Below are 72,089 nucleotides of genomic sequence, written 5' to 3'. Positions count from 1 at the left end.
ATATAACGTGATGTATTAGAATTGCACTAATTCGACATAATCGTAAACGTGTGCTACGACTTGCTTGTTTAAAATGTTTTAGCTTAGCATAACTTTAGTGCAGGCTTCGGCCTAGTAGCCTGGTCTCACGGTTTAGATGTTCGTATTTTTCCAATGTGCTAATAAACGTGTATTTTTGCTTGAAGCTGTACTTTTCCACTAAGATCGTTCACATGCTTATCTTAAGGTTTCGTGCCAGCCCGGCATTTTTCTCTTTGCTCCAAGGTCAATCTGCAGGTGCGGACAATGGAAGCTCTGAAAATGAGTTAATTGGTATAAAATGTTGCAACTTGCGTACCCGTCTCCAAGGATAATGTATGCTTAAGTAAAAGCTTGAGAACTGTTGTTTTTGATTGGACAATTTGAAGCCAACCTATGAACCCTCCAATGGAAGACCCTACTGGATTTGAACTGTTGTCTATTTAAACCAGGTGCACGAGAGGAAAGTAGCCATTACAGCCATTATTGGACATCCCGCCATTTTGCAGGACATTGCAGCTATTATGGCCCACCTTGCTGCGACGCCATTTTGAAAGAGACTTTGATGCTTTCTCTAATCGAGAGAAAGAGACTTTAAATGATTCTTGCCCTAGAGACTTTAACTTTGATTTGTCCCTTTGCATGAAGTAGTAGTTTATCTTGCCGCCGTGAGGCAATTGCCCCGTCCAACCCTGCCCCTTTGCCCCGTCCCATGCTGATCGAGAAACGGTACCTGTGAGACGAAGACTTCCTTGAATGCTGATCGTAATTGGTAAATATGAAAGGAAATTGTAAAATTGCATTGTGTTTCTTTTAGGTAACCAACTGCTGATTCTGATAAGATCCCTAGCTAGAAGTTTTCCAAATTTATGTTGCTAAATTGTTTTTGCATGAAGTCCCACATGCCGATGCTAATTTGAGGTTAGATGAGGATTCCTTTTGTTGCACGATGCAATTTGAGACCTTGTTATGCTGACTAAATGTATGCAATTAGTTCATTACAGATTATAGTTCTAGTGATTTGCATTGCTATTATCGAATGCCTTGTTATTCAAATGCTGCATAGATTGCACCTGTTTCGTCGTTATGGACAGCTATTAATGTTCATATATGTTTATCATTTGGTGTTGAGACACATCTATATTGTGCTAGCTTTGTTAATATAGGGAAATAAATTCACTAACTTTGAATAAACTGGTGTTGTTATTCCTGACTGAAAGGTCAGGGTTCGCCGAAATGTATTCTGGATTAATTGTCAAGTGTTATGTTGATCAGGGCATTGCTTATGTTCGTTATTGATTATTGATTAGATTAAATTGACTGATTAAGGGTAGAGAGGGTCCCACTTAGCCAAAAGATTCATCGGCCTAAAGAGCGTCCCAATACAGGTAAATTACTAGTACGGAACGCTCTATCACGAGCGCAGGCACAGTAACAACTATTATTAAGGAACTGGAGAGAGCGCGTATTTTGGAACTTAAGAAATGGTGGGAGATGACTTAACTAACTAAATATATGGAATGTGGTAGGGTGCCACGGGGTCTGCGGATCCTGATCTTACATAAATTTGGTGATATGGATCTAGACCTACTGGAGGAATGGAGAACACATACGACTGATAGTGCTCATTGAAGCTCATGGGCACTTTCATTTCACACGCAAAATGTTGTGTAGAACAGCAAATCAAGATTATTGACGAGTTTAAGTTGAAAGAACTTAAACTGGTGCCTAATCAGGAAGAAGGGAAAGCAATGCTTAAAAAAATGGAAGAACAAATATACAAACATGAGGAGGAAATAGGAACACACAAGGCACATAAATTTAACATAGATAAACTGGATTATCAATATGGCAGGATATATACATTCGCCAAAAGGTATGACAAATTAAGGGCTAAAGAAAAATTGAACGCCATGGGGCAATCCTTTGTAATGTTTATGGATACCGATGCGAGCTCAAATCCGGCATTCTCAGCTAATGAAGCTCCTAGCCATAGATTGGATTTTGAAGGAGAAATTAGATTATTGTGGATGGCCATGTCCTAAACAACTAGAGGAAGAGGCCAAGGTTGGGATGGCACAAAACGAGGAGGGGGAAGAGGAAAGAAAAAAGGTGACAAGGATTACATGGATCCATAAATGATGTTCAATCCAATACAAGGGTTGTAAATATTTCTGGAATAACATTAACCAGGGATCAAGAGTGACTCCTAAATTTTGGTATGAGTGTCTGTCCCACTGTAAATTGTGAGTTTGTTAAAACATGCATTGAGATATATAAGTTTGTAAGAAAACTCAGGCTTTGTAAATATTATGCCATGAAATCCCCACATCACAAAGGGACTCAGGGAGCAAGTGCAACATTAAATACTCTGGTTCTCTATAGGAGATATTACTGAGTTGTTGGATATCCATGACTTAGAGATGGCACTAAACAAAGCATGACATCTCTGAGGGAAGAGGTGACTGTTACCGTCGAGCAACTGAATTCAATGGGCCTTGTTACAGACATGTCCACTGACAGTGATTTCAAACCTTCCAGCAAATTTAATCCTTAATTACCTAGTGGTAATTTAGTGGATATCTTCTATGAATTAGTGGTGGGGATATTAACAAATTGTACACAGGAGCCAGAACCAAAAATAGAGGAAAGTTTACCACCAAGGACCGGCTTGAAGTCAATGCTTTGAAGAATAATGATTCTATCATTATAAAACGCTCAGATAAGGGTGGGAACATTGTCATTACTGACACTGTACAATACAGCAGCAAAAAGCAATCACAGAATTAAGAACATTATGAGAAACCTAGAGAGAATCCAAGTAATGTTTATTTAGAAGAATATCATGGCATGCTCAAGGAATGGTTAAGTCAGAGATTATCAGAATTTGAGGAATATATGTATCTAAAAATTGGCCATCCATAGGTTCCTTTTATTTTATTTTTACCCAAGATACATAAGGACATGTGTCATCCCCCTGGCAGACCGATAGTGAGCATGATTGGCTCTCTTCTTGAATATACCTCAAGATTTCTGGATCTTTTCTTGTGTCCATATGTTACTGAACTCCCCGCCTATCTACGAGACACTACTGACTTTCTATCTAAGCTCAACGATATGCCTTGGTTGGAGAGCAATATTTTGGTCACCCTGGATATGATATCTCTCTGTACATCCATAAAACATGAATTTGGCATACAGGTCTGCAAATGTTTTTACAATTGCATTCAATTGAATTGACATAACATAAAGAAATGCTTGTATCCATGCTATCTTTCTGTCTGATGCATCACCTCTTTGTGTTTAATGCCCAGTATTACCTCCAAAAGTAAGCACTGACATACGCCAACCTTTATATGGGATGGTGGGAAAAGGAGAAGGTGTGGTCAGACAAACATAATCAGTACATGGAAAAAGTGGTACTGTGGGTTTGTTACATTGACCACCTATTCTTCATAGTGGATGGAGAGGAGAGCTTATTAAAAGAGTATGTACAATAATAAATGCAAATCATCTGAATATCCAAGTTACAGTGAACTGGAGCAAAAATAAGATTTAATTTCTGGATGTTTTACTAGAAATAAGAGAGGAGACATTAGCAACCTGTTTATTCTAGGCTGTACTTCTATTCTGCACGGTAACTGTGGGCATCCAAAGCCTTTAAGTGGAGCATCCCCTACAGTCAGTTTTTAAGAGCATTTGAGCAAGAGATCTCCATTTTAATGAGAAGGTTTAGAGGATACCCACACAAAGTGTTGGGTGATATTGTTGAAAGAATTAAAAGCAACCAAAGAGAGGATTTGGTACAAAGCAAAATAATTTTACTGAAGGACCAGCAGGTAGAGGGAAGAGCACCCATTAGATTTTTTTCCGAATTTAATCAGGAACATCAGGAAATTAGAACTACCCTCACTCATAATTGGCATGATGAACATATCAAGAAAAAAAGAGATCCACATCCCCAAATCACCTTTTGAAAAGCGAAATCGTTATGGGACATTCTAACTAGAAGTTTTTTTGTTGCAAAGGCGAAATTAGCATGGTCGACTAAAAGAGTTAGGGTTTTTGGAGTTGTGGACATTGCAAGGCATGCAAATATGGTGTGAACAAACAGTCTTATGAGACATTTGAGGGGAGAGTGTGCAATATCACAGAAAGAATTACTTGTGACACTGATTTTGTGGTGCATGTTCTCCATTGTGGTTGTCACAAGGAGTACTATTCACAAACATAAGGTTCATTTTTTGCAGCATCTGAAAGCCATTAAGAGTCATGACAGATCGTATCCAGTGACTAAATACTTTGGAATGCCCATAATGGTCACTGTAGTAGTTTGGAGTTTTATGGCATTAAGCATGTCTAGATTGACCCTAGGAGTGGGGATCGAAGATTGGAATTGAGGAAAACAGATTCAAGATGATACTCTTATTGGGAAGTGAAAGACCATGGGACACAACCTCAAGGCTGAGATGCACATCCATATACAGGTGTATTGGCCTGAGCGCTGTGTTGGGGTAATGAGGATTGAGAATTCATTTTGGTATCCTCCTAAAGTATATACCTCAGAATATATTATGTAGGGCAGGGCCTCAAAATATCAGTAATGGGACAAGTTATATATGATTTATTTTAGCTCCAGATATGCAGACAACATGGCTATGCATGTATATAAAAAATATGGATCTCCACTTTTGGAAGGGTCTTGCATTTTAGTTTAGAATATGCTGCTGGAAGACTTGAATTTAGTTGATATGATCGTAAATTTAAGCACATTGATCCAGTCCTGATCCATGGTTACATAAAAAAAAACTCTTTTGAGTGAGTCATATGCTGTTTAAGGTTAAGCACCTTAGATATAATAAATGGTCACTTATATAAAGTGGTGTTAGATATTTTAGGTTGTTCCCTTCCTCCGTCCCAATGATGTATGTGACTGTTGGATATGAATATAAGGATTATAAAGCTTGGGAGCAAAAGATACATAAGAGGTTGAATACAAACTTTTACTAGTATGTGGTCATCCGAAGTATCTACGAAACATTGTAGAGGTATGTAGGGGAAATGATTATTGTTGAGATATGGTATATGAAATACTACTACATCTGGGACAGGAAATGTTAGCTGTTATGGATTATGAAATAGAGCAACCTCATTTACTTTTATCTGTTCTATCGCTCAGATTAATTGATATGATGGAGGAAGTCACATTCCAGTCAAATGAGATGGGGAGCAATAGAGATAAGATCATTAGGAGTATTATGAGATTGGAATACAATAGTTTGTACAGTGCTTGTTACTTTATGTGTTTTATCATAACTGTTCTGATATATTAAGTAACTCTATCGAACTTAGGGGTAGCATTTAATCAATGATTATGAAGAATCCAGATTTTTCACATTACTGGACTGGTGTTTTTGTTCATTTTATCTGATTTGAGATAGGAGGCAGAATCGGTTTGCACTGCACTAGTCACTTTACAGAATCATTTAGGCCTTCATTACAACCCTGGCGGTTGGTGTAAAAGTGGCAGTAATACGGCAACAGGGCGGGGTAATTACCGCCATATTATGACCATGACGGTGTCATCTCCGATAGACAGCCAATGTACCACACCGACTGCCAGGGCAGAAACAACAGCCACCATGGAGGTAGCCGCCTACAGCCAGGCAGAAGGCAATGTTTCACCCACCATATTAGGACACACGATTCCGCCACCTTTTCTGGGTTGGTACCAACCACATAAAAAGCCTGGTGGAAACACTGCACAGAAGTGAAAGGACTCACCATTGGAGACACAGGGAACAACCACGCCGCCAGGAAGTCAGAGCTGCATGTCTTCCCCATGAATTTCTATGTGCTGCTCCACCACAAACACCAACAGCAGCGAAGACAACGACGGTGTAAAGCCACCTAGCACACAAGGGAGGGAGGGAGGAAAAAGAGAGTGACACACACACATCACACCCACCCCCCCAACACCATACACACATTCAGCTGCATTACCAAAACATTTGTCCCCGTACCTCGGATGACTAATGCAAGGACAAAAACGATTTTGAGAAAGTGAATGTAATGAGAGAAACACATCTAGATAAATAAGTGAAGCAAGACAAGAGATAGATGCAAAAAGGGACACAGCCCAGTCCACAATGTACGTAGTCCATATGGCCCCAGGCTAAAGTCCAAGGCCAAACATGGCACCTGCCTCAACATGGAGAGAACCCTGAAGAGGCATCTGTTGGTAAATAGGCAGGCACTTCAGAGGGATGGGGGTGCACCTCAGCCTGGAGATGGAACAACATCACTGGTTCTGGAGGGGGCAACATGCCCTGTGCTTTGTCCTGGGGAGTGCAAGGCCACAGTCTCTCAAGTGGGTGACTTTCCCACTGGTTCTGGAGGGGGCATCGTGCCCTTTGCTCTTCATCCTGGCGAGTCTGGGGTAGGTGGGTGTCTTACCCACTGGGTTTCAAGGGAGCATCGTGCCCTGTGCTCCTGATCCTAATAAGTTTAGGGTAGGTGGGTGTCACAATCTCTCAGGTGAGTGTCATACCCACTGGATTTGCAGGGAGCAGTCCGCACAGCAGGCCGTGGAGGTAGGATTACATACCGTCCGCCGGCGGTGACGGTAGCTCACTGGAGGTGGTGGTGGTACTGCTGGTGGGGGGAGGTTCCTGCCTATCCCCTGCAAGCTCGGACGGCTGCTCACTGGAGGTAGTGGTGGTGGTGCTGCTGGTGTGAGGAGGTTCCTGCCCATCCCCTGCAACCTCTGACGCTACACAACCATGGTATGGTGGTGGGGGCTGGATCACAGTTCCTTCCCCAGGCCCCTTGCTCTTCCTGCCTGCTGGTGCAGACTCCTTTCCTTTCTTGGCAGCAGCTTGGGCAGGCTCCTTTCCTCCTTGGCAGCAGTTTGGGCAGGCTCCTTCACCCTCAGGACATGTGCCATGGATCCTTTTCCACCATGAGTGGGTGTGGTGACGACTGGGCCCGTGAGCTGGGTGGCTGAGGTTCTTCCCACCCTGGCCAGATGTGCAGGACGGGGGGAAGGGTAGGGAAGAGGTCAATGGTGGATAGGAACCATTTTTTAGGGGCAGTGGGGCGGGAAGAGGGAGAAGGTTTGGGAGTGGAGGAAGAGGGAGTGGTTGTTGGAGGTGTCTGTGTGCTGATTTTGGGTGCAGGTGGATGGGTTGGATGCTGTTGTGAAGTGGATGGCTGTTGGGTGTCTGAGTGCTTGCGTTTGTGTACCTTGGGGGGGACAGACACAGTGGGAGAGGACACAGGGGATGTGTGCATGGCTGTTGTGAAGGTGTCTGCCAGTGAGGTGTGTGTTCTGCTTTGTGTGGTGGTGATACTGGTAGTGTATGATGATGTAGTGCATGCAGGTTTGAGTGTGGACGGATCTGGGAGGGAGGTGGAGGAGGACGCAGACAGGAAGACAGTGGAAATAGTGGATGTTGGTATGTCTGCATCTGGATGATGTTTGTGTGAATGCCTGTGGAATAAAATGTGGTGCTTGGGTTTGCCTATACCACTCATGTGTGTTGTCTTGTGTGCATGCTCGTCTGTTTGTGCTTGGGATGGGTTGGGGTTGAGGAGAAATGGACTGGGAAGTGGAAGTTGGAGGGGGGAGGGTAGAAACAGGGACAATGGCTGCCATCAGAGAGGAGGCCAGAGCCTGGATCGATCTCTGTTGGGCCCCCAATCCATTGTGAATGCCCTCCAGGAATGCATTAGTCTGTTGCACCTGGGCTGCCAGCCCCTGGATGGCATTCATAAAGGTTGACTGCCCTATAGAGATGGATCGCAGAAGGTCAATAGCCTTCTCACTCAGGGCAACAGGGCTCACTGGGGCAAGGCTTGATGTGCCTGGGACGAAGGAGATAGCCACCCTCCTGGGTGAGTGGGCACGGGCAAATCGATGAGGGACTTCTGGGGAGGGTGGTGCTAGTACGGGGTGTTGGCTGTACCTGTAGCTGGGGTGGTCACAGAGGTGTCCGCCACCACCAGAGAGCTTCCATCGGAGGAGGTATCTGTGTCTGACCTGTCACCTCCAGTCTCTACCGTAGTGCTCCCCTCGCCCTTCGTCCCACTGGTGCCCTCAGCGTCAGCGGACTTTGGGCCAGATGTAGCAAAAAGCCAATTTGCGACTTGCAAATTGCAAGTCCCAGCGACTCGCAATTTGCAACTCGCCAATTGGTATGCAGAGCGGTGTCTCAGACACCGTCTGCGAGTCGCTATGGGGTCGCAATGACCCACCTCATTAATATTAATGAGGTAGGTCGCAAATTGCGGCCCCATAGCGAGTCTAGGCACTCGCAAAAATGGAGGCCTGCTGTAGTCAGCAGACCTCCATGTTCGTGACTGCTTTTAAATAAAGCAGTTTTTTTTTTTTAAGTGTAGCCCGTTTTCCTTAAAGGAAAACGAGCTGCACTTAAAAAAAAAAATGAAACCTTTAGTTTCGGTACTTTTTCAGGGCAGGTAGTGGTCCCTTGGACCACTACCTGCCCTGAAAAAATTGTTTTGGGTCCATTCACAAAGTGGAAGGGGTCCCATGGGGACCCCTTCCAATTTGCGAGTGGGTTACCATCCACTTGAAGTGAATGGTAACTGCGACACCATTTGCGACCGCATATGCGGTCGCAAATGGTATTGCATACCACTCCGAATCGCAAATAGGAAGGGAACACCCCTTCCTATTTGCGATTCTGAAATGCATATTGCGAGTCGGTCCCGACTCGCAATATGCATTTCTGCATAGGAAAATGCGATTTGCGAGTCGCAAACGGCAATTTTTGCCGTTTGCGACTCGCAATTTGTTTCCTGCATCTGGCCCTTTGTCTCCTGGGTCCTGTGGGATGAAGCTCTCTCTGTCGCAGTGCCTCTGCTCCTCCGCCAAATGATGCTAATGCACATAAGGATAAGATGACAAAACAATAATGGGGGGAAGAGACAAAGGATGCACTTGGTCAATGGCTGCACCAACACCACCGTTGGAGTACACAGCACCCTCACACAACACAGGGAACAGGCCTACGCAATATGCCATAGCACTACCAGAGAAAAAGTTAGCATCCAGGGCATGGGGAGGGGCACACACCGCCAAATGCACACCTGGGACCCACGCAGCCCTGACCAGTAATGGATTCTTATAAGCTAGGTAGCAGGATTATCCCATCAGAAGCCTAGCCACCAGGGGACCCACACTGCAATATCAAGCCTGGCCTAGGGACATCCACCGACACACATCCCCCACCCAGATACCACCCTACCATGCGTAAGTTGTAATGGTGAGCACTGTACTCACCCCTTTGTGGCTGCTGTGATGCCCTCAAGCGCCCATCCAGTTCAGGATAGGCCACTACCAGTATGCTGGCCAGCAGGGGGGTCAGGGATCGACAGGCACCCCTTCCTCGTTGGGAGGCCATCCGCAGCTGGGCCTCTGCCGTCTTCCGTGCCCAGCGTCTCAGGTCCTCCCACTATTTCCAACAGTGGGTGCTCCCCAGGGTCCGCACGTCCTTGGCAATGGCACGCCATATACCCTTCTTTTGATGGGCACTGTCCTGCAGAGGAAATACACACAGGAAAATAGTATTAGTCATACAGTCCTGCCTGTTACACTTATGGCCCACCATACCCCTTCACATCACTATTTACACACACATGGCCCAGCACACAACCAATACGCCACACAGAGGACATCCACCCACCCCCTTACCTTAGGCTTTCACACACAGCTCCATGCATCGTGCCCAATGTGTACTCACTTGTTGGTCTGGAGGCCCATACAGCAGTCCGTACTGGGGTAGGACCCAATTCACTAGTGAAGGCAGGGGCCCTTTCCCCAGTCACACGGGCCATGGTAGGTTCCAGACACAGGTCACAGCAGCACATGCAGTGTAGGTCCTCTCCTGTGGATGACCAGGTAGCAAGTGAGGAATATGATAGAAAATGGTGGTCACGTCCGCAGCGGTGCATACCGTCACCGCCGGTTTAGATCAACATTGGCCACTGTACCCCACAGGGCCCAATGAGGAGTTGCACGGCGGATCCTGACCACCTCCTGCAACGGCGCACAACGTCAGCGGAATTACCTCACTTTGACCTGTCCCTCCACACAGGACGGGGGGTGCCATTTCAGTGCGGTTGGGGGGCAGGCCCTGGATATTTGCTGCATCACTGTTGAAAATTGGACATACTATACAAATCACACTTACCCATTACAAGTTAACAGCATGCAAAGTTCTGTGTAGCCCCATTGTTCAGTTTGTGACCGGCTCCTCACTCTTTTGCCCCATAGATTGCTACAGCTGAGGATGAATAGAACATGGAGACATACCCCTGTGTATAGACCCCTAGTAGACTTGGCAACAATGGAGGACAGGCACACAATCACAGAGCTGTGTGCCCGATTGGAGCCTGACCTGATACCTGAAATCCATCACCCCACTGGGATCCCCCTCTCGTGAAAGTTCAGTCAGTGCTCCATTTCCCGGCAACTGGTTCTTTCCAAGTGATATTGGGCTTGGCAGCAGGAATGTCACAGCCAATGTTCTCAAACGTGCTGACCAGAGTGTTGTTTGCCCTGATTAAGCACATGTGCAGCTACATTGTTTTCCCCCAGGTTGAAGATTTGGCCACAGTGAAGGCCAAGTTCTATGCAATGGGACATATCCCCAACATAATTGGGGCAATTGATGGAACAAATATTGCATTTTCCGCCCCCGTCAAATTGAACAGGTGTTCAGAAATCCACTCTATGAATGTACAGATGGTGTGCTTGGCGGACCAGTACATCTCCCACGTCAATGCTAAGTATCCTGGGTCAGTGCATGACGCCTTTGTCCTGAGGAATAGCAGCATCCCAAATGTGATGGCCCAACTACAGAGGCACAGGGTGTGGCTAATAGGTGAGCCCTGGTCCCCACTCAGTATATGTTGGTGCATGGGTATGGAGTGGGTCATATAGGATGGTGTGTGGCTAGATGTTGTCCCTCAATATTGCAGGGGACTCTGGTTACCCAAACCTCTCATGGTTGCTGACCCCTGTGAGGAATGCCAGGACAAGGGCAGAAGAACATTATAATGAGGCACATGAGTGAATGAGAAGGATAATAGAAAGGACCTTTGGCCTCCTGAGCTACTCACCAAAGAAGGTCTGCCAGATAATAGTGGCATGCTGCATGTTGCAAAACCTTGCCCTGAGATGCCATGTGCCTTTTCAGTAGGAGGAGGAGGCTGGAGAATCCCGTGTGGCAGCAGTGGACCCTGTGGACAGTGAGGATATGGAGGCAGAGGATGAGGATGAGGACAACAAAACATCAGTCATCATACAGTACTTCCAATGACACACACTTAAGACAGTGTTACTTCACATTTCAATGAAATGTTTTGGAATTTCTGTGGTACTGTCATGCTGTTGTTTCCCACTTCTATACACACTTACTGTACCCTGTGGCAATTCATTTTACAGATATTGGTGACCTCACATATGATCCTGGTGTGATCACTGTAGCCAGCTACACCCATGTAGCATACACCTATGCTCATTTTCTGTACAGTTGAATTGCAATGTCTGTACCTGTTGAAATGAATACATACTTTACAAATTTGACATACTCCAAAATTCTTTTTTTCCAAGGGTGTTTATTGAAGTGCTAAAATATGGAGGGGCAAGTGCAATGGGATGGGGTGATGATGGAGGAAAGTCCAGGGTATAGTTCCAGTCTATTTGTAGCACAAGTGTATTGTCCAAGGGTGCAGAGGAAGGGGAGCAATGGCAGTTCAAGGTGGACAGGGTGAGTGAGTGGGACACAAGAGTAACAATCAGGAGAGTCTCATTTCCTGGCGGGGTTTTGGCAAGTGTCTCTTGCTTCTGTCTGGATCGCAGGGAATATTTGCGGGGTGGTTTGCCTTCTGTAGGGGGATGGGTGCTGGTGGCCTGTTGGTTGTGTGGCGGGGCCTCCTGTCCACTAGCGGCAGCAGAGGTGGAAGGCTGTTCAGATATCTGGCTAGTGGCAGGGGCCCGCTGGTGTGAGACTGCTTCCCTCATAATATTGGCCATGTTTGGCAGCACCCCTGCTATGGAGATCAGGGTGTTTTTGATGGCCTGCAAGTCCTCCCTGATCCCCTGGTACTGTCCCTCCTGCAAGCACCTGTTTTCCTGCACATTGTCCAAGATCTGGCCCATCGAGTCCTGGGAATGTTGATATGCTCGCAGGATCTCCACAAGGGCCTCCTGGAGAGTCGGTTCCCTGGGCCTGTCCTTCCCCTGGCGCACAGTACTCCTCCCAGTTTCCCTGGTGGCCTGTGCTTAAGTCCCCTGAACCGGGTGCCCACTGCCACTGACCCCAGGTCCATGATTGTCTTGGGTATGAGGTTTGGCCTAGGGTCCCTGTAGCGGTGGACACAGTGGTGATTGACGTGTCCTGGGGACAGAGGTGTGGGTACGCTGGGTGGGTGCTGTGGTGGTGTTTCCTGATGGGGGAGGCTTTGTGGTGGTGTGTGACTGGGCCTAGTTAACCGGCTGTCCAGAGGTCCCTGATTGGCCTAGTCGGTCATCCAGATCCTGAAGGCCAGAGTTGCTGTCATCAGCCTCTTCTGTTGGGGGACTGGATATTTCTGGCACCTCCTCTCTGCTTACATTGGCTGGGATACCTATGGGGATGCAAATGCTGTGTTATTGTTTCTGTGTCTGACATATTGTGCATCTATGGGTTGCCCTCTTTGGTTGTATTTGCCCTAGCAGCTTTCACTTGTGTAAGTTGGTATATGGTGGGTTAGCTGTTTCCCTCTAGTGTGCATGCTTTAGTGATAGGTGTCCATGCAGGTCTGTGAGTGGTGTCCTTGCATTGGTATGGCATGCAGGGCTTGACATTGGGATACGTGAGATGTGATGATGAGGTGTGTGGGAAGTGGTGGAGTGATGGGAGTGAAGGTGGAGGTATGTTTATTTTGCATGCATGTAGGGGGTAGTAGTAGTAGAGAGTTGACTTACCATAGTCCAGTCCAACTCCTACTCTGGCCAGGCCCTCAGGACGCAGTATTGCCAAGACTTTCTCCTCCCATGTTGTTAGTTTTGGGGGAGGTGGTGGGGGTCAACTGCCAGTCCTCTGTACAGCGAGCTGGTGTCTTGCTGCAGTGGAATGTACCTTCCCCCATAGGTCGTTCCACCTCTTCCTGGTTTCATCCCTAGTTCTGGGGTGCTGTCCCATGGCGTTGACCCTGCCCACGATTCTCTGCCATAGCTCCATCTTCCTAGCTATCGATATCTGCTGCACCTGTGCTCCAAATAGCTGTGGCTCTACGCTGATGATTTCCTCCACCATGACCCTTAGCTCCTCCTCTGTGAATCGGGGGTGTCTTTGTGGTGCCATGGGTGTTGTGTGAGGTGTGTAGGTGAGGGTGTGTAGGGTGATGTGTTGGGGTGTGTGATGTGGGGTGCATGAGTGGTGTATAGGTGTAAGTAGTGTGCGGCTTTGGTTTTGTCAGTGGTCTTGGTGTCTGTCTCGTGCCACGGTTTTGTAGTCGTGAAGGGTTGTGGGTAATGTGGGTGTGTGTTTCATAGTGGTGTGGGTGTGGTGTGTGTATGAGTGTCAGATGTGTGTTGGTTGAATTGTCCAATGTGGTGGTGTTTTGTATGTGTGTGTGTGTATTTTGATTGCGGCGGTATGTATCGCCAATGGTTTACCACCATTGAATGTCCGCCGTAGTGATTCGTGGGTCATAATGTGGTGGGTGTTGTTCTGGTGGCATAACGTTGTGGGTTTTGATACCGGCAGTTTATCACTGACCTTTGGTGTAATGGATTTGTATCTGTGGGTGAATAGTGATGGATTGGTGTATGTGTGTCATGATGTGGTGAACGGATATCCGCTGCGGTAAGTTGGGGCAGTCATTGTGACAGTAAGTGGGATTTCCCACCAATGTCATAATGAGGGCCTTAGTCTCCTTGGGGTGATTTATGTATGTTGTAACCTGTACCAGAATGTGATCATGACGGTATATTAGTGTGCATTATATATACCTAGGTATGAATTTCGCAATTTGACAGCATGAAACTATGTAATTGATTAATAATATTAGTGCTTAAGGATTAGACATTTATTTATCGGACACTAATTGTGTTTAAGCAACATTGTTGAGCACTAATGAATATACAATCATTTTTTTTTTTTTAAACACATTTTTTATTGTTGTTCAGGCAGTACTTACATTGTAGTTTTTTTAACATTTTTCTATGACATTTTTTATGCAGTACAGAGTCGTGTTTTAACGTCATTTATGAATATACAATCATAGTAGAACAATTTGCACTAAGCACTTTACTGGGGGTTATAAGATATACCATGGAGACAATATGGGAAACAGACGTGAAGAAATGGGAACGTGCAATACAATAGGAATCTCATGGGATGCATACAGGTAATTATTTTGGTAGTTAAATATGTGAGAATGTTTTATGAATATATTTTTATTATGTATTATTATAATAGAACACACAGTTCAGTGCCACTCCAAGGTCATTTTGGAGATATTTGGAACAAGATATGTTAAATAATGAACTTATATGTAAGATAAGATTATATGTGAAACTACGATTGTGACTAACAACTGTTTGACATTCTAAGATGGTGCTCCGCATAGACAGAGAAGCTAGGCAGTCTTGAGGGATGGGGGGAAGTAAGCAGAGAAGAGGGACAAACAGAGATTTGTCTCGAGGAAGGTGTGTAGCCAAAACGTGTCAACCTCCTGTGATGGAGAGACACTGTTTCTTTTTGCTCAATATATTCAGAGGATTTATCCTATGGCGTCCTGCTGTATGGAATAATTGAAGCTCAGAAACTCAAAAAAGACTGCAGGTGCGCCGTTCTAGCATTCCTTTAGGAACACAAGAAAAACACACAAAAACATGACACTATTGCTTGTAAATTTTCGAATTGATACAAAAAAAACAGTTCAAAGAAGAACGTAAAGCAAGCAACCAACCCCATTTTCCCCAGAACCGTTAACACCAATATGTAATGAATTTGCCATTTTTTTAATTCATTAAATATTAAATCAAATTAATTAAAGTTTATTTTGACTCCACTTTCTTACCCAAATCTCTGCAATTGAAGGCTCCTAATAACGTATCCTCATAACATAGTTTCACACCTAACGCCGAAAAGGCTCTGATCTCTGCTGTTTTAGTCGCCAAACCCTAAGCCTATTCTGCAAACCCACTGCCACCAACCTTGACTAAGGGTCTGCGCCAAGGCAGGGGCCTAGCTCCCAGTGGTGCAGCCAGTGAAATGCACTGGGGGCCCGAGGTGGGAGAGGACCCAAATACAACAGCCCCTTGAGCTATGGAAGGGCACCTAAATAACCATGCTGGAGTTCCAAAGGTGAACAAGCATTAAAGATGACTTTAAGTTTTGTTTTATCCTGTCACTGTTGCTGTGTGTTCAAAGACAGAGGTCAAATGTCAGTCTAGCCTACTGACTAATGGCTATTTGTTCTTTTGAGGAGGAGACTGGCTTTTACTTATGTTTCGCTTACAGTAAAGTGTGAGAATTTAATAAAGAAAACTGTGTGACAATCTTGCCAGTGTGAAAGGAAAGGCAGTATGACATTGTTTTCTTCTAACACAACATTTAAAAACCCGTAAACGAACAGTATAAATATTTCAAAATAAATAAATATTTAGGAAACCACAAATGAAGCACCTTTTAAATCTGATGGAAGCAAAAATTCTAAGGTCTCCAATGGAAAGAAGGTTTTCATGAGATCAAAACAAATCAAGACACTTTACTTGGTGATGCACAAATGACAAATATTCACTGAAACCTGATTTCCATACATAATTGTTTGTGTGTTATCTTGTTTTATCAGTAAGACTGTATGTATGTGTAAATTTAGTAGTATTTTCAATGGGAAATGTGTTGTCTGTAATGACAGTGATTACCGTACCATGCTATACTAATATATTTGTTATAGTGTCCTCCTAGATGCAACAACAGCTATGCACTACACTGTTACCACTGTCCTGCTGAATGGGCATGGCTCATTTGTGAGACTTGTTCTTTGTGTTATGCTTGTTTTTTTTTTAGAATCCCTATTAGTTCAGTGATGTCACATTAATGGCAGCACCACCAGTCTGAAAAACTTCCCAGCATCACTACTTACTAGGGCCACAGGATCTCTTACAGAATTGGGAGCTTGCTGTTAGTTCCATCTGATTCTCTCAGCTGCACTAAATGGCTGAGGAGGGTGCATGCTCACTTTTGGAAATGAAGGGCCATTTAGTCCTGGCTAAGTGATGCCCATGCTTCTGAGTGGCTTCTAAATGCAAGACAGTCACATTAATTGCTACATTCAGCATAATGAGGGGATGGCAAACTATGGCAGTTAGTAAAAGAACATTGACTTACATAGTACAGAGTGCTGGAATTTGGAAAATTATTAATTTGAGAGTTGTCTGTTTAATTTTATGCTAAAATCTTGTACAGGTAACTTTAAAATGACTTCTTGGTGTCGCTAATGCACATTCCTAAATAGATGTCGGAATAGTTATCCTCTGAGACCTGTGCTCCCCAGAGTGACATACTGAGACAGAGGAACTTGAGTAACTGTTATACATAGTACAGTAGTAAAGAGGGGCAAGCATACAAATTGATAGGAAGAGCCGAGCCAGGGGTCTGTGTTGGCCTAAAGAGCCCAGGTATGAGCTGAGCCAAGGGAACATTTAGCACAGATATTATGCGACAGATATCATGTCAAGATTTGATAAAGTGTCTTCAAAGTTCAAAAAAGTATATTTCTTTGACAAGAGGTTCTCCTTAGCACATCGTAGTATATCACTGCCTTGAGAGGCGTTCACTAAAGGTGATAGTTTTAAAACATGAATTTAGAAACATTCATACCCCCAAACCCCACTCCGACGACGATACTATTAGTGACCTAAGAGGCAAATTAGTTTTCATGTGCATCCTTTGTGTGAGCTATATTCTGTTTTTTAATAAGGTAAATTTGGTAAAATAAGTTTTAAAATAAAGTTGGCTAGCATGCAGAAGCCACAAGAAAGCTCAGCTCATTTTGGTCTTAAAGGTTATAGAGTGCCTTAAGCTGAACTAGAGTTGAGCATCTGGCTCAAACCTTCAGTGGCTCACCCACCTCTACACTTTACACTTCATATTCTGTGCCTGAAGTAAGCTTAGATGCTGCTGCCAGTATGATACTTGTTTTGTAGTAAGAATCACCTCAGCTTGCATTTCTGATGACCATCTTGTACCTGTGCTATGAGTGAGGGGAACATATATAAAGCAACCAAATGCTGCACATTGTGTGTGTTTGTTTACACATAGGCTCGGGCTGCTTCTGCAGATGCTGTTCACGTTCTGTGCACGCGAGGGAAGCCTACATTGTTTCCTGACCAGATCCATTTGTGTTCTATTGATTGCAGGAAGTGTGTACTCCTGCCCGGCGCTGTACCTGTTTTGTTTATGGAAATTTGCTTTGTGTGTGATTCAAGCTTGCTCTCAACACCCTAGTGCTGGTCCTTAAACTTCTATCAAATCTAAGATGCTGCCTATTCATTGTATCTATGTGAGGTATTAAATGGTGCTTCCCAGTACCACACTTGTTCCATGTCTTCGAAGGCAGCATGCCCCAGCCTTTGGTCCATGTCTTTGAAGGAAGCTTTGAAGGAAGCATGCACTTGGCTGGCCCTGGTGTACAACACTTATTCCATGCCTTTGAAGCAAGCTTGCACTGGCTCTGAGTACCAAACTTTTTCTAAGTCTTTGAATGAAGCTTACACCAACCCTGCAGTACCACATATGTTCCCTGTCTTTGAAGGACGCTTGCACTTGGCTGGCCCTGCTGTACCACACTTGTTCCATGTTTATGAAGCAAGCTTGCACTGACCTGGAGTACCATACTTGTTCCATGTCTTTGAATGAAGCTTACACTGAACCTGCAGTACCACATTGGTTCCATGTCTTTGATGGAAGCTTGCACTGACTGGCCCTGCAGTACCATAATTGTTCCATGTCTTTGAAGGAAGGTTGCTCTGGCTGACACTGAAGTGCCCAACTTGTTCCATGTCTTTAAGGAAAAATAGAGTTGTTCTTGACCAGTGCTGTGTGCCTTATGCATGTGAACCAAGGTCCCCGATGCTCCTGTTCCTTTTTCTCTATTTCTTTGTGTTTTGGTATGAGCAAAGCCTATTTTAGCTCTCTCAACGGCCTCATGTTATCTTAAAGATAATACATAATCTTGCATACAGAAAATGTGTTTGGGGTAAATCCAGTTCAGTTATTCATCATTGTCATTCAAATATTAGTTCAGCTTTGTTGCCAATGTTTGGCTCTGCCTAGTAGAAAACCTCTGGTCTTTATGATGTCAGGCAGTCTTAGGGATAGTGTTTTGACTACTTACTCGGTGTTACTCATTTCCAAGAAACTTACCTGTAAATACAGACTTGTACTAATTAAGTAATGGGATTACCAGCAGCCATGCTGCCATTGGTACTGGGGTATAACATTCTTATGCAGAGCAATTGGCATCAATGCAGCAAGCTTCAAAGCCACACCACCATCTTAAAAATGATAATCTGCACATATTTTTTTCTGTTTCAAGATAGCAGACCAGTGAGAAGCTTTCCTTTTTATTTTTTTGGTGAAGCAAGAGCCCTCCACATTTAGCTGGCATATTTTTTCCCTTGTTTTTATTTATATATTTTAGCATATGATTGTACTAGGAAGACTTGTTTTTTTTAAAGCAAATTAGACTTTTTTGATGCTAAGACTCTTCCCCGCAAAAGTCCACAAAGATCACACTCACAGTATCGGCTGTGCTGGTCCAAGTGTGGCCAATGGGAGATTAGATAACTTCAGTGGACATTCGGGCTTCAGTTTAACTTACCTCAAAAGCTTTGAACTACACTAGTGGACCGATGCACCAAATACTGCCTCATATGCCACCATCTGTGCAAACTCTTCTCCTTCCTAGTGAGTGGTGTATCAGTATAAATGTGGGGTCCCTGCATGTTATGTCTTTGTGTGCATGAACTTTACAAAGACAAATCTATTGGCTTTGTTAGTGCTACATGGATTCGACTTGCAAGAATGCAGTGCAGGGACTGGGAATACAATAGGGTGTGTATGAGAATAGTAGTGAGTTTTGATAAGGCAGATGCAAAGTTCGTTGAAGGAGGTTGAGGAGTGTTGGGGGAATCTGACAGACTAAGAGGTCACCTTAGTGAGGCACTTGCACTAGGGCCCACAACGGATACCTAGCTACGTCACTGCACCATTGATTGAAGATGACAAACTCATCACTAAAGCATTGCAGTGTCTGAACATCTAAGATGGTCATTAAAGCTCCAACATCACCTACATGTTAAAAGAAATACACTTGCTTCCAGTCTGGAATCAGCTTCAATATGAGTTTCATCACTTATAAAGCCTTCAACAGCAAGACTCCAGCCTACCTAGAAAACAAACTATTTATAATGGGGAAAACACCGGTCAGTAGTCTGGTATCGCCAGACTGGTGGCAAAATATTGAAATATCATGCTCTCAGGATCCGGAACATTCGTATCAATACAAGATCAGCACCAACTCCTGTACAAGTCAGAAAAAGCTAAAGACACACTTCCTAAAGGAGCACTATGCCTGACACAATAGTCTACCCTTGAGCATCCCCCAATAATTCCATCTTCTTGGGGGGGTTGCCCCCTGTTCAGGTATCTATTGCCCTTGAGTTAGGTTTGCACTCTACCAACACCAACTCATACACACATACATTCATATATAGACTGAAGCACTAGTGAAACGTACTGTACAATCACTAGCCTCATTTTTGGGTATGGCTATAGAGTTGAAAGGTTAGATACTGAACAATGAAGGTCACCTTGGCTAACAGATTGTGCTAACCTATTAGTAATTCCCAACCTTCGAGGCTTGACTGCAGCTATTAGCACTGTGGTTTACGAAATCCTGCTTCACACCCACAACACCAGGATGGGTACAGATGATACAGCTTTGATTTGGTTCAGATCGTCCCACTCTGTACACAGATAACAAGATAAAATTGTCGAACGACATTTAAACCCTCATGCAAATATGTTTTGTGTACCTCAAAGTTCCTTTCTGGCCCATTTTTTTTTTTTTTTTTAATGTGGAACAAATTGGGGATTTACTCAAAGACTATGGGGTATTGTGCTACAAATATGTGAACGATACCCAAGTGTATTTTAAAAGATATCCCAATGAATCTGGTAATGCTCTATAAATATGCACAGAAAGCATCCAAGAGTTCACGGCTCACAGATGCCTAAAATGAACATAATTAAGGAAGCAAGTATTGTTATCAGGCCGCCTAAGGGGTTGGGTCTTAGTTCATTCTTCAGCGGTATTCCACGGGGCCATTAATAGAACGTCCACCTCATGGGATTCGAAGTGTGGGAAAACCACAGCTCAGATTTTCACCCGATGCTCTCGTCTGCTGAAAGCTGCTTGAAGAAAATGGTGTGAGGGCATGCAAGAACTGGCACTGGCACACCGATTCATACAATGCATTCTTTAAAAAAAAAAAAAAAAAAAAAAAAAAAGGAGTATTATCAGTCATACCGCTGAAATTACCAATTCACGTGCTATCAGAAACTTGTGCGGGTGAATACAAAACTAAGATTTGCCATTTTTATTGCCTCGCCAAAACTGCTCTCTGTCTAATAGAACAGCACTGGTAATCCTCATTACGGCTGCAAACTAAAACATGTCAAAACGGATACTGGCTTAGACCCGCACGAGTAGGGGATTTCGACAAACACGACGCAGGACCGCGCACGGTAGCTTGGCGCTCCCGGCCGCTCCCTTTGCTTTCAACGTCTTTTCAGGTTTGAGAGGCGGCGCAACAAAGAAACAGGTTTTCCGGAATGGCGCTGAGCCACAATTACTGTCACGGTCCCTTGACGAGGACTACCCAGAGGCTCTACCGATCAGTGCCCCGGGGTGGGGAGGGGGGCACAACTTTTCTTACGTCCATTAACTTTCGCTCTCTGTCGTTAATGTGTGTTTTTACGGTCTCTCCCTCATTTTGGTCGAGACAATTTGTCTCTAAAGGTTTTTTGACATATTTCCCTATACTAATCCACCACTAATTCTTGTTGGGTTCCTGAGCAGCGTGCTACTCGCCGAAAAGCGCTTCGAATCCTCGTCAGGGGTAGTAAGCGCTATATAAATACTATTACAATAAAATACATGCAGCTGGTGGTTTTTCATTCCGTGCTTCAGACATTTGCTTTAAAGGGACATATAGAAGTGCACGTACTCACTGTTTAGACTACTTTTTCGCTCCTGAGAGGTGCCAGTACTCTCTCATTAACTGTTTCACAGCAGTGCAGGCAGGGGTAGCGTCGCCCCTGCCCGCCAGCAACAGCAGCTGCCAAACTTCTGCAAAACAAGGATAATAAACTATCGCCCACTTTTATACTTTTTTTGCACTGAATTTGCGCCATTTTTGACACAAAAGCGGCACAAACGTACAAAATATAATTGTATTTTGTAAGCTTGCTCCACTTTTGCGCAAGAATAAAGAAGGGGCGGGGCTGACGAGCACAGAGGGGGAGTGCTCACATGCGCAGTAAGCTCTGTCCAACCTAGCACCACAGTGCCGGATTGGAGAGAGTAGGCAGACTCTCCCAGTCTGCCTGGGAGCGCCCTGGCTGGGCGCTCCGACCAATCGCAACGCTGCTGTCATGCTGCTGCCAGCAGCATGACAGCAGCGTTCAGATTGGTCGCAGGGCAGACTGGGAGCCTGTGCCTGCGCCAAAGGAAAGAGGAGTTGCTCGGTGGTGGTGGTAGCGGCGGCGGCTTCAGGTAAGTTGATTTTGTTTCATTATTAATCCCCCCTGCGCACTGCCCCACACCGCCACATGCTGGGAGCTGCTCTTGAGTGCAGGTACTCTCCCTGTCAAATTGAAGGAGTGCACATATGCAGTACCGGACAGTACCTGTCCATTTAAAGCACTGCCCCAGACATATAATCAGAGAGAGAATTTAATCTACCTTGCTCCAATCACTAAGCAGGTGTGGACTTGATTGTCCCGCCGCAGGACAGCATCTACAGTTCAACATTTGTTAAATAAGTCAGGGTCCTAAAATATGTGGAATGATCGAGATACTGTATACCTTGATTCCAAATCAATACAAACACCAGGCGACCCTTTTAATCCATAAACCATGTACATATGGCACTGGAAGAACCTGGAAAAATAATGTATTTTATTCACTCCATTTTATATAAAAATTGTACTTTAGTAAAATCCTCTTTTGCTTACATTAACTATGTGAATTTAAAACATCCTCTATCCAGGTACCATTCATTCAATTCCCATACACCCCTAAACCATTCATATAACACAAAGACATACATACAAAAACCATCATATTCATCCATTGTTATGATATCCTCTAAGTAACTTTATCAATCCAATATTTGATCAATCTCAGCTGAACTTTGCATATTTTTCAACAGGCCAATAATTGACATTGCTTAAACTTCCTTTGAGATTAAAAAAACTGGTGAGGTCACTGATAAATACTAAGGCCCGTATTTATACTTTTTTAGCGCCGCATTTGCGTCGTTTTTTGACGCTAAAACGGCGCAAACTTGCAAAATACCATTGTATTTTGTAGGTTTGCGCCGTTTTGCGTCAAAAAGCGGCGCAAATGCGGCGCTAAAAAAAGTATAAATACGGGCCTAAATTACCCCTTCCGCTTGAAATCAATTCTCTTTCACTTGTATGTCTCCAGGCCAACAATCCTGTCCCATTTATTGTGTGGCTTTTTTTTCAAACCTTGGATCCACCTCACGCCTCTTTTTTCCCTCCACCCTGAAATTGATGTCCCTTTGTCTAACTCTCTGGATCTTTTTTCATCCCTGTTTTCTCCTTTTGTCGCTAACTTCCTATCTCTATTTTCCTCCTTTCTTCAATTTCTGCCTTTTTCTTTCTTTCTTTTGTTTAAAGTAGCATGATGAAAAATAAGTCCTTGAGCAGTATTATAGAATGCAGCACATTCTTATTGGTTCAAAAGGTGCACCTGGTGTAAACAAGGATAAATCACTGTATCATATTGAATGCGCTGCCCCCCAAGGGCAGCCGCAAACATGTGATACCCTCGGGCAGTGCATTAAAAAATGAAGTGGCTCTTTTAAAGCAGGTGCGTGTTTCACTTTGCAAGTGGCAATCTGTCTGCACATTTAAGGGGGATTAGAGATCACCTTGGAGGTGGGTGCAGTGAATGACTGCACCCCCCTGCAAGAGGATGTCTTGGGGTCCATAGGTCCCCCCTTTCCTCCATCCAGAGGGCTGCCACCAAGGGGTGGAATGAAATGAGGGTACACTCTCTGGTGATAGCGCTGGCACTATATGTGCAGTAGCGCTATCTGTATTACAGAAAGGGCCACACAAGCATCTGCGGCCCTTTTTGTAATACAGCCCCAGGTCTCCAAACGTAAGTGTGGGGACTAAGAGGCTGCAACCACCAGCAAAAATTAAGCTCTGAGCATTTGGTCTGAGGATTGGAAGGACCCACAGCAAAAGAAGAAATTTGGGTACTGTCTAAAAAGTATATAAGTATATAAAATAATCTCCTCACCAGCAAAAAAGTTCTTAAAATACAAAGTTAAAAATTAAAACAAAAAAATAACTATGCAGCCTCATCACTTTCATACGTTTATTTTTACCTTAGAAAGTGATAGGGCTATAAAGTATTTTTTTATAGCTATTGTTGATATTTTATTTTACTCTGTACACACAAGACCTACCTATATGTCTCAGTGGCCAATCTTTCATGTGTGATTTTTACACTGTACTCTAGTTATCAACTCCAATGGACTCGGCTGAATGTTGTTTTGGTTTGATAGTTGTCTATATGCCGAAAAGCAAGAATGCACAATGCCTTTGGGTGGAGGTGAGAAGTGGCAGGCTTGAGGCAGGTTGACAGAGATGCGTACTGCTGGTGAGAGTGGTAGTTTCTTTCACAGATCTCTTTTTGGTGTGTGGTATTTGATGTCAGAGCAGGAAGATCTCAGATGAGAGTTGAGAACCAGGGCCCTCATTTATGGGGATTTGGGGTAGGACAGCGCAGCAAGTCACCTTGCTGCATTATGTTATGTTATAGGTTCTTGTAGAGCACATGGATACCAAAAGACCTCCCAGCGCTAAATGCAGACATCAAAGAGTCTGAGGGTTCTGTTCTGAATAGCCAGGTTTTTAGGGATCGTCAGAAAGTAAGTTTGTGACTGGTACAGCGGAGATCAAGAGGGAGAGAATTCCACAGCTGAGCTCCAAGATAGACCATTGACTTTCCACCCAATTCGATTTTTTTACTCTAGGGATGGAGGCTAAGGCTGCTGACGAAGACCCAAGCTGTTTAACGGGCTTATAGAAGGAGGCCAGAGTCCTTAAGAGAGGAGGACTCCCATTATATAGTGACCTCTGGACACAGCACAAAGTTTTAAACTTTATGCGCTGTTCCACCGGCAGCCAATGTAGGGAGGCGATGGCCTATTTGGCTGATTCATGTCTCGGTATATCTAGAAGGAGACAGGCAGAAGCATTCTACACCACTTGAAGCTTTTTTATCACATATTTAGGGGAACCCAAATACAAGGTGTTGCCATAATCCAGCCGAGAAATAATAAGGGCCTGGATGATCAGTAAATATACCAAAACAGGTAGATGGAATCTTCTTGGCCTTGATGTTTCAGGGTGAGTCATGGGTCAAGCCAAACCCCCAGGCTCTTGATATGTTCCTTAGGAGGGGGCAGAATTACCAGGAAATCTAGAATGGAGGAGTTAGGACCTTGGAGTGGGCTATGTCCTTATATCATTTCCTCCATCTTGTCTTCATTAAGCTTAAGCTTACATTCAGACATCCATCCTGATACTGCATGTAAACAGGGACTAAGTGACTCACACTTGGTGCTGAGGTTGGTCGATAATGAAAAGACCAGTTAAGTGCTGTTGCCCTATGTGAAAGTGAAAAGGCCTGTCCTTTCCCCCTGCACTGGTGACGTTTTGTCAGCCTAGTGCCAACTCAGGCACCTTTGCAACATAGCACAAGGGTGCCTGTGTTGCATGCAGGATTGTTTAAGTGCAAGCATCTTCCTAGATGGAATCAATCCACATATGTGTTTTCCTCTTTCTATGTGTCCTCATAGAAAGAGGAAAAATGGGACAAAATAAAGATATTTCTGCTTGTAATGCCTGTCTTGGACAGGTGTAAGATTTGACACATTTCCAGGTTTGCAAGTCCTTGTAAACCACTGGGAGTTGTGTGGGAACACCTGGCAGAACGCCCATGGAATGCCTTTCTTGCACATAGCAAGGTGATGTAACGATTTTTGTTACGTTGCCTTACTCAAGATTTATGAGGCCACTCAAAGCCACGCACTGTGGCGTTGTGTGGCTTCATAAATCTGACTGAGCTGTGCATCACACATGTATCACTTTGCATGGTGCAAACGTGATGCAAGGCTCTCATATGATATGCCACCAATTGTTTAGCAGTTTGGTGGCTTTGTTTTAGGAGCTGCAACAGTTTTTTATCATGGCTGCTATTGGCTCTAAAGCAGGCATTTAAAATGAGCCCATGCCACCTAATTAGATAGTAAAAAACAGTCATGGCTATAGTTCCGTGGGCCCCTCCAGGTCGCCTACTGTAAATAGGGGCCCATTTAGGTCAATGCATGGGTTCCCTGAAGATATCTGAGCCACTTTAAAGTGTCAGACGTGCACTATGGAATTACTGTTAAAAATGATAAAAAACAATCAAATAGTACGGTGTGAGCACCTGGACTGGGAAACAAAGAATAAGGTTAACACTTCTAGCCAGATTTTAGATGAAGCTGCAGACCTCAAGTTCTCTCCATCAGTCAGAAGAGGCCCCTTTGAACTGAAAGGGATGAAAGCCATGATATCACTCCTGTATCACTGCAGTTACTATACTAAGTAATGCTAGCTCTTTCCCTACTTGCTGTATGGAATGTAACAGGTTGACTAGTGTCCAAAAACAAATGCTGTGCAAAATAATATGGCCTATAATGGGTTTTGTTAGTGCCATATCTTAATGCAGAATTACTTTGGCAGCACTGACTTAAGACACTTTGTAGGTCTCTCCTGAAACAGCTCACATGCTGTCACTTGTGGGACATTTGGTATATTTACAAGGAGCTTGGAGCCCGCCCACTGCTTACTGTTGTTGCCTTCATTGTCAGTCTTATTTGCTGTCTTCTGTTCGTTCAGCACGTGCTGGCTTCACTTTCTATTTATGTGTTTTCTCTGTCCCTGAAGCATGGACCAAATACTGCTTCTTGTTTTTGGGGGCTTCTTACTTATTTATCAGCCTATTTTATTCTCTACTTACAGCCCTTCATAAGAGTGTATGGCTTTGCACTATTGCTATTAAGTAAAAACTCATTTAGTTTGCAACATACATTCATGGTACATGTTTCATGATTTATAGGATAGGCTTGACTATAATATTTTAGGTAAATAACGTGGTGTGTTATGTTTGCCCAATTATGGATTAGAAAGAGCATTCTAGCGAAAAAATAACATTAAATTGTAAAGCACTTTTTTACTTATTTGGCAGCTCCTATTGTGCTTCTTCCGGTATCTTAATGGGTACTCTGTAACAAAGATTTAAAACTTTGTTGCCTCTGCATAATTTGAAAAAATGGGTACAATTTACCAACATGTCACTTTACTATGGACGAGAAATCTAGAGCATTTTAATAACAAGATTTTTCACAATGTGTTTTTAGAAAGTCTTCCTCCTGCTTTTGTTCACTGTTGCTTTTACCCACCTATAAGACATATTTGTGCTTGCTGCCTTAGACATTTCATCATCTCCCCTTATATCCTTTGGTGAAGCATAATAAAACCACCAGCCCACAGGTTGTTAATGTCGCTTTTAGTAATGATTAAAACATCCATTGGTGGCTTTGTGCTATAGCTATTAAGTAATCACCAGTTTAGTTTGTAACAAACTGCTTTTGAGATACATGTTTCATGATTTAAAGGATGTCTTGGGCATGTTTAAAATCTTTTATGCAAAACAAATTGAAAAGTGAAAATAACATTATATTGTAAAATGCTTTTTTTTGCTTGTTTGGCTGCTACTATTTTGCTTCATACTGTAGCTTTATGTGTATACTGTAAAACACATTACCATGCGATACCATTCTATACAATGACAGGCAATGCCATACCATACTATACATTGACACACTATACTATACAAGGACAGGCCATACCATACTATACAATGACAGGCCATACAATACTATACAATGCCAGGCCACATGGTACTAACCATGTTATACCATACAATGAGAGCCCATGCTATACCATACCATACTATACTATACAATGACATTCCATATCATAGTAAACAATGACAGGTCATACCATACAATACAATGACAGACCATGCTAAACATATCGTACCATACAATACCATACTATACAATGACAGGCCATATCATAGAACAGAATGACATCCCATGCTATACCATAGTATGCCATACCATTCTATACAATGACAGGCCATACCACAACATACTATACAATGACTGGATAATACTTACATCTTGCCACACCATACTATACAATTGCAGGCCATACCATACCATACATACATACCATATCATACCACACCATACAATGAGAGCCCATTCCATACCTTACTATGCAATGACAGACCATATCATATACAAAGACATGCCACACCATACCATACCATACCATACCATACCATACCATATCACAACATACAGGCCATACCATACCATACCAGGTCACACCACACCTTAACATACCATGTCACACAACACCATGCCATACCATGCCATACCACACCATACAGGGACAGACCATACCACATCATACCATACTATATAGCAAGCCACACCACATACTATATCATGCCATACCATGCTATACCATATTTTACCAAACCATGACATACATATAACACCATACACTACCATACCATACAAGGATAAGTCATACCATACCATACCATAGAATGACAGGGCATACCCTACCATACTATACTATAGAATCACTTATGTTTTTTTACTCTCAGACATGCTACACACCAGCCGCACATTTGTAAGTGACTAAAAAAAGGCAAAGCCAATAGATCTTGCATGGGCAAGACCTACTGGCTTTGCTAATCCCTGTTTAATGTTTACTGCTACATTTAATGGCAGAAATGACTGTCAGTGGGTCTAGTGAGCAAAGCATACAACTAGTTACTTGTTTATAATGCGTATGTACATTGTGCTTCTTTTCTGTAGTGAGGCTTGTTTACGGCGCAAGAGGTGCTTTTAGAGGCAGGTGAATACGACCCTGAGGTAAACTCAAAATTAAAAACACATTTTAGAAAATATCTAGAAAGCATAGAATGAAAGAGGCACATTTAACACCCATAGTGTGCAAATAAAAGCTAATTTTAGTTGAGAATAAAATTGTATGTTTGGCTAGAAAACATTGTTAACAGTTGGGGAGCAACATCTTTATTGTATTGTGCTGAATGTGTATAGTTTTCGGTTTTTTTAAGTACTGTTAAATTAAATTGTTAAATTGCTGTTAAATTAAAGTGTGATACCGTGCCACCTAACTGGCCTTAATCGCAAAGTATGCCACATAATTTGACCTTTCTTGTACTTCAATTTATATTCTTTTTTCTCATATTGTAAGCAATCTAGCATCATAATTTGGTTCTCCATTGCCTCGTAAATACTTTAGACCTCATTATTTATAGCAAGGAACATAAGTGTCTACGTTTGATGGCAGCCATTATGCCTATTATCAAAGTCAATATTGCTCGTTAATTGGGGCATCTCTCACAGAAGGACCATTTTAGGTAGCAATAAACAGTGGCGCCGCTAAGCATGAATGTCAATTCACCAAAATGCCATGGGTAGTGGAGGTGACAGCAATTAACCTTTGACATGTATTACATCACAGGAAGTGACATCATATCATCGCTGACCCTGCTTTTTTTCAGAAAATCATGTTACATAACCTTACCCTTGATGACACCACTATAATTGACATTTCTGAATTGTCATAATTATTTCATGATTAGTGTAACAACATAATACAAACAAATGCACATTTACTTGATCTTCAAAAATTCTTGAGCATAATACTTGCCCTGAATTGCAGCAAGCGGGCAAACCAAGTAAGCCATTCTACTTCTATGAGGTTTCGTTCCCCTAAACAATTCTGCAAATGAAGGGATTAACAGCACATTTGAAGCACAATTGTTCATGAATTTGCTAAAATGTTATAGCCATTAAAAGAGCATTCATTAAATATCCATCTCCTTTCATGGTGTGCCAAGCCATTGAAACCTGATGCTCCCCAGGAATTTATCCGTTTTTTTTAAAACAAATGTGCTATGGGTGCCCTCATATGTCAATAATTACTTCCAGTGTGCCTGCACCAGCATTTTGTCTTGATTGCTCCATATGCCATGGGTGCCCCCAATATGCCAGTAACAGAATTTTTCAAATGATTTTGTCCATCTGCCATAGGTGACCATTATTTAAAAACAATACCTCTATGCCAGGGCCAGGATTTTGTCATGATTGCCACTATATGTGAGGTTGCTCTCCTTTATGCAAGTAGTTAATTCACTGTGCCATTATCAGCATTATGCCATGGGTGCTCCCATGCCAAGAATTTTCTCAGGTATGGCAGCTTTTTTCTACAGGTGATCTATATGCAATAATCACCTCTAGTATGGAGGTACAAGTATTTTATCGGGGGTCCTCATTATGCCAATAATTACTTTCATTGCCAGTATTTTGTGACAGGTGTCTGTCATGTTAAAAATTGCCGCAAGAATGCGAGTGCCAGCATTTTGCCATGGGTGTTTCTTTAAGATACTAATTACCCTCAGTATGCCAGGGACAATGACATACTAACAAACCCGGCACCATATAGTTGCTCATCCACATTAGCTCAAACTAACACTCTTACACTAATTCTTTCTTACTTGTAAGAGTGTATCTTACTTGTAAGTGTACCTTAATCTTACTCACTCATTGTCACTCACTCTAACTCATTGATTCTGACACTCAATCTCACACATTCTTACTGTCAGTGTCATTGATTCTCATTCACTTTCACTCATACACACATGCATACACATAGACACATTCTCACAGATACACATGCTCTCTCCCACATAAACAAACTCATACCTGTAAGCACATACACAACTATTATTTAAAACCAGCTTTTAATGTACCTAAACTGGCGCCAAAGTCCCATTCAAGCTAATTGTGTTCCATTTTTAACTGTACTAATAGAATATCATTTACTAATAGTATAATGAAAAATGATCAGAAAACGAGTATTTCTGCCACCTTCAGGGCCAGGGGTCGCAAAGGCAGTACCGGGCTTTGCTAAGGGCAAGCCAGGGGTCGCAAGTGCGACCCCTGGCCACTCCTAAATGTCGTCCATGCCGCGGGGGGCACCAGGTTGCCTGAAGAAGCAGTAAATAATGCCTCCTTGTCACAAGTAAGAAGGAAAATATGATTTTCTCTTGAGCGCCATCAATTTTAGAACCAACTCCAATCAAGGACACTGAACTAGAGCCAAGCTGGTTGCATTCAGATTTGTGCACCAGGCACATTAACCCACCGAGCTCATAAACAGTTCATGGAAGCCTCATATAGAAATAAAATACACTTTAATACTTGTCTCTTGAAAAATGAAAGCACGTCTCAGAAGGACGACACACTGATCGGCTTTGTTTAAGGTGCCAGGATTTGCATTGTTCGAGTGTGGTACTAACCTGGGTTCCATGGGCCATGATGGGGGCCAGGAACGTCAATGAGGTATAATCTCATCTATAGTGTCTGGGGAGTTCGTGGCGGCTTGTGAGTAGTATTGCAAATTTGTGGGATTGGGCAGCTTGCTCTGTGGTCCTGTCTTGAGAGCTGCTGCTTGCAGAACAACCCTTGCAGTTTATCTATTGATTATTAACGTTAAATCTGCATTAAAAATGAAAGGAAGGCGTACGATGTGGGCCACCTCGGTGGAAAGCACACCCTCCTAACTCAGAGCCTCCTTGAATGTTCATGCACTGGAATATTGCTTGCTCTCGGCCTTCGTGCCGTGACTGCACCCAGCTCTGATGCCTGCTCACCACTACATTTGTGCTTCAAAAAGGTAATCTGCAGCTTGCAGTGGAAGGCTTCAGTGATTGTGACAGGGGGCTGACAGGTAGCTCTTAACATGTCTAAAAGAGATGAAAAGCATTTTCTTGAATGGTGAGTTTGGCGCCCCACCCTAGTCGCCTTTGGAAAGATGAGAAACAGCCCGAGGGCGACATATTTCCCATACAAATGGTCTCTTTTGATGAGCAGATGCTGAGCCTGCTGGAGGGGATTGTCCTTTGAGGGGGTGGAGAGTGGACGAGGGAGTTTGAAATACAATACCACTTCTTTGGCTATAAAAGGGACAGTCCGAGCTGGCTGCAGTGTACTCTTGTGCTCTCGTCGCAGCAGGTACATCTGAAGCCCAGGGCCCTCTCACCAGCCGCCATCATGCTGAAGAGCTTCAGTAGCAGGTCCATGCAGAGTGTGCCAGGCAGGGGCAGTGCATTTGGAGGCGAGTCATTCAGCGTCTCCAGAGGGGTGTATAGCTCCGGTGGGGGTGGCTTTGGGGGGTCCTCCTTCGCTAGTGGTGCTGGGGCTGGCTATGGAGGGGCCTCCTTTGGTAGTGGTGGTGGCTTTGGGGGTGGCTTCGGCGGTGGTGCTGGGGGTGGCAGCTCTAGTTTCAGCTTCAGCTCCGGGGGTGGTGATGGCGGCCTCCTTGGCAGCGGTGGGGAGAAGCAGGTCATGCAGAACCTCAATGACCGCCTGGCCTCCTACCTGGACAAGGTGCGAGCTCTGGAGGCTGCCAACAATGAGCTGGAGATCAAGATCAAGGAGTGGTACAGCAAGCACTCAGACAGCACTGGCGATAGGCGTACCAGCGACTACAGCAAGTACTACACCACCATCGATGACCTAAGGAACAAGGTAAATGGTTGAATCAGGGGTCACCACTGGCTCCACTGTCAACGATGTGGGAGGTCGTTTCTGTTAATGCTAGTGCACTATACTGTTGATTGCATTTCATACAGAATTGTGGCCCTTTGTCCATACCCCCCCAAAAAAGACTGTTTCCTATTAGAAGGAAGCAGAATGACTTGCATATAAGAAAGGAACAGTTACTACAGAGATGTTGGTTGTCCATGTCAGTTGTGAGTACGCAATGCATTCACCACTATTATCTTTGCATTACAGGATGATTGTACACTGTAATATTGAGATACCGGAATATCGTAGACAAAATATCAAATAAATATATACAGGCAAGCATACAATTACTATACTCAACTTCACATCCATGTACCTTAAAAATATCTATATATATTGTCAAGGTAGATTTATGTGGATTTAAGAAAAGTAAATCTATTCTTATCTATATAGTGTCTATACTTTGATCCTCAATATTTTGGCTGTAATATTCTGGTATCTTGATATTCTCTACTCCATATGCCATACCTCTGCTGTACAGGGGTGGATCAACTACTGCAGAGCTCTCAAATTTTCCTAGATCCATGCATCAGGGGCTGATCCAGTCCAGGTTTTTGCTTTGCTTTCGGTGACTTGCAGTCTTGTTTCACCCCTTTATAAAATCAAGACTACAAGTCCCAGAATGCAAGGAATGCTCTAGTGACACGTGGACCTGGCAAACCTCACAGTTCTGCTACTCACGCTAGGAACGATACATCTTTAGATCTTAGCACATTCTAAGACGTTCACAAGGCAAATGCAAAAAAAACCTCCGAAATGTGAAAACTACTTTGGTCCTCATCCCAAGATATGAGGGCGAATGGAAGCATAGTGGTGTGGGAATAAGGGAGTGGTAGTTGGATACGTTTACTTCACATCCCAGGTTGTAAACACTTCAGCTCAGTGAAGATATAGAATGAATTCGAGAGTGTTCAAAGTCTTCCTAACATCTGTACATCTGAGTACAGTCATTTTACCTCCTTCTGCTAAAGGGTCATAAAGTCAGCGACCAGAACAGAAAGCTGCTATGGCGTTAAATAGGGAGGCCACCTGAATTCATGCCATTACGAACAATATTTCTATTCCTAGGTCTTTATGTGACAATCTCGTGTAGTGTGGGTGCAGTCTTTGCTTACTTCCGTTGAACTAATCAGAGAAATACGCCTGATAGGAATGACTGGTAGGCTAAAATTCCCGGACTGGGAATTGTATTCACTGTGACATGGAGTGAGGTGGTCAGTTTGCGTTCTGTAGGGTCATCTCCTTGCCTTTCCTCGAGCCCCTCAACAGTAAGAGTGTATGGCAAAGCCAAATATTCTACTATGTAATTATATCAGTAAAAAAGGGTGCGCGAATCTTTAGCCAATCGACTTTTTTCTGCCAAGAATACACTTCATTGTGGCACGTGTGCTTTTGCCTTTGCAATTGCAAGCGTTGGTTTCAAAATCCCGGCATGCAAAGCGCTACCAGTTACCGAGCCAGGACTGGCTGGAAGCGCCCTGCACTACATGGAGCCATTCGGTACCCTTTCTGTCGGGTCGGTTCGTCAGGCACGTGCCAAATTGCTCCAAAACGGCACCTTTCTTCAACCTAGACGGTGCCCGACTCGAAGCTACGCCCTGTCTGTGTGTCTGAGGGAGGATGGCCACTGTGTGTCTCCCGCTTCCGATCCTCACATTCGATGACTTTCACATGATAGAGCTGAACCGAAGAGGATCGCCTCCCACCAATTGCTACGCATGAAAGGTGCTTCCAAATACGCAACTTTCCTGAGGCCTACGATCACCTCACCCGCCCACCCTCGAAGCCCGATGAGGTTTATAGATTCGAACCCTTGGTAAAAAGAGCAACAAAAAAGAAAACGAACACAATGTACCCTTAGGTTTGAGTGTGTGGTGGGCGGGGTGCCTCAGGTGGTTGTGGGGAGAGGGTGGTCCCTGATTGTAGGGTGAACTAACACGGCTCACTGCTACGTTGCAGCTAAGACACCTGCAACCTGTCCTTTCAGACGATAGAGCCGTGCATCTTGGAACTTGTAGTTATCGTTTTTCCATTATATGTACATGTCTGAATGCTCTAACATGCACAGTGCTACGCAGACAGGATAGGATCATGTTGTAAACACGGGACACCGAGCAAGATAGAACCAGTTCTATAATCCAGGACCATCACCTTTCTTGGGTCTATACCTGAGAGGCAAATCTAGCCCATTCATTTTACTTGACATTCTGATTCTGGTCCCTGTAATCGAGCATTTATAATTAAACTGCAAGAATGCAAAGAACAAAAAAAACTAAGGTGGCTGAGCTACTCAGACATTCTGGGATCCCTTAAGTGGAGATAAAGACCTAGAGTTGTTAAAGAGACTGTTTTATACTTTTTATCCAAAATATGCAATGCATCATGCATATGACCACATTTTCCTGATGAAAATCAAAATTTGAATTTATTGTATTCCATCTTTTGAATGTTGAACAATATTATGAGACCACACAGTTCCGAAGTGATCCAGCCCTAGAAGTGACAACAATATAAATTTCTTGTTTTCCAGGATTTATCTCAGTGCATGCTGGAACACGTAGTCTGGCATTTCTCACTAATAAACAGGCCTGTACAATTTACGCTAAACTGAGAAATGAAATCCCTCTCTCAAACAAATGTTGAATAGCTGTGGAATAGTCAGATGTCTGGTATAGTGCACATTACAAACAGAATTACCCCAGTCATTAGCCTGAAATTAAAGGCCTGTATTTAGAACTCACACAAAGTTATGGCTTTAGAGTCCTGGGGACTGCAGTACTTTAAAACCGTTAGGTTAAGAAAATATGATTGCAGTAAAGTGAAAATTAAATTAAGACTCCATTGGTCTCTGTAATCTGTGAGCAAATCCTTTTGATTGTGGCCTACATGGAGCTCTCTACCTGGATTCTGTTCGAACCAGTGGGCATTGAAAGACAGCCCCTATAATCGTGCACCACAGAGTTTAGAGACTGGCACCCCAGTTTTCAAATTACAGCCCCACGGGCCTGGGGTAAAATCATCAGATACAAGAACAGCGACCTAATACCATTTCAGACCACCACTCTGGTTACTCATGCAGGACATCAAAACGCCTCTCAATCAGGCCACATTACAATACTCTTCCAACCAAGCACCCCTTCAAAGTACAGCAGGCTAAATGTCAGTGCTTTGGCACCTTGTCAGGGAAAAAAGCGCTATATCCAGAGCTCTCAAGTTTTCTAGGTCCATCTACGAGCAGCTCATGTATTTACAAAATTTTCCTTATATTCCTGGACTTCTAACCCTCTTTATTCCATTTTAAAACCAGGGCTACAAATCCCAGAATGCAACAAATGAACCTAGACTGAGTGAGCTATTCACTCATGGACCTAGAAGATACGGAAACCCCAAATATTTATGAAACTACAATGCAATTCAACACATATTTGTAATGCATAGGGCAGTGTAAATGTAGTACTAGTCAATTGAACATTCCCTACACGTGCTACTCCATCTAGAATGATACCACACTCAAAATCTTCTGTCTCTTTTGCGGTCTTCCAGATCTTTGCTGCCACTGTTGACAACGCCCGCATCGTGCTGCAGGTTGACAACGCCAGACTGGCTGCCGATGACTTCAAGCTGAAGTGAGTAAACCTTGAAGTTTCGACATTAAGGGCCTGATTTAGAGTTTGGTGAAAAGGGTTAGTCCATCACAAACATGTTACTATTCCATTGTAGCATATGGAAATTGCAATATGGCATGCAGGATATCCATCACGTTTGTGACAGAGTAACCCCTACGCCAAATTCTAAATCAGGCCCCAAGGCTCATTTTACTGTGACCTCCCTCCCTGAATGATGTCTATTCTCCATGAAAGTGGCTAAAAGTGTCCAGGTCACAGATTCACACAGTTGGTCTCACTCTGCTAAATTCATTCCAGCTTTCCACCTTCAAAGTAATAGTCTGTTGGAGGGAACAATCTCCAATGATTCTTTTAACCAGGCTATATGCTTTTTAGCACAATACTACGACTTAATCAAGTGTCATTTAGCATTTGGTCTGGCTTATCTGAATTCATTTACAGTTGACATGACTATTTCTGGTCACAGAGGATTGTATGTATGCCAGATTTGTACAGTATCCTTGTGAAGATAATTTTCATGTCAGTTCACATACGTAAATTTAATTGCGTATTCGGTGGTGGCTAGCCTGACATTCTGGCCTGGATCTGACCCTCATAGACCATACTGGATACTCCTGCTCTAAAGGTTCCTTGTAAGCTTGTCACACCCACATTAATCAAAGCTGTAGCATTTAAAAACCTGCAGAACCTGTCTTTTGTTTAAAGAGTTCTGTTGTCTGTTGTTTAAAGACCTCTCTTGGCTGTTGTCAAGGGCTATGTACTAGACCTTAGCTTCAACCAAAGGTGAACTCTTCACTGACGTCTCTCAGGATGTTATTATCTAATGGTAAACCCACTTTGTACAAAAACTGCCTGCCTTCTAAACAATTTGCTCTCTGAAAGTCAAACTGCACCACTCTTTATTTAAACTGGATGTGCAGGGTATAGTCCTGTCTCATAGGCTGGGCAAAACAATTCAGATCTTTCTACTCTACATTTCATTAAATGATGTGCTTTGCAGGTGGCGCGGATCATAGATAGACCAGTTTTATTACTGTGGCGTAAGGCAAAGTGCACATTCCAATGTGATTTAATTATCAAAATACCACTTGTAATTAAGGGTTTTAGTCCAAGTACAGTGGTAAACCTAATTCAACCGTACTGCTTGCTATTTCATCCAGTGCACCCCAAAGCCATTGGACGGTCTGAGTGGGATGAAAGACTATTAGTAGCTATGCCACAAGTTACAGTAGGAAAATGATGTAATCAGTAAAGTTTGCTCTTATTTGTTGCAAATGCCTCTTTTTTTTGTCCTTCTTCAGGTATGAGAATGAGCTGGCCATGCGCCAGAGCGTTGAGGCTGACATCAATGGGCTGCGCAGAGTCTTGGATGATCTGACCATGTCCAGATCTGACCTGGAGATGCAGATCGAAAGCCTGACTGAGGAGCTGGCCTTCCTTAAGAAGAACCACCAAGAGGTAGAGGGTAGACCTTAGTGCCTTATTTACCTGGTAAACCCGAAGCCAAGTTACACAGGGCCATAAAGATAGCAGTAGAAAGGCAAAAAGATGGCTTCACTACGTATTGTGGTCACTACAGACTCTTCGTCTGGAAAAGTTAGTGCCATCAGATGATACATCAAGGACTCTCAAGTTAGAGTCCTTGTGTATTTTGCAGCACGCTTGCAAAAAAATAATGATTCATTGACGACATGAAGTATGCAGATGTTCTTGGCAAAAATGATCTACTGAAAAAGGTATAAACTTTGCAATTGGTTTGGTTGTTAGATGAGGTCTAATGAGCGGGTGTGTGGTGCAATGGGTAGTGAATACTCCTGTTACTTGCTTTACCGTCCAAGTGTGGGAGCTACGAGTTAGCATTTTCCTATGCATGTACTAAAAGCAAAGGTTGTGCTGCCTGGGCTTGTATGTTGCACTAGCCAAGCGTTTTGTCTATTGTAGATGAATATGTGATCGCACAAAGTTTGCGATCTATTAGGTAAAGTCTTCATCTGACGAATGCTGTCTGATTGTTAGGTTTTTCTTCTAGGAAGAGGTATAGTCTATCTACAAGTATATCTGCTAGCTAAGCAGTCTCTTATTCTAGCAGAGGCAGGGTCCAGCAGCTACTGGATTACATTTGGGGTCTCTGTGATCAATTTGGATGCATGTTGCTTTGGGTTATAGCAGGTTCAATTAGAGGAGGATGTTATCTGTTTAATGGGCATTCTTACCACCAGTCAGTAGGTTTTCTTAGTAAGTTTGACTTGGGATGCTATTTGGGGTTGTAGTGAATTGTAATGGATAAGGGCATGGTAAGAAGGGTCAGGGTTTGACCCATAATGTTTGTTGTGTTGGTACAGGGTTATGAAGTGACATTATGATGTACTAAACACATGTGTGGTTTACGGTAATCAGGTGAGAATGAGTTCTACTGGAATAAAATATTCTCTGAGCTAGTAAGTCATGTTGACAGGACAAATAAGGGTTTCTGTCTCGGTAAATAACCTTACTTGATGGGCTAGTTCATAAAGGGCCTAGTCTAGAAGAAGTATATGAGTGAGTGGACAGGGTGTGGTCTTCTAAGAAGAGATATAAGATTAAATGAATGGTGGTGATTTTAGTAAACGTGTAAATGAACTAGCGAGAGTTGCAGAAATCTACTGAGAAAAGGTGTAATTTAATGGGAGGAGGTGTAGTGTAGTGGGAATTGTGTGAGCTAGTGTATGGATGTCTGGTGGGACGATCTGTGGCGTAGTGATGGGGTCTGGTCTAAGAAAGGTGCATACTCTACCTGGTGCAGCTGTGGAATCTAAGATTTCATTTTGTAACCACGAATTTGAGTCTTGGTTTACATACGGTGGCATTAGATGTACTTTAAATGTATGAACCGAATCCCCTCCAATCTGTTCCTTTTGCATCATGGCCCTTTGCATTCCCCAGGAAATGCAGGCTGTGTCAGGCGCAGCTGCCGGCTCTGTGAATGTCGAGATGGACGCTGCACCTGGAAATGACCTGACTGCTGTCCTGAATAACATGAGAGCTGATTATGAGTCGCTGGCGGAGAAGAACCGCAGAGAAGCCCAGGCACAGTTCTTGAAGGCGGTAAGGAACATCAGTCAGATGGACATGGCCGCCATGCAGCCAGTTTTAAGAGGTGTCCCAGCGGCTGATCCGTAACAATGGCCCCTCGTTCTGTGTTTCAGTCTGAAGATCTGAAAGCGCAGATCTCTCAGGGCGTGCAGGCAGTGCAGACCACGAAGAGCGAGGTGTCAGATCTGCGACGAACTCTCCAAGGCTTAGAGATCGAGCTTCAGTCCCAGATGGCCATGGTATGTATCTCTCAGACGGTGCCAGACGCTCGCTTATTGACTAAAGTCAAGGTTTTTGTCGAGGTTTAGACTGTACAGTAAATTCGTTTTTACACATTCTATATCTTTTTCAAAATAAATATTTTCACATTGAATACATCATACATAGACGGTCAGCAATTTTAAAATAAACGTTTCTAATTAAACCTTTGAACTATATGCATTTCAAACTATGGCCCAAATGTAAGAGGGCATAGAGCCAACTATCGACACATTAGAGCCATTATTTTTTACCTTAATGTGGCAATAGTGTGGCAAAAACTCTGCACCATATTTACAAAGTGGTGCAATACAAGCTTTGCATACCCTTGCACCAAAATTTGCCTGCACCAGACATAATGTATGCAAGGGGGGCATCACCCCCGTTAGGTGGACCACTAAAATGGCCCAGTGGAATCTAAGAAATTCCACTGCGCCATTTTTTGCAGGTGTTAAAAGGGGGCACACCATTATTTATAATGGGCCTCCATGTACTTTGCAGGATTAGTGCCAACATTTTGGGCACTAATTCTGCAGAGAACAAAAATAGCATAAAAAATGTTGATGCTAGTGTCCCTAACCTGCACCATGGTGCGCGTATGTTTAATATGATGCACACATGATGGCATTAAGGGGGCGCTACAGGGCGCAAGAAAAGTGGCGCTCCATAAAGTGCAGCGCCACTTTTCTTAACTGTGGGCCTAAAATGTTTCAACAAAGATTTGGATATGATAATACTAGAATACATTTATATAGTGGTGATAGATCTGTGTGCATGATCTTTTAAAATGTGGACTATTAACTGGCCAGCAAATCAACTTTCAGAAATGCAACCCCAGTTCAACACCACCTTTTTCCAAAGATGTGCAAATCCACAATAACAGAGTGCAGAATAACCTGTTAAGGTTTCTTGGAATGTTAATCAAACTCTGTCTGGCCTAGGAAATGAACTAGCAATATATGCCATGTTTGATTGTGTGCTGGTGTATTCTGTGCAGCCGTGGCATGTGGACTAAGGACGGAACAAGCACTGGCAGTCCTTATAGGTCTCGGCTCTGAAAAAACGAGGTTTGGGCTTTGCCAGTGACTCTTTCTTAGCTGCAAGTGGGAGGGAGAGCATCAGGGAGCATAGGAGTGGAATGAAGGGAGGGTGGGGTTAGCGGGCACAGAAAGAAGTGGAGGAGACAAGTAAAAACAAGGAGTCCCATGGAGGGCTAAATGCACAACAAATAAAAAACAGTCCCTTCAAGTTACCAGCTGAAGAATATAACTCATCCAGTCGCAACACTGTGAGACTGAAATGCTCCTGGGTGCAACAAACATGGGGGAAAGCTATTAATTCAAGAGCACACACCTGTCTGTGATAGACAACAAAGCTATTCAATCATAAGGGGCAGAAACAAAACACACACAAAGCATGGTATGCCCCCTAAATAATAGGCTTGCAAATAGATAATGATGTCTGCAGCCCAGACCTAAACAAGGAGTGGAAAGCTTTTCATGCAACATTAATTCCCCAATACAGTTATTGCAATGACTTTAAATCCTGCAAACCAAAAATGCAAATTTTGATTAAGAATGATGATGCTTAAAACTGCATCATCCACAGATTTACAGAAGTGCTTTATTGGTGCAGGGTGGTAAGATGAGGTGCCGGTTGACTGTTTAAACTATAATAGATTGAACTTTTGTTGCCTGAAATTGTTATTTTCTACCATTTTGTACTTTATCACACCCCTAACTACCTAAATCAAAGAGGACTGTAGCACAGCATCAGGCAAAAAGTGTTTCAGTCGGCTCAGCTGCTCCATTTACAATGCTGATGTCCTACCAGTGACACGCCTCCATCTCTGTGAGCAGTGGCAACTCCACCAGAAATGGTGTTGGAGAACCTCCCCAGTCTAGAATGACAGGTTCGCCATGATGTCTGGAAGAGTACAGGGTTCTCTATGGAAATAGTCGTAGACTTTCATCATTTAGGGGTTGCATTTTAAATATCCACACGGATGGCAGAAAGTCCACCGTGGCCATTTGCAGGATTAGCAGATGGAATTACAACAAGCAAAGCTCTAAATAAAGCTGTAGCTACAAAAGTAAATATGAAGTTAAAGCTGTCTGAGAACCCAGAACATTTGCAAATCAAATAAACACCCACCTCATACAAGTGATTAGACTTTTGGTACAACAGCACTATCCTCGGGCTTCCTCTCTTGAGGCTCTGTAGATTTATGGACACTTGCTCTATGAAAATGAGAATGCTTTGGAAAGATTCTCTATGTCATCCTTCCTGTTTTCCATGACCTAGGTGCCCAGGTTTATTCTGTAACATGCTCTCAATTTCTCGACAGAAAAACTCTCTGGAACAAACCTTGGCAGAGACAGAAGGGCGCTACGGAGCACAGCTCATGCAGATGCAGCAGAGGATCGGCGGCCTGGAGGAGCAGCTCATGCAACTCCGCAGTGACATGGAACGGCAGAGCTATGAGTATCAGCAGCTCCTGGACATCAAGACACGGCTAGAGATGGAGATTGAGACCTACCGGCGCCTGCTGGAGGGAGAATTTGAGTGAGAAAATGCCTCAGAGATTTTCCAAGGCACCTTAAAGCCATTATTCCAAGTTCATTGTAATCCAATGGTCCCAGCAACTTTTTCCACTCAACCAATAGGGAAGATGAGCAATGCAGTAATCATGTAGTTCCAGCAATGTTCTCCATGACCTCTGGCTGTTCTAAACAGCCAAAATCCCATGGCAAAAATCCGGGCAGGAATTAGGAATAACAAGGTGCACTGGTGTGTTAAATATGGTTCCTCAGTTATTTCCCATTTTTGAGTATATTCTTCAGGGTTAAATTTAGCACCACCTCAGTGTCACTTTTTGTAAATTTCCTGTGGCGATATGCACAGCGCAATATTTACAAGGTGGCGCTAAGCCACTTATATAGGCCCCTCTGACGCAGTTTTCTGCGCCAGAGGGGTGTGCAATGGGTGTTGTTGTGGGCGTTCCACTGTTACACCTATTGCTTTTGACGCTGCCCCAGATTTACTAGAGTTCGTAAATCTGTGGTAGCGCCAAAAACTAACGCCACTCAGTGGCGTTAGCATGCTGCAATGAGAAATACTTTTATTTCTCCTTGTTTTTGCTTTTTCTATAAGTGCTGCATTCTGCAACACACATAGGAAGAGCAATATGCCATGAATGGTTGTTTATGTGCAGGAAGGTGTTCCTTCCTGCACATAAACATTCATTTAATAATGACGATTTGCTACTTCTATGTCTACTGCATTCTGCAGCACACAGACAAGTAATAAATCGCCATTATAGATTGTTTATGTGCAGAAAAGGACACCCTCCTACAGATACAATATCATTCTCTGTAACACAGGCATCCTTGCACTATGGTGCAAGGTTGCCTTCGTTGGCGCTAGCAGCTAAATTTAGCACCAGCAGTAGGAGAAACATGTGGATGCTTGTATTTGTGTAAATATGGTTTCAGAGGTGACACAGCGTAGCGCTGCCAATTTTGGCACAGCGCCGCGCTGCACCTCTTCTGTGTAAATATGCCTCACAGTTTTCAATATTGTCGCATTCAAAACTGTTTCTTAATGTTTTAAGTGTGCGCCAATACCTGTGACCACAGAAGGCCTCATTACAAGATAGCCCTTAAAGAGAAGGAGAATGCAGGGACCACAGATAAACAATCTCCAACCTCCAGACTCCCCGCTCTATTACAAGGTATCATAAGTTTCTAAGCCGGAATCTGGAAACTCATGCTGGACCAGGAATTAAGTTGTCAGTTTTCCACATTTTGTTTTAGTAGCTGGTTCGTTAAACATTTAACAGGGCAGGCGTATCCCTCCAAGCATACTCCTCCGCCCTCCTTGTAATGGCACACTTAAAATTTAATAGAATCTCACCCACAAGCCTTCATTAAAAGCTTCATAATTTTATTGAGGTCTCAATCACAGCAAACAATTTCTGGAAAGAACGTTTTGAAGTTTGACTCAGCGTGCTCACCATTTTCACGGATAAAAGCACAATATTTTAAGAATAAGAAAAGCTTGGGTACAAAAGTTTACTCACAAGGCGAAGATTTGTGAAACTATCTAACTGCAGAACGTCACAACTATGCAAACTTTATCAACGTCACAAGATACTTTTTAACTCATTATTTAAAAAAAATCACCGTGTCTTAAAAGTTGATAAAGTTGAAAGTTTGCAAAGTTGAAGAATGTTTCATCTGTTTACCATCATTCCACGAGGGATCCCTGTAACTAATGCGAATTTACTTTTTCAGCAGCAGCGGCAGCAAATCATCCTTCCAGTCGTCGTCCAGTAAAAGTTCAACAGTGTCCTCGAGTCAAAAGTCCTCCACTGAGGTGAAGTCACAGACATCATCGGTGGACTCCAAGAAAGGTGCATGCGTTTTCCCTGTTATTCTTCTGTGTTCGGGTTATGAAGGCAGGCATCGCTCCTCTGTTGTGGGATGTGGATGGCACTGCATGTCTTCTTCGTGCGTAGAAAATGTCCTGGGACTCAGGCCCAGTTCTGGGAATTTATATCTAGATTGGCCAAGGGTACGTTTGGGTGGGCCAATGTGTGCCCAATTTTCGAGAATTCCTGAGGTAGCCTACAACCTGGGCTCTGGTGCCCCTGCACCTGCTGCATCATTGGCAGGTAAATCCCTATCCCCTCTTCCCCAACACAATCTCCCCACTGCAGCTTGCCTCAGACATGAGCTAAGATCGCACCAGGCTGTTTTCTTTTCACAGGCATTCCCAGAGTTTTGTCTCAGACAGTAGAAAAACAGGGGAAATCATCTAAAGGTGGTATTTTTCTCCCTATCATTACACAAATAAAACAGCTATTATTAAAACAATGCACTATAAAATGTATTCTAGAGATTTCTAGTTGACCCTTGACTGATAATTAAAGTAAACAAAAGCAACAAAAAAAATCACATTTGGACATGAAGGAAGCACTTAACAGGTGTTTTCTCTGTGGCCTCTTTTGCTGTTACTGGGAGGGCCAAAGGTCATGTTTGGGTGGGCCTGACCCACCTGGCCCACCCGGGCCTGCTGGGAATAATATACTCTACAGATTCTTGGTCCCAAATGCTATGAAAATATAATTAGGGCTCCAGGAATTTTGGTATTTTCTGTGATGCTACTGTCTTTATACATATATGTCTTTTCACACATTATTGGTGTCTAAACATATTTATTTTTGTTTGCTCTAAAGGTAAGTTCCAAATAGTATATTTCCATTAACAGTTCGCTCGTAAATGCACATTTGCGCTTTGATGTATGTAGGGTTTTAAAACGCAGATCACGCATAAACAATAACATAATACACACAACTGTATAAATTAGCGTTGCAGCACCACCACAAGTGAGCATCAGCAGCTATTAAATTCCATTAGGAAATTGTTCACTTCTTTTTCACTTCCTTTGCTAATCATATACACAACTTTTGGCCTGGTAGTAAAATCATGGAGAGACACTAAAACGAACTAAACGTCTTTATTTTTCTATTTAAAAAAATATAGTTAACAAAACAGGGTATTTTCCCTCTGTATGTATGTGTAAAAATCATGAATAGACGGGAAAACGAGAACCTACATTTTAATTAAGGAAAGAAGATGCCTGGCCCTATTTTTATATACTTTTTTGAAGTTATAGTTGAGAATGGGTGGAATATACGAACTCCAAATATAGTGCCTTTGGAAAGAGGGTGACATTATGTCTCAGATTTAAGAGGGCCTGCCGCCTCCTTGCACCACATTAGAGTAATTTTTTTATGACGCAAATAAGGCAGAACGAGGCCAAATTCGCTGCACCATATTTACAATGTGGCACAATGCATGCATTGCGCCACTTTGTAACCCCATGCACCACATTATGCCTGCAACAGGCATAATGTATGCAAGGGGGCGTTCTCCTGTCTGAGGGACCGCAGAAAATGGCACAGTGGAATGTAAGAGATTCCACTTTACCATTTTTTGTGCTATTTTTAACGCCTGCACAGAGCAGACCTTAAAAGGGGGCATACTGTTGTTTTCAATGGGCCCCTATGTACTCTACAGGATTAGCACCAACATTTTGGTGCTAATCCAGCACAGTACATCAATGCCGTCAAAAATGTTGACGCTATTGGCGTACCCTGCGCCATGGTGCGCTGTATATTAAATGCAGCGCACACATGGTGGCAGTAGGGGGGTGCTAAGAGGCACAAGGAAAGTGGCGCTGCACTGGATGCAGCGCTACATTTCTTAAATTAGCCCATATATTTTTAACAGCTACTCAATAGAAGGTAATGAAAGGGAAATATTTTTGATATATTGTTACAAATGTGGTGGTAGGGGGATGCATCTGAGATCTATGGCAAAGTTTTAGTTTTCGAAGTTGTGAAAATGATTTACATCAGAGAAAAACCTCAAAATCATGGTGATGTAAGAGTTAGCGGTTGAGGTTTACCCCAGAGGGCTTTCCAAGATTAGCAGCCTATGCCTACAGGGAGCAGACTGCCTCAACCTTGATACCTGCATGAGCTGCACCTATCTTTGACATTTTGTCAACTAGAAGAGACATGAAAGGAATGAGAGAATGGTATAGCATCAGTGGCCTGCAACCAAGGTTGGCACTCTTCTCACTGCACCCTCAACTTCTCCACACATACAGGATGCTCTCCGCCAGTGCTTTATTTGTAAATAAAAAAGTGCCAGTGCCCAAAGCTTTCCTCTGAAACAGCTGCCGCTGCAATTAAATTTGCGAGCACAGAATACTGAGGCAGTGTAATCCTGAAGCCATCTTGGGCCTCTTTAATCCATTTACAGCCACTCCCTGCCCCTTTAGCTCACTCTTGTAGCTTTCTGCTTTCTCATGGTTTTTAGTTTTTCTCTTCCTCTGTCTTTCCTATATGTGTCCTTTTCTCGCAGTAAATGTTTGAGGCGGAAAAATAAGTGCTACCTTCAAAAATAACTGCTGGTGCAGTGCACTAAAACCACTGGCTCAAATTAATCACTTATCTTCCAAACTCAGCCACCCACTCGCCTAGAAACGTATTCTAATTACATGATTTGCACAAGGTCAGTGTGATAAAACGACCTTAGCGCTTAGGTCACATGGTGGCAACTGGAAACAAAACTCTTACTTCCTTTTCCTCAAAAAAGCATGCTCATGTGCACTTCAAGTTAATCATGTTTCTCGCTTCTGAAACCCAGTGATAAGTTGGCTGTCATTTCCTGTTGATTCTCCAGATCCCAGCAAAACGAGAAAGGTGAAGACTTTCATTGAAGAAGTGGTTGATGGAGTAGTGGTGTCTACGCGTGTCGAGGAAAAGGAGGAGCAAGTGAAATAGAAAATTAAGAAGGCAGTTACAGAGGAGCAGCAAATCCAGTGGAAACAGACAGCATCAACAGAGTAACCCTTGTAGACTAAGCTTAATTTGTGCAGTCATGTTGAATTCAAGTGAGACACAAGATTCTGTCAAATTGACTAATGAGGAAAAATAACTTATTAAATGATTGTCTTATCTTTTGCATTGTGACGCCTAATGTACTTAAAGGATGACAACAAAGAAGTCAAGGGAAAATAAGGGTAACAAAATTAATATCAATATAACAAACAAGTGCTAGACTAGATAATTTCAAAAGGTTATTTGTTATTGCTCTTCCTGACACCCAGGCCTAGTTCTGAATAAGGAGCTTGGTCTGAGAAGGCACTAGGGAAGGATGCAAAAGAATAGAAGCAAATATTCAATTATATATCAATGATTTTTTGTATAAAATACAAACGTTTCTAATGCAAATAAATATTAAAAAATAACTTTAAACGCCAATTTAAATAAAAGAGCAGCAATAAACAGGAATCATTGAAATGTGTAAAAGGGTAAACTTTAACATGTCAAAAATACTCTAAGCTTTTCTACACTCTTGCGCCTATAGCAAGGTAATAGCGCAGGTGAAGTTTGTTTCTACCAGAGGGCAGAGTTCAATGTGCTTATTCTCTTTGAGTCTCCATAATGTGCCTGGTCCCAGTACGACATGCATAACCCCTACGAAGAATATAGAGAATTTGAGTTGGATTTAAGGAAAAGGACACCATCCAGCCCTCTTGATTCAATATAAAAAGCTTCTCTGTATTTCTGTTGAACTTAATAAAGTTTCTTAAGCAAGCAATACTTGTCACTCTTCTCTGTTTGATGAACATAGCAGATCCAGCAGTTAATTTTCGGAATCACCATGTCTTGTAATATTTGGGGCACTGGACGGCCAGTGGCATTTGCCAGCTTTTCACTGGTAGATGGGACAGCAGGAACTAAATGCATGCCAGGAGCTGGCACTAGAGTGGCCTTTCTGTGATGAATGTATGTCCCAGTGTCTCTTTAACTGATGCAAACAAATTGGCAGCTCAGGAGATGGACCAAGAGCGCAATGGTCAAGGAGTTTACCAGCCATTGTAAATGTATTACCGCTTTGGGTGGTGTGCACACTAATATCACAACCCGTAGGGAGTCTTCAAATTGGACCAAAAAAAGGTATAAAGTTGGTGTTAGAAGGTTTCTGGTGGCATTCATTCCTCAAGGAATAAAATAATAGATGAGCGTGAATGAGCACCAGTTTTTGTTTGTCAATAAATAGAAATGGTATACCCGAAGAGTGAAATGCTCGGCAAATATAAAGAGTCAGATGATCCAAAGCAAGTGGGATTCTAAATATTAGTTTAAAGTTCTAGGTGTTCTTTTATTTCATTGCAAAACAATTTCACCATTTTCTTCACATTGACAAATGAGTACAAAAATGGCGGTATCACCATTGGGTTCTATATATGAACATTAAATACAGCCTTAGCAATAGAGCCACTCTGTTTTTTTTTTTATTTGAGGTTCCTCTAGGGTGTTTATAGCAAACATCTTGTACTCAGAGGCTGATGCTTGCCTGTAGAAAGATATAAAAGTGAGTCACCTCTTTTTAACTCCATGCTATGGACCTCCTCTCCATGTAACGTCCTCACTCAGTCCTTGGTATTTGCAGGTTGAAAGCTAAAAAGGATATCAATTTATTCTTTCATTCTTTCTTTGGCCTGGTCCCTCTCAAATACTACCAAGGTATGGCCCCTTTATACTCCCATTCTCTTTGATCCCCTCATCTTATCAGGCTCAAATGTAAAGAATTGTGCGATTTCCCATCCCAGTTTCAAAGTGAGTATCTTGCGTCTTGCCTACCCCATTTTTAAAGTGCAGCTCCTCTGGATATTCTTCCAGTTATTTTGAGGTATCTTCTGGGATTTGTTTTTGGCCCTGCGTATTCCCACTTTCTCTTTTAAGAGCTACCTCAGCTGACAGATACCTGCCCGGATCCCTGCACCACCAAAGTTCTACTATGATGCAACTCTATGCATGCCTGTTTACTGCTTGTGGTACCATATACTGCCATGCTTTTCTGCAGTCGCGGCTCGCTGTGATTCTTGGGGGCGGGGTGGCGCGCGGGGGGGGGAATTAATAACATTAAAAAAAAAAATATTTAAAAAACTTACCTCAGCTCCCACACCGCTCCTCTCTCCCTTGTCGTCTCAGCAGCAGGCAGGCACAGGCTCCCAGCCTGCCCTGCGGCCAATCATAACGCTGCTGAAAGCAGCCAGGGCGCTCCCAGGCAGACGTCCGGCCAATAACACACGCACTCTGAGGGGAGTGCACAGTGCACTCCCCTCTGCTTGTCACCCCCAATGCCCCTGTCACTTTATTATCCTTTCCTTGTGAAAGGATTTACAGCGGTTGCTGTGGCGGGGGGCCAGCCCCTGCTTTTCTGCCTGGCATGTGTTTTATTTTAATAATGTGGGTCTACCGCAAACTACTTTTTGTCAGTTGCTACACTTCTCCACTCCATTGTCTGAACAGGTGAACATGGACCCATGAGCCCTCACAATGTATCCTAAACTATAAAGTAACTGTCTTTGAAAATTCTATGAATTTTTTTTTCTGGGGATAGACCTCTATCAGAAAATGTAAGGACCTTGCAAAATAAGTTAATCCAGAACTTTTGGTCTAGTTCAGGAAGTACATGACATAACAAATTGTAGAATAAAGCATGCTTGGTGTTTTGTAGAGCGTTAAATATCATCATCTGTTGAGAGTCTAATTGCAAAGCAAAAGTAGTTTTGTAAATGTAACCACACAAGGGTCACCTCGTGAAAGGGCTCTTCCCCAAGATTAATGTAGACCTAACTAGGCAAATTATGGTACGGAATATGGTATGGTAGAATTTTACAAATATAAGTCCTCATGACGACGCTGGCAGTCCGAAGACTGCCAGGGTCGCTGTGGCGGTGTCACCGCTGGTGGGCTGGCGGTGAATACCGCAAAATTAGGAGGTTGGCGGTTTGGCCGAAGCCAAACCGCGGATCCTCCACCCATCCCACCACATTACCGTGTTCTGCCGGGCTGGGGGTGAGCACCTCCAGCACGTGGATGACGCAATACTGCTAGTGGTATCATGAGGCGGGAGATCGCCAGCATTTTTCTGGTGGTTGCACCACCAGAAAAAGCTGGCGGTCTTGCAGCCTGGTGACTGGAATAAGCATACCTGTTGCCAGGATACACTTGTACACACATGCACTCACACACTTCTACACACAAACACCCCCCCACTCAAACGCAACATACACACCCATTCACACTGACATACATACACAAACACCACACTCACGCATGCATTCACTCCTCCCTCCCCCTCCCCCGTGAGCATACATACATTCACGCACACCCCCTGCACCTCATACATGAACTCACCCGTTCTCCCCCATCCACTCACACAAACACTCCCCCCAAAACCCAATCACTCAACCACGCAGACACGCACCCCCAAACACTCCTCCTCCCCCTACATTCATGACATTCACACACACACTCACACATTTCAAACACATACCCCCTCCCCTGTCAGGCGATCCACTTACCTCGTTGTCGATGAGGTCGTCCGGGAGGGGACGGGTCCTGGTGCTTCCACTACCTGCAGTGCCTCACCATCTGAACACTGCCACACCGTATTACGGGTTGTAATATAGTGTCCGGTCTCTTTTTGGCACTGCCACCCGCCAGCATGACTGTTCTCAGAATTCCACCCGATTTGGGGTGGAAGTCAGAAATCAGTTGTATTAGGGCGGTCTTAAGACTGCCAGCACTGGTGGTATTTCGGCACCCGCGGCATTGGCGGTCTTTGGAAAAGACCGCCAAAATCATCATGAGGGCCATAGTGTCTAAATCTGAAATATTTTACATGTAGTACTGAAGGACCGCAAAACAAATATTCCAATAATTTAAAATCTGCCGCTGTGCCCTTTAATGTTATTTCTCTGAAAAGGTAAAATCATGTATATCGCCATGAAAAGTGTGCGTCAGATACAAAACACTTAATGCACAGCAGGCAAATATATTTATGCAAAACGATATGTAGTTCCTCCGATCCAGTGTACCAGTGTGGACGAAGATGACCATTGCTAGTCTCATGGCAGACGAAATCCTACGAGTTTACTATACGACGACATTATGGCCATCAAAGTTTTAGTACAAAATTATAGCCAATCAGAATTTTAAAGACAGAAACGCTATTAAATGTCAGCATAGTCAAATCATACTTGTATTCAGTATATAAATACATCTTAGTCCTCCTAAGTATATCAGGGAACTAACTGGCATAATTGAGGCCTGATATGTATGGGACTCCTGCACACTGACAAATAGTTAGAATATATTTAGGAAAAAAAAATATATATATAAATATTTGTCCTAAATATATTCTTTGAGTTTTAAGGGTGTCTGCAGTTGGATTGCATTATTTCAGGGTATGGTGTGCCGGGTCTTAGCCAGCACACAGTGACTGGCAGCAGGGGGTGAGTATCCAGGCTTGGTGCATGGTCCAGGCTCGTGCAGAGGCTCAGTGCGCGTATAGGACAGGGCAGCTAATGCCATTGCAGGTATTCATTAGTAAACCGGATGTCTCAAAAAAGTGGAGAATGCCCCTCCCTACAGGGTGAATGGACATGTGGACGTAGTGACTCGGTTATCGGGTCGTACACCGCATCCATATTACTAATGACAGTAAAGTACATCATCACTCGACATACTATGCAATGGTTATAAAGTAGCATCAGTCAGGAGGGATGTGCATTCAAATGGGAACTGGGAAATTGAAGCAACAATGTCTTCTGTTGTATAGATACATGTGACTGTGGCACAGGTCCTCCCAAGGAAGTCACCTTCAACTGTAGAACTGCTTGCACAGCTATAGCAACTGGCATGTGCTTTCCATAAAATATATCTCATTATATAACTAGTATTATCAACGTCAGCATGTCTGGCCTTAGCAACCTGGTGCGATGATTAATGTTCTTTAACTATTTTATGGCAAGTATGCGCCTCAAAAATGAAAAAGAAATAAAAGAAAATAAACCATTATCTAAATAATTATAGCTAAATGTGACTGTTTCATGCTTGTAATAAAAATGTTAAATATACAAAACATCAATGATGAGACTATTTTACTAGTGATGTTTTGAAAAAAAACACGTTTCAGTTGTGCAACATATTTTGTTATAATTTGTGAAGGAGACAAGAATAAATCACTACTCAAACAAACACTCAAATTGCAAGCAGCTTCAATGTCACACCATTGTAGATTGTATCATAATCTTTTTGAAAAAGAGCGCAGAGAAAATAAACAGTATTTAAAGTTGACATGTGAACTATGTGCACAGGCCTTGTAAAGTCATGAAGAAGTGAAGGGAGTCAATCGGAAAGTGTGCTAACCTACTGCTCCAGGCTGTGTGCTTTGGTGAGCAGAAGATAGGTCCACTTCATTTATGGTGTGGCTCTCACATCTAATGATTTTGCCAGAGAACTCAGATTCAACATGACCCATCTTGAGATCAATCTTCATTTCTGTGTCAACAGTAGAGATACAGAGATAGTACTGAGGCAAAGATTTTGTTCCGTACTGCTTACAAGGTCAGTGAACACACCCTCATTGGTACCAAGCACTGCATCAAAGCATGTGGCAGAGGTGAAGTAGTAAGACATTTCTTTGCTGCTCACAGCTCTAGCTCAGTGTCATTTTGCCCAAGATTATCTCCATTACTAGCTTATCCTAAATTTGACGGAAAGAGAAATTTGATAACACAAAATGAGTTGACCAGTGAGTGAACACTGAGATATTACTACTTCCTGTAATAAGTTACTAGAGGGTTTGACTGCTATAAGTTTCTCATTGCAGACATTTTCTTCAGAGTCCTCTATAGGTAAACTGAAGTTTCCCTTGCATTTTACAAACAACTATTCTATCTCACATATTCTGGAAAAAACGGTCTTGGCGAGTTGCTTCTCTTCAACCTCGAAGCTGCTGTGTTTTGGGATGCTCACCCAAAGGATCCCACTGTTCTGAAGTCTGCCTGCCCAGGCCTGTTAATGTGTGCTTCCTATGAGACATCAAGCACCTTCTTGAACGGGCTCTGAAGATGAACCCCCTTCCTATTAGCCTTCTCCCTTTAGATGGATTCGTGGCCGAGGACGTGTACCTGGGGAATTTGTACATGCTTTATCTACAGTTCTCTGAGTGCAAAAGCTGTCCTCCATCAGTGACAGACCCAAAGATGCTGCTACTGGTATGGCCCAGCAAGCTGTCAAGATTGGCAGTGACCGTCTGAACATTGATCTTACAGATGTTAATCGGCCAACTCATGCTTGAACCACATACCATTTTCAAATGATTTTTCTTATGCTAATTAACACTAGGAAACGTCAGTTTGAAAAAGACTTTTCAAGTACTTGACCACACAATAAAGATAATCTGTAAAAGAACGGAACTGTCCCGTCGCCCGAAACGTTTCCGATCAATTAAATCACACACAATATGGATTGCCCTCCTATCCAATTGAAAACATGCAACGGTTGCATGTCACGCTTTGGTATTTGCATAATACGCTGTCTGCCATTTAAACATGATTTTAATAAACTCCCTGCAGGGTGTATGTGAGGAAAGAGGAAAGCAAACAAAAATACCACTTATGCCCAGTGCTTTAAATGGAAAAATAGAAGTGCAGGTACTCTATAACAGAGTACCTGCTTGTTTCTGAGAAGTGCCGGTACTCTCCAATTAAAAGTATTACGTTTTTCTTGAGATATGCCGGTACTCTCCCTCTCAAAATAAAAAAGTGCCGGTACTCAGTACCGGAGAGTACCGGCCCATTTAAAGCACTGCTTATGCCCCAATTACAAGTGGCCAAGTAAAATGCGTCCCAGGTACAAACGCCTGCTTGCCCAAGGGTCGAAACTGTAATTTTGGTGAAGCTACTGCACCTGGTAATTCGATAAATTCCGCACGGAGTTACATGAAGGCTGAGCTAATGGTTGAAATTTTACAGGTAGAAAAAGCCCAGCAAACTACTGACCATGCAGATTGTGGTGCAGAAAGCAACAAAATCTTCATGTTATTCACCATTTTTATGGGGAAATGTGTAATCGGAGTTATTTATCGTTCTCTAAAAATGCATCGTTCACCGAGCCACACGTGATGAGGATGAGGACCTAAAATTAATTAAATCTTCATCCCTGCTAGACCGATTTCCCTTTTTTGTGCAAAAGCTACACACGAACTATCTTATAGAAACAGTAAGGTTACTCTAGACTGATGGTTGCAGAATGATAAAAGTAGTGATGTGATCTTGCAAATATCCTCTGACCTTGACATGAAATAGATAGTAAAGTTGTGTCCATAATTTTTGAGCATGATTCTCTGGTGAATGCGTCTCAGTGAAAGGTGGAAAAGTGTGTATTCTGGACATCACAGGGAACAGAATGAGACATCATCTCAGTAGAACAACAAGCTTTCATCATTTTCTTGACTCGCATATACTTGCAGTGCCTGGGTCTAGCCCCAAACCAAAGTTACAACACAGGCTGTGAGACGAGGCCTACTTTTGCAATGAAGATCCATTTCAACATAAGGGGGACACCCAAGGACAATCTTACCTTTGCCCTGTGCTCTTAAGCGTAGGCTGTTTAAACCCATGCAGTGGTCCCCTAGAGCCTCTTCGAGGTGGTGGATACCTGCAGCTGCAACAGAACCGTATTACACCACTGGGACTTGCGACATACTCCACAACATTTTGATGTGATGCCACTTTCTGTCGTTATACACTCCCCCCCGGTGCATCGAGGCTACGAGGAAGTACTTATCCACCTACTGTGTACTGCTTTCTTCCATGTGCCTTCAGCTCTTAGTTGCATTGGAGGCGCACCTGTGATTGTGCAGCGCCTCCTTCGGACAAATACCTGAAGCACTGAGGCTCTGACAACATTTATCACTATCCATTTATCCCAGTTAAGCGGCCCGATGCAGTCACTGCGGTCTGTGAGACATCCACCTAACTGTGGGGCTGAGGAGCATTGTGGACCCCAGCCATCATGGAGAAAGGAAAGGGTACTAAGCCTGCGCAATCTAATAAAATTGTCAATTAGACCCAGATAGTGCAGCCTCCTGAACTGGCAGCGGAGGATGGTAATCAGGGCCCGAAAGAGCAGATGGATGGGTCACCGAGCCAGGGCCTGTCCCTGGCAGACTTGAACCGAGATGGTCAATAAAATATATGCCATAGTCATAGATGTAAACTTACTCTGGGCGGACCTTCATAAGGTGACGGACTGAGTAACTGCTGTGGAACAAACAGTAGACATCCTACACCAGGAAGTCTGGAAACTGTGCCATAAAGACTATGACCTTAACAAGATGATTGCCTGCCTGGATGAATGTATAGAGGATGCTGAGGGGAGATCCAAAAGGAGTAACCTGTGCTTCATGGGTTTTTAAGAATGGGTGGAGGGTCTGTCCATCGATCCCTTCCTCATAGAATGGCTTACTACGTCCCTCCTCCCGAAAAAACTGTCTAAGTTCTTCACGATTGGCAGAGCCCACGGAGCATTCGCAACCATACCCAAACCTGGTGCCCCTCCAAGAGCGATAATCACCTGCATGTTTAACTACAGAGGCTGGGATGCCATCCTTCAATGGGCCTGTGTACAAGCACCCCCCCCGTTCCAACGACATCCCATTTCTGTATATTCTGACCATACTCAGAAAGCGCAGGAACACACAAAAACTTTTATAGCAGTTGAAAGGTGAATTGAACTTGAAATACAGCCTGATATTTCTAGCCAAACTTTGAGTCCAACATGAAGGGTCAGTTCTGGGCTTCTTTATTTCTGGAGAAGCCATTGAATGCTTCGACACCTTGGCATGACCCTCTAGTCAGAGCAGGATGGGTCAGGAGTGATGGTCGCCACATGCACAGATGCTGTCGACCCGCCAGAGGAGGTGGAGAAGTATTGGCGATGGCTGGCCATCTGACAAGATCATGCTTTGTCCGGATGGCATGCTCCGGGCTCCAGATGTGGTTCTTGACCCCAGAGACACCTTTCTCAGATGCTGCAGTGACCCAGATACTGCCAGTGACAGGCATGGGGTGGCCCTGGAGGTTGGCATGACTAGTTGTGAGTACAGAGGAGAGCTTAGAGATAAACTTTGCCTGGTGTGACTATGTTATTCTCCGTGATTGATTCTGCTGAAGTGATTTCAGTCTGCTCAATAGTTACTCAGGAATAATGATTATAATTGGTCTGAAACCGGATATAGACTCATGGAGTATCTTGTTAACTTTTAGTTGAAATACTGAGTTGACGGGTAGCATCGGAGAAGAGGAGGGTATAGACAGTGAGGAACCTTGAGCTTGTTCTGGCTTGCACCCTATTCAGAGTTCTCACCACTTGCATAGCACAGAGATTCACTGTACTCAATGTTTCTGCTTTCTTTTCTTTGTTGGGGTTTGGGAAATGGGGCAGTGGTGGCTGGTCCTTAACTGACGTACAGTTGGGTTGAGGGTTATTGTGCAGCTACCCATGGGAAGGGGGGAGTTAGGTAAAGGTTTAGGTTCCAATGAGTTTGAATGTTGGGGATTTGTACTCTGCTTTTGTGCACCATATGCCTGATTAAGGTTCTGGGTCCTGAGTACTATAGATATGCAAGATACACTATTGTCCCACTGTTACACATGACAGCCTCAGGGTGGTCATCCCTCAACTTTTTGCCTGCCTCCTTCCACTTTTCTGACACAGTTTGTGCTGGTTTTAAGAATCGGCACACTTTACCACTGCTAACCAGTGCTAAAGTGCATATGCCCTCTCCCTTAAAACATGGTAACATTGGTTCATATCCCATTGGCACATTTAATTTACTGGTAAGTCCCTAACAAAATGCACTACATGTGTCCAGGGCCTGTAAATTAAATGCTAATAGTGGCCCTGCAGCAGGAGGCTGGAGCAGTTGGAAAAAGTTGATATCTTCTTTTTGCTGAAGCAGGTGCATTGTTTTAATCCCATCCTGTATGTTCAGTTCTATGGTGATGTGTGCCCTTTTTAGCCACAAAACATATATATATATATATATATATATATATATATATATATATATATATATATATATATTTATATTTATATATATATATGAACCAGGTGCATTGTTTTAATCCCATCCTGTATGTTCAGTTCTATGGTGATGTGTGCCCTTTTTAGCCACAAAATATATATATATATATGTATATGTATATATATATATGTATATATATATATATTTTTTTTTTTGTGGCTAAAAAGGGCACACATCACCATAGAACTGAACATACAGGATGTGATTAAAACAATGCACCTGTTTCAGCAAAAAGAAGATATCAACTTTTTCCGACTGCTCCAGCCCCCTGCTCTAGTGCCTGACCCTTCAAACAACAGAGTACATAACAGTACAACAGGATATCACAGACAATAGCAGTCAAGATGCATATCCTGACATTCAAATACGGTCTCATTTGTCAGGTTCAATAGGGGAAGACCCCATAGGAGGTCCACACAGGTCAGCTAATATGGCAGCCCATGCCCCCATATCATCATCTAGTATTTCATCCTTCTGGATGTGTTTCATTTCTATTTCTTCCACTGATGCCCACTCAAAGACATCCCGGAGCCAGTCTTCATAACGGGGGAGTCTACATTCTTCCATTTAATAGTTATATAGGGTTTTGCCAGGACCAAAGCAAGCAGTACAAACTTCCTACTAAGCTTCCTGTTGCGAGGGACGGGTTCAGACCCATTATTACTTTTATAATGTTCAATTGTATCTGTCACCCAGTGGCCTTGCTCAGGTTATCTAATATCTTTTGCCAGTAAGAGGCCAGGGCCATGCAATTCCAGATCATATGTATGAAGTCTGCTGTCAGGTGTCCACATTGTGGGCAGCTCTCTGATCACACAGGGTAGATCCTGTGCAGTGTTTTAGGACAGAGGTAGGTTTGGTGAATATAATTAAATTGGACAAGTTTGAATCTGGCATTGGAGCTAGTAGTATGAACCCCTTGATGTATGCGTACCCATTCTCCGTGTGAGCAGCCCAACTAGTATGTCATCCCATCTGTCCTGGACCAAGAAGGATGTCTCGGATAGGTCATTATGTAGTGCCCTATAAAGATGCAAGATCAGCCTATGCCCTGCAATCGTCTTCAGTAGCGTCACCAGGATATTGAAATGCGGTGGGCATCTAAGAAGGGAGGCCAGGGTTCACAGGCCATGGCGGAGATTTTAGCATATTGGCAGTATTCACCGGTACCGAGGGCAAAAGAATACCATGGCGTCATCCCGAGGGGTGAAACATTCCTCGGGGTACATGTCTCATAAGTTATTACACACTTCCCTAAATTCTGCACTGATATGGACTTGGTGATCTTACGAAACGGTTGTAGAATCTGAAGCGGTAGGTCTGGGGCATATAACACGCACTGGATCACCTGTTTGACTGTCTTCTCCCATTTTTCGGACACTTGTCTGATCGCATAAGGTGTATCTAGGGGAGCCCAAGACTCCCTCATCAGAAGTAGAAGAAGCGTAGTGTCCCCATAAGACCCCCTTTAGGAGGGTTTTCTCCCATGAGTCCCCTGAGTTGTGCCAATGGACAGCATGTTGAAGCTGCACTGCCATATATAGGTTGGCTGACATATATCAGGGTATCATCCACATAAAGGGAGACCACATGAGTGGTCTTCCCAACAGCAATCCCCTATGGGATCAGAGTTCTCCACAGCCTCTCTGCCAGGGGCTCCATCGCTAATGCAAATAGGAGTGGAGATAGAGGACATCTCTGCCTGGTACCTCTGTTCAGGCTAAACACCATTGACACCTCCATCCCGGATCGCACACATGCCCAGGGGTTATTTTAAAGCAGTTGTATCCACTGTATAAATTTAGGGCTGATGCCTGCTTTCCTCAGTACCTGCCAAATGTATCACCAGCTTGAGGCGTTGAATGCCTGTTCGATATCTAAAAGTGCTAGGGCCATCTTGTCACCAGGATGCCATGAAGCATGGTAGGTATGAGAGAGGCATCTGAGATTATGCAGTGTTTTCTTTTGAGGATGAACCTGGATTGATCAGAATGTATAAGGGATGGGAGATGTGGAAGTAGGTGGATCGCCAATATGCTACTATGGAGTTTGACATCAACATTTAAAAGGGAAAGAGGCCTGTACGCAAAGGCATCAGATCCTTATTAGGCTTGTGGATCATTACCCCCAGGGCCTCTCGCAGTCTGGGTGGGAGACTACCCTTCTGGAGTGCTTCCTCGTAAACTTCAGGGAGTTTATTGGCCAGTTTATCCACGTATTTGTGATAGCACTCAGTGGGAAGTCCAATGCTTCCCAGCGTTTTTGCCATTTTTGGGGTGCAAATCGCAGCTAGAATCGCCTCACGAGTGAGGGAGTGTTCTAGAGCTTCATACTCCTCAGAAAGTGAGACTCAGGAGAGGGATCTGTCTCAGGTAGACTTCCCAAGTACCATTAATGGTGCTCAAATGGTATCTGAAAACGTCATTAATGGCCTGTTGCTTGCAGACCATGTGACCTGCATGATCATGCGTGGCCAAAATTGGGATCTGAGGGCTCTCATGTCTGATCTGGTGGGCTAACATTGACCCAGTTTTGTCTCCTTTTACATGGAGTCTTTGGTGGTATGCTGTATACACATGCTTTTCAACCCTCTGCCAAGCATCCAAGAGGGCCCTAAGTACATCCCACCAGTTCCCTAATCTATTGGGGTGTGAGGGAAGTGCAGCCTCTAACTGTTCTAGCTCCCTCTCTTATACCTAAATGTATCTTTCTAGTTGACTCTTGATCCTATATGACATCTCTAAACCCTCCCCATGGAGAACTGATTTAATTGCCACCTAGTACATAGCCCAACTCCCTGATGTGTCCCAATTCTCTTAAAAATAATGCATTAATGGGTTGAATATCATGGCCTCGAACGTGGATGTGTTAAGGCCTCTGCCCCAAGCTGCCAAAGTGGTATCGCTGGTCTCCTACACCTCTTTCTGAAGGTCACGAAGACAGGTGAGTGATCAGATAAATATCTGGTAAGGTAGGAGATTCTAGTCACTGTTTGCTCTACTTCCCCAGAAACCAAACATTAGTCCAGTCAACTGTAGGTCCCTGCAGTGAGGGTATAACAAGAGTATTGTTCTTCTTGGGGGTGTCTATTTCTCCAAATGTGAAGAGGTATAATTAATGCATTAAATCACGTAAAGTGCCAGTCAGGTGGGGTTTGGTGTGCAATTTGGGGGGCCCCAATTCAGCGTGCCATCCAGGACACAATTACAGTCTCCCACTAGTATATTATCAGCTGTAAGATATGGCAAGTCGGCCGTTGCGACCACAGTGTACAAGTTAAGGCAGTCATTGTTAGGTGCATAGACATTAATTAGACAGATTTCTCTGCCCTCTAGGGTGCCATATAGTACAACATTTCTCCACTCTGGGTCCAGGTTGTGGCCCCAGTGAGGAAAAGGGGTCCCAAGAGCTACCCAAATCAGTATCCCTCGGGTGTAGCTGGAGTAGGAAGTGTCACCTTCTGAGGTAGGGTATACGGTCCCCTCTTACATGAGCTTCTTGCAGGTAGTCTATTGATACCCTACAGCATTTTAGATATGCATGCATCCTCCTACGCTTAACAGGCTGGGCAAAGCCTCAGACATACCATGACATATGTTTAGTGATCTGTTCTGCCATTTGTGAGTATTGAAAATCCCACCCCTCCATCTGAGTTGGTGTTAGAAATGGGGTTCTAGTTGGCAGGGGTATACATGCTTGTCCAAGTAGGGACCACAGTCCTAGTCAGGGTGAGTCACACAAAATCCAAACTATCCTGTGCCCACCCTCTGTTAGCTTAGTACTGAGCAGTCAGGCTTAACTTGGAAGGCAATGTGTAAAGTATTTGTGCAATAAATCATGCAATAACACAATGAAAAACCCCCAAAAATACACCACACAGGTTTAGAAAAACATAAGATATTTATCCTAGTAAATTAAGGTCAAAACAATCAATATTTGATAAGCACAATTATAAATAACACTTTTGTAATGATAAGAAGAGTCTTAAGTCTTTAAGACTCAATAAATGTCTCTTTTGAGCACAAAGTACCTGGTATGCATCAAAATTACACTCACGAAGACCGCAGAGGAAAAGATGCGTGGAAAAAAGAAGGTGTGTTGGATTTCCTGATGCTCACAGACGATGCATCGATTCTTCCCATGCTGCAAAAGTCTTGGATCCTCACTGCGATGCAGGGTCTTTTGATGCCCAGGGACGTTGTGTGGAAACCCTGGGCATACAGGTCGAAGTCACCGGTGCTGCGTCGATCCGGTGTGGCGATGCATTTGAGTTTCTGTTGTATGGCAGGTTCTGCGTCAATTCCTCATGCAGGAAGTCGGGCTGCATCGTTACGGCTCGGCGATGCATCGATCCGGTAGGCCTGTGCATCAAAGATCTAGAAGCAACATAGGTGCTGCGTCGATCTCCCCTCGGTGAGCTGGGCTGCGTCATTCCGGGTTCTGCAGTGTGGTGATTCTTTTACCGTGGAGCAGGCTGTGTGTCGATTCCGGCAGGCTGTGCGATGGTTTTCGCCGCACAAGGAGTTTCCTTGAAAAGTAGAAGTCTTTTTGGTCTTGAGACTTCAGGAGCAGGGGACAAGCTCAATCCAAGCCCTTGGAGAGCACTTGCCAGCAGAGTCAGAGGCCAGCTAGGTGGCAGAGAAACAGCAAAGTAGCAGTCCTTCACAGAAAAGCAGTCCAGGTGAGTCCTTTGGGCAGCCAGGCAGCTCCTCTTGGCAGCTTGCAGGATCTGAGTGTCTGTCCCAGGACGTGTATGAGTTGGTTATTACCCAAAAGTGCCTTTGAAGTGGGGGAGACTTCAAAGAATGGTTTTGAAGTGCACAAGGTCCCCTTTCAGGACAGGTCTGTCTGCCAGGGTTCCAGTAGGGAGTTTGGCAGTCCATTGTGTAAGGGCAGGACATTAATATTTGAAATGTAGGTGTCAGGCCCCTCCACCCTTCCAGCCCAGGAAGACCCATTCATTATGCAGATGAGTGCAGGTGTGACTGAGTATCCTGTGTTTGTGGTTGTCTGGGTGAAATGCACAAGGGAGCTGTCAACCAGCCCAACCCAGACATGGATTGGAGGCAGGCTGTAAGGCACTGATGGATTTTAAGTGTAGAGAAATGCTCACTTTCTAAAAGTGGCATTTCTAAAATAGTAATACAAAATCCAACCTCACTAATAAGCAGGAATTTGTATTACCACTCTGGCCATAGTAAATATGACGGGTTACCCCTTTTTGATCAGAATCTACCACTCAAACAGTATATGAGGGTAGCCCTAATGCTATATATATATATATATTAATATATATATATATATATATGTATATATATATATATATATATTTATATATATATATATATATATATATATATATTTATATATATATATATATATATATGAAAGTAACAACACAGAATTGAGGAAAGCAGTAAGGGAATGCCTGAAGGAGCTGACACTTTATGGTATTATCCTTCATTATTGTCTGTAAATAAACCCCACTACTTATAGACCTACAAATTTGCTAAAGTTTTTTTTTCTGGCAAACAGCGTAATGATTTAAAAAATCTCCTTAACGTCCTGCCATTAGCAAACATTTTTGATTTGGGCATTATCATACAAATAGTGATTTTTGCTACAATGTGTGTTCCTTGTTTCAAGCTGAAAGAGAATCTGCAAAACGTACAACTAGAAGAAACTAGGGCCAGATGTACAAAAGGATTTTACCCATTCTGTGTCTATGGGAAAAAGCTTTCGTACATATGGCCCCTAGTCTTCTCCATTTTTTAAATGACATTGCAAACAGATTACCTGAAGAAACAGAATCAACCCACATTTGCTCTACCTTCTGGAAATGAAAACACACTTGTTCAGAGCTTACCATAATGTCTAATTGTAAATTATGCCTGTTTTATGCTGGTAGTTCAATTTTTCGTCTTACATATGAAACACACCACTGGCCCTGTGGCTAGGTCTGCACCATTTAAGCATATTTAATAAATAAGTAAATAAATTAATAGAAAGGCGTAAACTGGCAACAAACATTTCTGCCTACATTTTCTAGTTTGATCATGATGCAAATATGCAAGTAATATGCTCAAATGTTGGGACACAAAAGTCCTCTGCATGGTATTAGACATGGAACCCTGCTCTAAGTGCCCCAACTGTACTGATGTCTGAATCCCTAATGCTGATTTTTGTTGTCATAGGCAAAAATGGATTGTGCATGTGCACCATGATATTGGCCTGTCTCACAGATTGCAGTCTTGTTGGACCTTGAGGGGCACCCAAAGCGGTACCCTCATAGTAGTGAAATTCTACTGTCTTCACCAGGAGTTAAGCAGCATGAGCACAGTGGTGGCAGCATACCATATAGTGATCAGTAGGAGTCAACAGGTCTTTTTTGTCTGTGTCATTGGAGTGAGGCCGACAGGCTCACTTATTTAAAGTTCTGCTGTGCCCTGAACTCACCCTTGGCCTACATCAGTTTGGTGTGTAGTGCTTCACAGTGTATGTGTGATGTTTGTATGTAAGCCTGTAAACTGCACAATACAGTGCTAATGCAGTACTTTGCAGTGTGTGTATGGCATGCATGTGCTGGGAATATGTGAGCCTGTGAGTGGTACAAAACACGAAAGATGTAGTGCTGTTAAGTGTGTGTATGTTATATGCATGTGCTGGGTGTATGTGTGCCTGTGGCTGGGACAATGCTTGGCTGTCTCTGGGTTCCTTTTTGGGAAAACCAGGGCTGCATGGTGAAGCAAAAAGAGAGGATGTAGAGGAATCCCTCCAAAAAGATTTATGTATTGCTGCATTCATGTAAGCTGAGTGGGACACACTGGAGAAAGAGAGAGCCAGGCTCCCCTAATACATTTCAAAGGGTGCTCTTTGATCAAGAGAGAGGTCACAAGGAAGGGGCCTGGGCACATCTCAGGAAGGAGATGGAGCTCATAAGAGAATCATAAATAGTAGGGCTGAGGCCCTGGGATAATATTTTGATACTCACATTGCTGTGGCTGACATCCAGCTGTGAACTTCTAGTCACTCCCATTGCATGTGTTGTGGGGCTATCAGATTTGGAGTTGCTCCTTTTGTCACAGACTGCTTTCAGGAGCAAGAGAGGGCATAAAAGTGGGCACTTCAAAAGGAAGGAGGGCCCCAACATAAACTTTAAAGACTCAGACCCTCATTACAACCCTGGCGTTCGGTGATAAAGTAGCGGTAATACCCCAACAGGCCGGCAGCAATTAACGCCAAATTATGACAACGTGGAAACAGCTCAGAAAGACAGCCACTTTAACACACCGACTGCCAGGGTGGAAACAACAGGCACCAAAGTGGTAACCACCTACATCCAGGCGGAAGACAATGTTCCGCCCACTGTATTATGACACACCAATCCGCCACCTTTTCCGGGGTGGTACCAACGACATCAAAAGCCTGGTGGAAACACTGCACAGAAGGGAAACGACTCACCTGTGGAGACTCAGGGAAGAACCAAGCCGCCATGGAGCCCGAGTTGCATGTCTTCCCCATGCTCTTCTATGTGCAGCTCCACTTCGAACACCAACGATGGCGAAGGCGACCACGGTGAGTACAGCCACCTAGCACACAGGGGAGGGGGGAGGAAAAAGAGTGACACACACACGCAACACCCAACACCCCCACCCCCAACACCATACACACAAGCAGATGCAGTAACATAACATATTGACCCGTACCACTCAGGAATAATGCAAGGACAACTACAATAGAATAAAGTGATTGTAATAAGACAAATATAGTAGGAATACGTTCATCCAAATCAAAAAGTATATACATATTTACAAATCAAGGGACACAGCCCAGTCCTCAATGTTCATGGGCCACAGGGCCACATCACAAAGTCCAAGGCCAACAACTCACTCCAGCAAAAACACAGAGAGAACACTGCAGGGGCATCAAGTCAAAAATAGCCAGGCATCTCAGGGGGACGGGTGGCACCTCAGCCAGAAGATGTTACAACGACACTGGTCCTGGAGGGGGCAACATGCCAATTACTCTATCAGGGGAGTGCAAAACCACAGTCTCTCAAGTGGGTGACTTGCCCACTGGCTCTGGAGGGGAGAACATGCCCATTACTTGGTCCTGGGGGGTGCAAGGCCACAGTCTCTCAAGTGGATGTCTTCTCCACTGGTTTTGGAGGAGGTATCGTGCCCAGTGAGCTTCATCCTGGGGAGGATGGGGTGAGTGGATGTCTTCTCCACTGGTTCTGGAGGGGGCATCATGCCCTGCGATGTAGATCTTGGGGAGTGCAAGGTCACAGTCTCTCAGTTGGGTGTCAGACCCACAGGATTTGCAGGGGTCAGGCCGCAAAATAGCCAATGGACGCAAGACTACACACTGTCTTCTGGCAGTGACGTTGTTCAGTAGTGGCAGTGGTGGTGCTGTTGCTGATACTGGTAGTGGTGGAGGGAGGCTCCAGCCCATCCCCTGCAAGTGCTTGCGTTTGTGTACTTTGGGAGGAGGGGGCACAGATACAGTGGGAGAGGACACAGGGGACTTGTGCATGGATGTGGGGTGTTGACTGCCAGTGAGGGGTGTGTACTGATAGGTGTGCTGGTGATGGTGGTAATGGATGAGGATGTTGTGCATGCAGGTGTGAGTGGAGACGCTTCTGGGAGGGAGGTGGAGGGGGAGGAGGGGGCCACAGTGGAGGCAGTGGATGTTGGTATGTCTACATCTAGATGGTGTTTGTGTGAGTGCCTGTGGGATGAAATGTCGTGCTTGTCTTTGCCATGTCCACTCCTGTGTGCTGCCCTGGGTGCCTGCCCGTCTGCCTGTGTGCTTGGGATAGGTTGTGGTTGAGGGGAATGGGATTGGGTGGAAGAAGTTGGAGGGGGGAGGGTGGAAACAGGGACAATGGCTACCATCAGAGAGGAGGCCAGAGCCTGGATTGATCTTTGTTGGGCCGCCAAGCCAGTGTGAATGCCCTCCGGAAATGCATTGGAGTGTTGCATTTGGGCTGACAGCCCCTGGATGGCATTCACAATGGTTGAATGCCCAACAGACATGGATCGCAGGGAGGTCAATAGCCTCCTCACTCAGGGCAGCAGGGCTAACTGGGGCAGGGAGAAGGAGATGCACACCCTCCTAGGTGAGCGGGCACAGGAAACTTGCTGAGGGGCAGCTGGGAGGACGGTGCTGGTACGGGGGTGGCGGCTGTACCTGTAGTCGGGGTGGGCACAGAGGTGTCCGCCACCACCAGGGAGCTTCCATCGGAAGAGGTATCAGTGTTCGAACTGTCCTCTCCTGTCTCCGCCGTGGTGCTCCCCTCACCCTCCGTCCCACTGCCGCGACAGCGCACAATGTCAGCAGAATTACCTCACTTCCACCTGTCCCTCCATACTGTACAGGCAGACGCCATTTCAGGGGTGGGGGGAGGCAGGCCATGGATCCTAACTGCGTCACAGCACACAATTTCATATTCTGGACCTTTAATACCAAAATATTGTAACAATCACAATATGCATTTAACTGTAGTGGTTACAATGTGCAGATAATGACCAGCTGATCACTCTTTTGCCACATAAATTGCAACCATTGTGGATGAATAGGAGATGGAGACATCCCCCCATGTACAGACCCTTGGTGGACTTGGCAACAATGGAGGACAGGCACATTATACTCACCTATAGACTTGACAGGGCCACAACCACTGAGCTGTGTGCCTAATTGGAGCCTGACCTAATATCTGTCACCCCACTGGGATCCCCCTTCTTGTGCAAGTCCCATCTGTGCTCCATTTCCTGGCAACTGGTTATTTCCAAGTGACAGTGGGCTTGGCAGCAGGAATATCACAGCCAATGTTCTCAATAGTGCTGACCAGAGTGTTGTGTATCCTGATTAAACACATGTGCAGCTACATCGTTTTCCCACAGGTGGAAGATTTGGCCACAGTGAAAGCTGACTTCTATCCAATGGGACATATCCCCAGCACCATTGGGGCAATTGATGGAACACATATTGCATTTGTCCCCCCCTGGCAGAATGAACAGGTGTTTAGAAATCAAAAGAGCTCTCACTCCATGAATGCCCAGATGATGGTGTGCCTGGCGGACCAGTACATCTCCAACGTCAATGCAAAGTATCCTGGGTCTGGGCATGATGCCTTTATCCTGAGGAATAGCAGCACCCCAAATGTGATGGCCCAACTCCGGAGGCACAGGGTGTGGCTAATAGGTGAGCCCTGGTCCCCACCCAGTGGATGTTGGTGTATGGGTATGTTGTTGGCCCTAGGGGTGAGTGTGTGGCTAACAGTTGTCCCTCGATATTTGCAGGTGACTCTGGTTACCCCAACCTATCATGGCTACTGATCCCTGTGAGGAATACCAGGACAAGGGCAGAGGAAAGTTACAATGAGGTATATGGGCGAACAAGAAGGATAATAGAAAGGACATTCAGCTCCTGAAGGCCAGGTTTCGGTGCCTCCATCTAACAGGTGAATCGCTGTGCTACTCACCCAAGAAGGTCTGACAGATCATTGTGACATGCTGTATGTTGCACAACCTTGCCTTGCGCCGCCATGTGCCTTTTCTGCAGGAGGAGGAGGCTGGAGATGGCCGTGTGGCAGCAGTGGACCCTGTGGACAGTGAAGATCAGGAGGCAGAGGATGAGGATGTGGACAACAGAAGTGCAGTCATTTGTCAATACTTTCAGTGACAGACATGGTTATTTCACATTTCATTTACAGTTTGATGTGTGACAGTGTCACTGGCAGGCTGTGTAATCCTACTTCTATGCCCACTCACTGTACCCTTTAGCATCTATTTTTGTGGATGTTGGTGCCTCACTATTGCTCCTAGTGTGTTCAGTGCAGCCAACTACAGGTCTTTCCCATGTAAATATTACTGTAAGGTTGAATTGTAATGTTTGAACCTTGTTAAACGTATACATTTTGAAATCAATAGACATACACTGTACTTGTATTTTTTCAAAGTGTTTTTATTGCAGTGCTCTGAAGAAGAGTGGATAGTGCAATGGTCTGGGGTGATCATGGAGGAAAGTCCAGGTTAGAGTCCAGTCTATTTGTATCACAGGTGCATTGTCCAAGGGGCATAGGAAGGGGAGCAATGGCAGTTCAAGGTGGACAGGGTGACAGAGTGGGACACAAGTGTGACAATCAGGAGAGTCTTATTTTCTGGCGGGAGTCTTGGCAATAGTCTCAGGCTTCTGCCTGGATCGCAGGGAACGTTTGCAGGGTGGTTCTCCTTCTGCAAGGGGAGGGGTGCTGGTGGCCTCTTGGTCCAGTGGCGGGGCCTCCTGTCCATTAGTGGCAGCGGAGGTGGAGGGCTGTTCAGTGTTCTGGCTAGTGTTAGGGGCCGGTGGTGTACCACTGCCTACTTCATACTGTTGGCCATGTCTGTCAGCACCCCTGCAATGGAGACCAGGGTGGTCTTAATGGCTTTCAAGTCCTCCCTGATCCCCAGGTACTGTCCCTCCTGCAGCCGCATGTTCTCCTGCAACTTCTCCAGGATCTGGTCCAGCATTTCCTGGGAATGTTGGTATGCTCCCAGGATCATGGTGAGTGCCTCCTGTAGGGTCGGTTCCCTGGGCCTGCCCTCCCCCTGTCACACAGCAGTCCTCCCTGTGTCCTCATTGTCCTGTGCCTCTGTCCCCTGAACCGTGTGCCCACTGCCACTGACACCAGGTCCCTGATTGTCCTGGGCTTGTGGTGTGCCCTGGGGTCCCTGCAGTGGTGGACACACTGCTAATTGACGGGTCCTGGGGACAGAGGTATGGGCCCGCTGGGTGGGTACTGTGCTGGTGTTTCCTGAGGGGGGAGGCTCTGTGGTGGTGTGAGAGTGTGCCTGGGTAAGCGACTGTCCAGAGGTCCCTGATGGACGAGGTTGGTCATCCAGATCCAGGCGACCAGAGCTGCTGTCATCACTGTGGGTCTCTTCTGTGGGGGGAGTGGATGTTGCTGGCACCTCTTCTCCGGTGACATTGGCTGGGTTACCTGTGGGGATGTAAATGCAGTGTTATTGTTTCTGTGTGTGACATCTTGTGCATGGTTGGGTTGCCCTGTATGGTTGTTATCGCCCTGGCAGCTTGGCCTTGTGTGAGTTGTTATTTGGTGGGCTAGCTGATTCGCTCTAGTGTGCATGCTGTAGTGATAGGTGTCCATGCATTGATGTTGCATGCAGGGCTTGGCATTGGAATGAGTGGGTTGTGATGGTGGGGTGTGTGGGAGGTGGTGCGGTGATGGGAGTGAGGATGAGGGTGAGGGTATGTGATGGCATGCAGGTAGGGGGGTGTATGTAGTAACGAGTTCTTACCAGAGTCCAGTCCTCCTGCTACTCCTGCCAGGTCCTCAGGATGCATGATTGCCAAGACTTGCTCCTCCCATGTTGTTAGTTGTGGGTCCACCGCCAGTCCTCTGTACTGTGAACTGGTGTCTTGCTGCAGCCGTAGGTCGTTCCACCTCTTCCTGATCTCATCCCTTGTTCTGGGGTGTTCTGGGGTGCTGTCCATGGTGTTGACCCTATCCACGATCCTCTGCCATTGCTCCATCTTCCTAGCAATGGATATCTTCTGCACCTGTGATCCAAATAGCTGTGGTTCTACCTGGATGATTTCCTCCACCATGACCCTTAGCTCCTCCTCAGAGATCCTGGGGTGTTGTTGTGGTGCCATGAGTGTAGTGTGAGTGGTGTGGGTGAGGGTGTGTATTGTGATGTGTTGGGGTGTGTGATGTGGGGTGCGTATGTGGTGTATAGGTGATGGTGGTATGTGGCTCAGGTTGTGTGAGTGGTCTTGCTGTCTCACTCTGGTGGCAATTGTTTGTATTCGTAAAGGGTTGTGGGTAATGTTGGTGTGTGTTTTATAGTGGTGTGGGTGTGGTGTGTGTATGGGTGTCAGGTGTCAGGTGTCAGGTGTGTGTAGTTTGAATTGTCCAATGTGGTGTTGTTTTGTTTGAGTGTGTGTATTTTGAGCACGGTGGTATGTACCGTCAATGGTTTACAGCCATTGAATGTCCGCCGTGGTGATTTGTGGGTCATAATGTGATGGGCATAGTTCTGTTGGCGTAACAGTGTGGGTTTTGCTACAGCCAGTTTTTCACTAACCTTTGGGCTGGCGGATTTCTGTTTGTGTCTGAATTGTGACGGAATGGTGTGTGTGTCATAATATGGTTAGCGGATATCCACGGCGGTGGCGGTATGTTGGCGGCAGTCGTCATGGCGGTAAGTGGAATTTATCGCCAATACCATAGTGAGGGCCTCAGACTCTGAATCACAGTTGATGCCTAGAAATGGACTTAAGAAGGGGAGCTTGAGACCCCAAAATTTGTCAAATGTCAAACAGTCAGTTGGTCTGTGCCGGGAGGAGAAGCTCTGAAAGACTTATGCTTGTGAGAAAGATTGGGGGCCAAGGCCTGCTAATCTCCCAGCTGGGTGAGGAGACATCACCCAGGGAATCCAAGACAAACTGCCCTCGAGCCTGGAGCAGCAGAGCCTGCAGGCTTGCCAAGACCCGTGCACCCTGTAAGGAAGATGAAAGAATTGGTGGGAGTGGGGTCCAGTGGGGAATCCTGTCGAGTGGATTCACTTAGCGAGTTGTGAGGAGACGGCTGCTGCACTGATCAGGTCATTGCCCCTCGTACAGGTAAAGTCGTCGAACCTCGTATTCCAGGGGAGGGCTGCCATGAAATAAGCTGTGATCATTGCTGCACCGAATGGGTCATTGTTCATATGTAGAAAGGAACCAGTGACTCCATATGCCAGGAGGGGTCACCATGAGGAGATTGCCATACTGAGTGGTCTGTAGCTCTTATGCGGTGGAAAGCTGGTGAGCCTGTATGCCAGGAGTGGCTGTCATGAAGAGATTACCTTGTTGAGAGGGCCGCAGCCCAAGTGCAGTTGCTATAATCATCCAGAGTCCCCTAATGTGCTCTGCACTGAGTAGCTGCTATCCCCGCAAGATCACCTGGAGCCCTCTGGAATGTCATAGTCAAACACATCACAAGGAGGTAGTGCAATGGTCAGTAGGAGCAGTCAGGGACACAGTAATCACACGTATAGCTGGAGGTACATACTGTGGTCAGGCCTAGCATCATAGCATTTAAGTTATGAAGTGTTTAAGGGCCAGCTTGCAACAGAATTTACAACCAATCTGATCTTTCCTACCTTGAGAACCTTCTGGAAATTTCTCCACAGCCATTTCTTAATCCTGAAACTTCTGGTACCTTACAAATGATTTACAGGAAGACTGGGGCACAATTTATCCTACCTATCTCAGTAGGCCAATAGCTGCTCAACCATGGGTGCACGGAGCCGGGGGGCCAGTCTTCCTCACCCCTCCACAGGGCAAAGATGCCCTTATATAAATTAACAGAAAAGGTGGCTCCAGAGCCACTTATCTATTCCCAAATACAATCAATTAATCAATTAAAAAAAAGTTTTCATAATTTCAAACACATTAAGAGACAGCCACATGAAGTAACTACTCAGTCCCTTGAGTGTTTCAAAATGTTCTTTTTATCTTTATTCTTCTTTTTCAAAGCAAATTCAATTTCCCCTTCCATGTAGCCAATGCATTCTGTCCTATTCAAGAACTTCTTCCGGGCTACAAAATGCAATAACATGGAATTACATTCCACCCGCCCATAAAAATATATTATGCATTTTAAAATCAAGGCAATCTTCTATGAACTGCAGCAGATGAGGTTCCAGAATTTTCATAATATGTCTTCACACGTGGCTTGAATCAAAACATTCCTAATCCTATTTATTGTAGAATAGTGATTCACCATATATATACAAGTTGAGGCCTGGTATGGGCAATCATAACTATACCATTTTTATGAACAATATACCATCAGTACAGTCTCGTATGTATAGACTGTCCGTTAGATAATTCCACATCATAAAAGCAACATCAAATTCATTAATTTAACATGAGATAAAGATAATTTCTTCTATAGAAAAATTCAGATATTTTGGGTTTTTTTTCAAAGTATAAGAAGTATTGCATAATGCACTTCTGATTTCTCAAAAGGGGACAGTATTACACAATGCACCATTTTATTACATGCCCCACATTCAATCATACACCCTTGTATTCATAATTCAAATATTGTGTACCAGTGTGGCGTGATACAACTCCTATGTCAGTCTCTGACAGTTTGATAGAATCGTATCTGCTGGCTTTGTAGGCTCGACCTGCAAATCAGGAACGTTGCACAACTTTATGGACAGAAAAAAATGTGCATATACTCTTACAATCAGAAAGTGTCAGGACGAGGTGTGGCACCTGCAAATACCCTGATGTGTTGACATAAAATAGACAGCATTGTTGTGCACATAACACTTAAGAAAGATCTTACCTCTGATGAATGAGAGAAATGTTTAGCGTGTGTGTATCCCAGGAAACATAAGGAGCCTACTGAAAGCCGACCCAAAACAA

General features: G+C 44.1%; 1 protein-coding gene across 2 annotated transcripts; it reads left to right on the top strand.

Moving 5' to 3' along the window:
- The first annotated feature begins 31,567 nt into the window (after positions 1-31,567).
- Positions 31,568-47,309, top strand: LOC138299401 (keratin, type I cytoskeletal 47 kDa-like). 2 transcript variants are annotated; one of them, XM_069237631.1, is made up of 8 exons: positions 31,568-32,116; positions 35,720-35,802; positions 37,104-37,260; positions 38,725-38,886; positions 38,988-39,113; positions 41,480-41,697; positions 43,428-43,546; positions 46,389-47,309. In XM_069237631.1, exons 1-8 carry the CDS (start codon positions 31,640-31,642, stop codon positions 46,487-46,489), a joined length of 1,443 nt encoding a protein of 480 aa, XP_069093732.1. In that variant the 5' UTR covers positions 31,568-31,639; the 3' UTR covers positions 46,490-47,309. The 2 variants fall into 2 exon arrangements, with proteins under 2 accessions (XP_069093732.1, XP_069093733.1); XM_069237632.1 differs by having other exon boundaries at positions 43,431-43,546; positions 46,389-46,668.
- Positions 47,310-72,089: the final 24,780 nt, after the last annotated feature.

Source organism: Pleurodeles waltl, chromosome 6 (assembly GCF_031143425.1).
Source record: "Pleurodeles waltl isolate 20211129_DDA chromosome 6, aPleWal1.hap1.20221129, whole genome shotgun sequence".
Taxonomy (NCBI): domain Eukaryota; kingdom Metazoa; phylum Chordata; class Amphibia; order Caudata; family Salamandridae; genus Pleurodeles; species Pleurodeles waltl.
The sequence above is the reverse complement of the archived record's forward strand: the minus strand, read 5'-3'. Positions and strand labels throughout refer to the sequence as shown.

Excerpts from the sequence above, each read along its gene's own strand:
- LOC138299401 (XM_069237631.1), top strand. The coding sequence starts at position 31,640 with ATGCTGAAGAGCTTCAGTAGCAGGTCCATGCAGAGTGTGCCAGGCAGG. Across the intron at positions 35,803-37,103 it reads GCCGATGACTTCAAGCTGAA|GTATGAGAATGAGCTGGCCA; the intron begins GTGAGTAAACCT and ends GTCCTTCTTCAG. Across the intron at positions 41,698-43,427 it reads CTGCTGGAGGGAGAATTTGA|CAGCAGCGGCAGCAAATCAT; the intron begins GTGAGAAAATGC and ends TTACTTTTTCAG.